At 36.4% G+C, this 72,089-nt stretch overlaps 1 protein-coding gene across 1 annotated transcript; it reads right to left on the bottom strand.

Annotated features, from left to right (window-relative positions):
- Nucleotides 1–34,011: 34,011 nt before the first annotated feature.
- Nucleotides 34,012–35,340, bottom strand: LOC149837883 (uncharacterized). The gene has a single exon (XM_090007524.1). It carries the CDS (start codon nt 35,219–35,221, stop codon nt 34,196–34,198), a length of 1,026 nt encoding a protein of 341 aa, XP_089863650.1. The 5' UTR covers nt 35,222–35,340; the 3' UTR covers nt 34,012–34,195.
- Between the last annotated feature and the right edge of the window lie 36,749 nt (nt 35,341–72,089).

The raw sequence follows: 72,089 nt of genomic DNA, 5'->3' as shown, positions 1-72,089 counted from the left end.
TTACTTACCACAGGTGGCTGAGCACGAGCTGGTTCCGTTGAAAAATCGGCACAAAAAATACTGTTTTAAAATGAAGTCACCACAAAAAAAAAAAGTTGTTCTGGCAAGGGGTCGACTCCCCTGCTGTTCCGGCAGGGGGTCGACCCCCTTACAGAACATAGGGGGTTAACCCCCTTACGGAACGTAAGGAGTTAACTGACCCCCTGTTCGGGCAGGGGGTCGACCCCCAGCCTTTCCACCAGTGAGTCGACCCCCTGTCGGAACAGCAGGGGGTCGCCCCCCTGCCTAAGCAGGCAGAGGGTTGACCCCCTGCTTGTTCCGGCAGGTGGTTAAACCCCCTGCCGGGGTCGACCCCCTACCGAAACAGGCAGGGGGCAGGGGGCCCCTGTCGAAAACGACAGGGGGTTAACCTCCTGCCGAAAAACGCGGGGGTTAACCCCCGGCGTTTCCGGCAGGGGGTGGTGGGGGGGGGGGGGGGCATCCTCTTTACCTTTCTCCGGGCGGCGGGGCCTGCGGACGGTGGGACCAGCGAACAGTGGGACCGGCGAACGGCGGGAGCAGCGAAAGAAGAAAAGGAAAAGCTGTATGGGATTAGGGTTATTCGAAACTTAGCGACAGATTAAATCTGTCGCTAAGCCCACATAAATCAAATTTACGAAACCAGCGACGGACTATACGCTATCGTCATGTCCGTCGCTAAGTAGCGACAGAGTTTGTCGCAAGAGTCGTCGGTAAATCGTGTGGCCATAACGACAAAATAGTATGTCGCAAAATCCGTCGCTAAATAGCGACGGACTATATGTCGTTGATGGTTTCGTATGCTTCATGGATTATAACGACGAATGTTTGTCGCTCGTTAATCCGTCGCTAACTAGCGACGGAAATATTTTCGTCGCTACCGTCCATCGCTAACAACGTGTTTTCTTGTAGTGGGTAAAGTTAGTCAACTAAGGTAGTGGTTCAAATCGGAAGGTACCATTGCTGAAAGCATGATATGTCCTGTTGCAGATTGTATCATCTTGCATCTTGGTTTCCTCCCATTTTATTCTTTGAATTTGTTGGGGAATGTTAGGTGTAAGAAGGGAGGGAAGAGAGAATTCATAAGAATAAATGTAGGTTGTTTTTCCTTTTTGGAAAAAGTTTGGTTTTGATGACGTGGAATAGTCTCATATTGATTGTGTTTGAGTTCGTTGTAGGCTTTATAACCTACATGTAAACTCTTACACTTGTTCCTAAGAACAAGAGGTTGGGATGACTACCACACACACTAGCGTGCGCGCCCGCCCGCCCATCGTGCCGTGCTGGGCTCGGGTTCGAGTAATTGGCCCTTTAGGGCCATATCAAATCAAGATCAAAGTACATTTTTGCCCAAAGTTTCTGTGTGTATTTGGATGCTTTAATGGGTTATGATAAATGACAACGGGTCACGACTCCTCGTAGTCCGTGTCTATTAAAGAGTCTTGTTATTTCAGATTCTGTAACGAATCTCGACTCTTCGAAGTCCGTTAATGGGCCTCGATGCCTCGGATTTCGTAACGGGCTCCTACCACATTTTGTAACCGTTCGTGGGTTATAAAAACATGGTTAGGACCGAGATTACTCAGATGCTTTACGCATAATTCTGAGGAAAAAAGGCTCTGTGTTTTCTCTTTCCCTGTTGCTCTCTCTCTCTCCTGAGTTATCCTGAAAAGGGATTTTTCTGCACTTCAGTTCGTAGAGGTTGTCTTTGAAAGATGATCCGTCGGAGTACACCAGTTCAGATCGTCGAGGCTATTATATCCTGGGGGAAGGACGCCGAACCCTGTTTGCACTGTATGTGGGGGCGAATCTTCTCTAAGGGGAGTACTTTCGTACGCCTTAGCCTTTTACACAGTATTAACATGCTTTTGTTGTTCTTATTGTGTTCTATGCATCTAGTTGTTCATGTGTTGTTGTTTGGATTTTGGTATACTGCGGAACCCGACATGTCTGCTCTCTGTTTCTGTTTCGATCTACTGTTAATCATGATTTGTACTCTGCTGCATATTATGATCTATATCATGTTTTATATCATGATGATGATTGTGAAACTGTGTGATCTGAAAAATGATCCAACACTCTCTCCTAAGTGGGCAGAACACCGGTACGCAGACCCGAACACTGGATCTGATTCAGTATTAAAAAGGGGCAAACACTTGTAAAGTGTTCGCCACGAACACTGGATCACGCTTCAACTCTGGTGGAAAGGTTAAAAGCCAGGGACAACATTATTATTTAATTCATGGAACTCTTTAGTGAAGAATTTCAAAAAGTGAAAGGCTACACTCTTGGAATCTGCCTTTTGTTTTCATCCACCTTCTTGGTTGCTAATTCAAATGAATAATGAAATGAAGAAAAATAGAAAACAGAGATTCATAAATTGTACAACGACAAGCTCGTTCTTTGCAAAGACAACTTGAATTTCTGACCCCAAAACACGAGTCAGAGTTGGTGACTCGAGGGGGAGTGAGAACCCCATCAAACACAATTCACGAGTAGATACAACATTAATTTCAGGAATAAATTAATTACATGAAAAATAATAGTTTATTAGTTTTATATATAATAATAGTTTATTAGTTTTATATATATGTTAATCCATTGAATTTGCATAACTGTAGCATGGAAACTATTTACACGTCCATATGAATTGAAAATGAACGGTTAGCAGTAGGGGTGTCAACGGGTTGGGTTTACCAGGACCAGACCCAGACCAAACCCTATAGGGTCCAGGTATGGTGACAAATAAGAAGACCCGATTAACACCCAGGTCCGGACCTGAAGGTCCGATTAATAGATGGATCCCGGTATAGTTTGTGAAATGTTATACTGGACCCCAGCCGGACCGGAGTTCCGATAGTTAAGACACAAATTTTCAATGTAAAAATGATAAAAAAATATTATTCTACCGGGTCTGGTTCATGTAGTTTTTATCGGGTCCGGGTACAGTTTTTCTTATAGTAGACTCGATTAGACCTGTTTTCAGATCCGATACCATACCCGAAAATCTGGTCTAAGTCTGGTTCCACCTGGGACCGAAACAAACCTGAACGTTGAGACCCCTAGTTAGCAGGTCAATGTTTGCTACCCATGTGGGCTCCAAATCCCTTGGTAAAAAACTCTCTTTTTTCTCACGTATGTCTGACCCTCCATATGTGATCTACATGTTTGGCTTAAGTAGAAAACCGGATCTTGGATTATGTTTTCTCCCAACGTGTATGTTAGATTTTCTAGGAGTTAAAAGATCAATGGCTTACAATCATCTAAATTGTCAACCCTGAAACAATTGTATTTTTACATAAAAAAAATGTAAGGTTAATTCCTACTATTTTAATCATGCCAAACACATCCATGGGTCAGATTTAGTCAAAATGACATTCCATGTGAGTTTTGATCTGTGGGGTTAATTTCGAACCCACGAGGGTACGTAGCCAGTATTTTCTCCAATAACAGGTCTCATTGATTGTTGGTGATGCATGATTTCTTTTTTGTAAGCAAGTTGGTGGCATAAACCTTATGGATTCGAACCCAAGACCCCTTAGTGCCACTTAACCATCCTGCTATCTTATTTGACCCTATTGATGCAGAGATCGGATCAGGTGCAATAACATTGCACATAGCAATTGTGTCACCACCGCACCTGATCGCCACCCATCTTTACGATAAAAGCGTGTGAGCTGTGGGTCCATGCAACAATGGGAAGCGGTCAGGTGCAGCGGCAAAATCATTTTGTGCAATGTGATCTCACCTGATCCGGCCTGGTTGATGCATGGCATTATGGAGTTGCCGGCCATGCCCGGGTTCATCCCGATCTTCGAAATTGAGCCATTGACTTGAGTCCAGTGGGTCCAAATTCTGTGCTGACTCCAAGATGTAAACAAGGGAAAGTGGAGTGGATAAATAAACGGCGTTGCGGAGCACTATGCAGCATTTTAGATTTCCCCTCATCTCGTGTCACGTGAGACCTTATTAGAAGCTTCCTATGGGGGGACAACACCTTCTTGCACGGACTTTGAACCTCAAGATGCCTTTAATTGCAAAATTAATGCCTAACAAACAAAACACACACACACGTGTGTACAAAAAAGATTGGCTACACCCCCCTAGAAGATATGGTACTCTCTAGCTGAATCAGCTTTATTTGACGAATTAGACCACATGATGCATTTAGCATTTTTTATTTTTAGTCTCAAGGGGTTTGGCCTAGTGGGATGGGGGCCTACACTGTTCGACGACGGGCAGTCTAGGATCAAATATCATGAGCGCCCCCCCCCCCCCCCCCCCCATATATATATATATCATTTAAAATGCACTTTAAATTGGAATATCAAATGGTTTCAACATAAAAATATAATTTTCTTAACAATAAATTTTTTATGCATCGAAGAGCATTGAATTTTGTAGCCCTTGGAAAATCAACTTATACAACACAATTGAAAAAAAAACGTGATTTTTTCATGTTTTCTTGGTTCATGCATAAATTGGCTTAAGATACCCAAACAATAAACTCTATCTAGTGAAGTTATGCTGAAATATATCAACCTTCCTACCAAATGAAGACAATGAATTGATCCTTCAAAGGTTCCCCTTCTTTTGAATTCAGCTTCAAATATTGCTCCATAGGAAACTTTAATGGTCAAGCTCCTAAATAACCATGATCCTCAAGAATATCTAGGGTATATTTATGTTGTGACAAAAATATTCTCTTACTCGATTTTGCCACCTCAATTCCTATAAAATATTTAAGCACTCCAAGGTCTTTAATACAAAAGGTATTGTTGGAGAGTGCTTTTAGCTTATCAATTTGCAACATATTATCCTCAACAATTATAATATCCACATACATAAGAACGAACACACATCCTCTTTTAGTGATGCATGATAATAAATAATAACTGACTTTGGCCTGTGTAGAACCAATTCCTTCAAGGAAAATTGAAAATTTTGCAAACTAGTTGTTGGATAATTGCTTGAGTATGTAAATAGACTTGTTGATCCGACAAACACATTGGTCCTCTATCATCCGAAACTCAGAGGCATGTTCATGTAGATTTTTTCATCGAGATCCTTGTGTAAGAATGCATTGTTAACATCAAATCGATGAAGAGCCCAATTTTAATGACAGTTACTGTCAAAAGGCAACGAACAATGACTAGTTTGGCCACATGAGCGAATGTCTCATGGTAGTTGAGCCCTTTGCTTTGAGTATAACCCTTTGCTACTAAGCGTGCTTTATAGCACTTTATTGAACCATCAGATCTTTGTTTGCTTTCCCAAGGGAAGATCAATGACCATCCAAGTTTTATTTTCTTTCAAGGCCTGAGTTTTAGTTGCCATGACCTCTCACCAATGTAAACATTTTATAGCCTAGGTGAATGATTTATGTTATGGGTTTTTGTATGATGTCTACAAGGAAATCACGGTGAGATGGAGAAATTTTGTAATAGCTATAGTAATGGTTGAAAGGATATCTAGTACCTTTCTGAATGATATTTTGTTTAGCCAATGTAGATAAGCAAGTTGCAATATAGCATTGATAATATTTTAGACAAGCAGGTTGAGATTATTGTTCCCTAGTAGAACGCCTAGGTTGGACGTCATCATGAATTTCAAGTTGGAAAACACCACTTTCTATTTGGTCTGGTTGTTCGTCATGAATATTGGGATTAACATCATGATTTTATTCCTAGGAAAAATCAGTTGGAGTGGATTCGGGCATCCATAGGTAGAACAACAACATCATTGTTATTCAGAGCACCTGGGTTAGATTGAAATAGAAAGTTGTGCTCATGAAAAATAACATCTCGGTTAAGTGAAGGTGGTATGAGAGTCAAAGTTCGTACAAACGATATGCAGCTTGGGCATAAGGATAGCCTATAAAATACATCTTTTGGCTCGATTATCAAATTTATGAGAATGATTTATATTATGGGCATAGTATAAGCACTCAAAAATCTTGAGGTGTTTATAGTTGAGACTCTTGTGAAACAGAAGTTCATATAGAGTTTTTTATGCTAGCCCGTTGGTAGAGATACAGTTAATGAGATATGTTGCAGTTAATACACACTCTCCCTAGAATTTTATATGAAGTTGAGCTTAAAAACGCAGGGCACGGGACATATTTAAGAGGCATGAATGTTTGCATTCAACTACCACATTTTGTTGGGGTGTTGAAACACAACTATTTTGATGGACTGTCTCTTGGTCACAAAAGTATGCTTGTATTTCTTTAGAAAATAACTCACTGACATTATCACTCCTAACCGTTTGTATTTGAGTGTGGAACTGAGTTTTGACCATGACAAAGAAGGCTTGAATTAAAGTTGTTTTGGATTTGTAACTCATTAGGTAGACCCAAGTGGAACAGGTATAATCATCTATGATGGTTAAAAAGTAATGTGCACCGGAAAAATATAAGAATGTATGAGTTGAAATGGTAAAGTGGTGCTAATAGTATTTTGAAAAAAAGGCATATGTGTTTGCTTGGCAAGAGGGCAAACAAAACATAAACCATAAAAAACATGAAAATTTATTTTATTAGAATCAACTAGAACTTGAAAACGAATGTCCTAGATGAATGCCAAATATGAACATAACTAAAAGTAGAAAAAACTTCACCCATTGTCTCAAAAATATACAAGTCATGTCACAACTTACCCACTATAATAATTTGTTTCATGTGTCGATCCTGAAAAATATAAGAATCATCATTGAATATGACATTACAATGCAATGTAACTTTGCTAATTGAAATCGGGTTGTACTTAAAGCTAGGTACACACAAGACATTAGATAAATGTATTTTTTGGGTCAAGTTGACACTTCCAATATGGGTGACAGGTGCAGACAATCCAGTAGGCAAACTTACTTGACATGTGATGGGATAATTAGAATAAAAAAGATCAACACAAGATATTATATGATGAGTGGTGCCTATGTCCACAACCCAATAAGAGGAATGTGAAAGAAGTGATAAAGTTGTACCTGCTAGGTTGGCGTGAGGTTCTGGTTTGCCTTGGGATATGAAAGTCATAAACTGATTGTATTGCTCAAGAGCAAGTTGAAGCATAGCAGTAGTGTTGGTGCTAGACTTAGTAGCTATATTGGCATTGTTGGCCAAATTAGGGTACTCATGTAACTGATAACAGCGAGCTTTGATATGACCCAGTTTTCTACAATATTTAGGCCTTGGACTATTCTGACATTTCGTTGTTTGGTTTTCTCTTGGGTTCACATTCTTACCACCATCATGTGCTTGTTTGGCGATGGTGGGAGCACATGCATCTCTCTTTGTCTTTCCTCTTAAATAACAAGATCATATGCTCAAGAGATAGAGGAAAGTGGATCCATAAGGAGTTGACTCTCAATAAAACTATAAGAGTCATTAAGGCCCATCAAAAAATGCATCAACATATCTTAATGTTTTTGTTCTTGGACTTGCTTTATAGCACCATGTGAACACGTTGGGTGTGGAATGTATAAAGCAAGTTCATCTCACATTTCTTTGAGTTTCATAAAATAGACAACAATAGATGACTGAAGTTGTTTGTGACTGATAATATTAAACTAGATTTGATAAATATGGGATGCATTGGATTGAAAAAATCAATCATGGAGTTCATTTCAATCTTCAAAGGCAATGTCAAAGTAAATGACACTAGATGATAGATCTTTATGGATTGAATTCAGGATCCACGAAAGAATCATGTCATTATATATTTGTTATACTGCAAACAAGGTAGAAGTGTTGTCAGGCTTTGAGATCAAGCTAGCAACGAACCCAAGTTTATTGTTAGCACTCAATGCCATACACGTCACTCGCTTCCAAGCAGAATAATTTTCACTAGTTGAAACTTAAGAAACAAACATGATATAGGTTGTCTAAATGATGGAGAAAATAAAAACTGGTTAAGAAATTGACTAATGCATCTCCCTATGGTGTTGACAACTTCATAATCTCAGGTGCCATGGATTCTAATTCGAAGACAAATCATAAATGATTAACTCTCAACCAATGACAAAATGGTCTACTTCCAGATCAGTGATAGAGTGGACAATCTTGTTGAATAGTAGCGATGAACGAGTTGCAGGAAACAAGGTACAAACATTTGACTTGAGATCAAAACCAAGGTATAAAAGTTTGACTTAAGATCAAAACCACTACTCTAGTACCATGTTAAAATAGATATCAGTGGCCAGAGAGGGAAACACGATAATAGAGAAGATGAAAATTTTGTTCTGCTCGTTATCGACAGATTACAAGAGTATATATATAGTTTTTGTTACATGAGATACAATCCCACAAATTTAGGGATAAAACAAGGCAACTGAATATACAATTCATATTATATATCTTCCACACTCTTGCCTTTATCTCCAGGTTCTTTTCTTCATTTTCATGACTCCTACAAATTATAATCAGAATGTGGGCATGGTTTTGATTTTTTGCTATCTTTTTGTGAAAAAAAAATTTAATGGGGGAAAAATGAACTTACTTGGATTTTGTGAAATCCCTTTAGAAATATGTGGGTACGTCGTATGCAAGTGTTTTCAAGAAAAATGTAAAGCCCAAACAAGTTCTCTGATCTTCGTAGCCCAAATTGCACCGTTGAGACGCTCGAATATATAAAAAAGATCAAAGTGTATGAGTATTTATTCTTACAACAACAACAACAACAACAACTACGCCTTCATCCCAAAACAATTGGGGTCAGCGATATGAACCAAAAAAGAAATTCATTTTGGGTCTTCCACATGAATCCTTTTCCTCCAATCATTTCTATCCAACGCCATGTCCTCGGTGAGGTTCAAAGCATTCATATCCTTTCCTATCATCTCCATCCAAGTCTTCCTAGGCCTACCCCTACCTCTTTTAACTAATATATTTTCCCATTTCTCCAACCTTCTAACTGGAGCATCATTAGGCCTTCGCCGAATATGTCCAAACCACCGTAAACGATTCTCTCGCATCTTATTCTCAATGGGTGCAACACCTACCTTCTTACGTATCTCTTCGTTCCGAATCTTATCTTTTATTGTATTTCCACACATCCATCTAAGCATCCGCATCTCAGCTACACTCATTTTTTGAATATGATGTCTCTTGGCAGCCCAACATTCCGTACCATATAGTAAAGCGGGTCTAATAGTCGTCCTATAAAACTTTCCCTTCAACCGCAATGGCATTCTACGATCGCACAGCACTCCAGTAGCACTTTTCCATTTCATCCACCCAACCTTTATCCTATGATTTACATCTCCATCAATTTCTCCATACTTTTGAATGATGAATCCCAAATATTTGAAATAATCATTCACCGGTATATCTTGCTCACCAAGCTTCACTACACTCTCATCACTACTTCGTTGCTTACTAAACCGACATTCCATATATTCAGTCTTACTCTTACTCAACTTAAAACCTCTAGCTTCCAATGTTTGTCTCCATAATTCTAACTTAGCATTAACCCCAGCTCTAGACTCATCAATCAAAACAATATCATCAGCAAACAACATACACCACGGTACATTTTCTTGAATTGATCTCGTAAGCTCATCCATCACTATCGCAAATAGGAAAGGGCTTAAAGCAGATCCTTGATGTAACCCAACCGTTATCGGAAAATTGGTTGTCACCCCTCCACAAGTGCGGACATTGGTTACTACTCCTTCATACATATCTTTAATTATACTAATGTACTTGAGAGAAACACCTTTCTTCATCATTGTCCACCAGAGAACGTCCCTAGGTACTCTATCGTATGCCTTCTCTAAATCAATAAAAACCATATGCAAATCTTTGTTCCTCTCTCTATATCTTTCAATAAGTTGTCTAAGAAGATGTATAGCTTCCATAGTTGATCTTCCAGGCATAAAACCAAATTGATTCTCCGATATCATGACAACCTTCCTCAACCTAGACTCAATCACCCTCTCCCAAAGTTTCATAGTATGACTCATGAGTTTTATACCACGATAGTTTGTGCAATCTTGTATATCACCCTTATTCTTATATAAAGGCACCAAAGTACTCTTCCTCCACTCATTAGGCATCTTATTTGTTCGCCAAATCAAGTTAAAAAGATTTGTCAACCATTCTAAACCTTTCTCTCCCAAGCATTTCCAAGCCTCGATAGGTATACCATCTGGGCCAACTGCCCTTCTTGATTTCATTTTTTTCAAAGCCTCTGCAATTTCTTTCTTTTGAATCTTGCGCATGAAGTCACGATTTATCTCATGAAAAGGAATGGAGAAGTCTCCAAGATCTTGAGCATGACTATCATTAAATAGCTTATCAAAATAATCTTTCCATCTCTCCTTAATCTCCTCATCTTTGACTAAAACCCTTTGCGTTTCATCTTTGATACATCTAACCATACCCAAATCCTTCGATTTCCTATCTCTCATCTTTGCAAGCCTATAAATATCCTTCTCGCCTTCTTTGGTATCCAACTTGTCATAAACCTCCTTATATACCTTAGCCCTCGCGTTTCGAACAACTTTTTTAGCTTCCTTCTTTGCTATCATATACTTCTCCAAATTCTCATTATCACGACTCTTACTTAGATTTCTATAACACTCTCTTTTAACCCTAATAGCTAATTTGACATCCTCGTTCCACCATGATGTATCCTTACCTAGTGGTGCACCGCCTTTAGACTCACCCAATACCTCCTTAGCTACTTTTCTCATACCACCCGCTATCTTATTCCACATTGATTCTGAATCCTCCTCGAGACACCAATCAACTTCCTTAACTACCTGCTCTACAAACATTCCTTGTTTAGCTCCTTTCAGTGCCCACCACTTAATTCTAGGATCTATCCTATGTCTATCCCTTTTGCGGCATTGTCTAATTCTAAGATCTAAAATTAAGACTCTATGTTGTGTAGCTACACTTTCTCCTGGTATAACCTTACAATCGATGCAACAACCCCTATCTCTCTTTCTAAGTAGGAAAAAATCTATCTGACTCGTATTAACCCCACTTTTAAATGTTACTAGGTGAGACTCCCTCTTCCTAAACCAAGTGTTTGCTAAGATCATATCATAGGACAAACAAAAATCTAAAATCCTTTCTCCACTTTCATTTCTTTCTCCTATACCATAGCCTCCATGGATATTCTCAAATCCATCCCTACTAATGCCTACATGTCCATTAAGGTCACCGCCGATGAAAAGCTTTTCTCCATAAGATGTCTCTTGTACTACTCCATCTAAATCTTCCCAAAATTGATGCTTAATGGAATCATCTAAACCTACTTGAGGTGCATAAACACTAATAATATTAATAATATCCGTACCTAATACTAATTTAATAAGTAAAATTCTATCACCCTTCCTACGGACCTCAACTACATTATCTATAAACTGACGACTCATAACAATCCCTACTCCATTCCTATTCCTATTTATTCCTGTATACCAAATCTTATATCCCCAAGGTTCTATCACTTTAGCTTTCTCACCTACCCATTTGGTCTCTTGAAGACATAAAATATCAATATTTCTCCTACACATAACATCTACTAACTCTACCAACTTACCAGTTAAAGACCCTATATTCTAAGTGGCTAACCTAATTTTATGGTCTTGGACTAACTTCTTTACCCCCACCCGTCCAACAAAGTGAGGGAACCCTTGCCTATTTGACACCACACCCGGGCGCCGGTGTGACGCGTCGCTTCTGGGCGACGACCTAGCAACCCTTGCACATTTATCACTGCCTCCGGGCCTAGAGAGTACAGCGCGTCGCTCAGTAGGGAACGCCCCAACGAAATTCTCATATTGGTTCATTTTCATAGGATATGACAAAGTTTTTATGCTGGCTGTCACAGGCCTACCGCAACCCTCCTCCTTTATCCAGGCTTGGGACCGGCAGTGTATAACTACACAGGCGGAGTTTGAGTATTTATTCTTAAAATAATAAAAATTGAAATGAAAGAATGAATACAAGTGAATGATATGAAAATTTACCTTTTTTAGACTTGATGGTCCAATAAGCTTTTACGCTCTTTTTTAGTCTGATAGCACCCCCATGCCGGTACGATGGTTGTTGAAATGACATTTGTAGCACCTCTACGTAGGTATGGCAGCTTGAGAGAGGGGGGTATGGCAAGGCTAGGGTTTATTCTCTCTAGGAATGGCTTACACAGGGAAATTTTTATTTTTTTTATTCTCTCATACTATAGGGGTTATTCCTATTTATAGGAAATCTGTATAAGGATATAAATTAAAAAATTATTGGTTTTGAATCCAATCCAAATGGATTTGTTCTTATCTTTATAGAGGATAAGACTCATCCAAGACGAGTTCTGTTTGGGATAGGACTTTTGGTAAGATAGGATTCTATTTTCTTTTGGGCTCTATAGAGACAAGAATAGGCTTTTGAGTAGTTTTTATCCAAATAGCATATGTGCATGGGGTTTCTAGAGGTTTTCTATAGATTGGATAATGCAATTTCAGATATTCACGCTTAAATTGGGTTGTACTTCAGATCTATTATGATATGGTAACTTATTTTGGCCATAAATTTAAATACATATGTCAGATTAAGGCACTGTTTAATGCATTGGAAAGATAACATCCCCAACTTTAATTCATATTTTAAGTACAAAACCAAATTCAATCATTTTGATGGTATAAAATGTACTCAAATTAGGCCCTACCTAAAAAATAGGATTTTCATTAAATAAGTTACATTGTTTTTGTCATAACTTCATACTCTGATATTGTATTGACCTGATTTTTAGTTTGTTAGAAAGCTAAGATCATTTAATTTAATTGATATTTTAAACAGAAGTCTAAAAGTTGTTTTAGAGTCCAAAATTTAAGCTAGAAGAACTTTATAATTACCTGATCAAAATTGAGGTGTTTACACTATCAAATTCGACAAATATCTGAATTTGATGGATATTTGAATATGTTTACATGTAAAAAAAATGAATCTTGTATGAGTTTTTTACAATCTGAAACTGAATTTGTTTAGTTAACATCTGATTAGTCAAATATGATAATTGAACACATCCAATCCAAACCTGAACCATTTACATCCCTAATCACAAGGCACCACCCTATAGTAGAGATTTATTAACTATTTGATTTAATCCAAAGAGAGCCCCTTTGGAACCATTAGATGATTGCCCATAAGGGCTCTACTCATTTGGTAGGGCTTATGTCACAAGTTTGAAACCTATACAGGTGTCCTTTACTACAAGATTGAAGTTGGGTGTATTCCCAATGGGAAAGGTGGATCTTATGGGTTTTATCAATTGGAGGTATGTCAATGTACAATTGATCATAGTGGGGGGTTTCTCTTTTTTTTATATAAAGAATATACCGGCCATACTTATGGTCATTGTCCCCATAATATAAATTTGTGGCACACATGTCCGTTATTCGACATAAACCTATGGCCATGCACCCTCACATGCATGGACTTGTGCATTGAGGAGAGAGGTGGGCCCACTCTCTACTCAATGCATGGGATGCCCATACATGAGCATATCCAAATGTGCCCCATTTGAAAATCCTCAAACAGTTTACCCCTCTATGTGGGTAATATGGGATGCATGGTGTACTTGGTTGGAAAATGGCTAACCAAGTGAGGAGGAGTTATCCCTAGCTTATGCTCTTTCTATAAGAGCATGACTATCGATAAGGGTCGATCATTCGATATTGATAAGATCATCCCCTTTATAAAAGGCCATAAAAAATCACCATCTCGCTTTCTCTCTCTCATTCTTTTTTTTCAATCGACAATTGTGCACATCCAACATATAATCCTACGATTCTCCAACATTGGTATCAAAGCCATACCTGGAGTGCGCAGATCTTGCCCCAACTCTCTCTATTCAAAGTCATCATTCATCGCTCGAAGCCACAAATTGTCGCTCGGAGCCACCAATCTCTCGAACTCATTGTCGAAAACCAAAACAAGGAAAAAGCGATAAAGAAAAATGTGCTACTGAGTTAGCCAAAACCAATAAATTGTATGGAAATAGAGGTTAGGACATATTAAAATAAATAAAATAAAGAAATTTATCAAACTAAATCTAATGGATAACTTTAAAAAAATATTTTTTCATCGACATGAATCATGTATCTATAGAAAATTGATAAGAAAACAATTTCAAACTTATGTAATTAGAGCATTTGACCATACAAACATTTTTGAACCCTTCAAGACCCAAACTCATAAAGGAATGCAATATTTTATAACATTCATTGATGATTAGTCAAGATGTAGTTATATATATATCTTATAACATATAAGTCTGAGGCATTAGAGAAATTTAAACAATATCGTCATGAAGTTGAAACCCAACTTGAAAGAAGGATTAATGACTTAAGGTCTAATCGAGGAGTATACACCTTAAATAATTTTTTTGAATATTGTAAGGAAAATAAAATCAAACCTCAAATAACACTTGGAACACCTCAACAAAATGGTGACAGAAAGATATAATAGGACTCTTTTTTACATGATACAATGCATGTTGTTTTATACTTTATTACCAAAGGTATCTTAAAGAAAAGTTATTTATACAACTACACATGTTTTGAATAGGGTTTCATGTAAGGTCATTGTCTCTATACCCTATGAGTTATGTACTAAAAGAAAACTGTACCTTAATTATTTTCAAAGATGGGGTTTAGTAGCTCAAAAAAAATATAGATCGATCCAAAGATAAACTAGATAGCAGATCTATAAGGTGTATCTTTATTGAATATTCCAAAGGATCTAAAGGTTATAGATTCTATCATCCTAATATGGGTTTAATTGAAGGTAGAGACATATTTTTAGAAAATCAAAACATGGAGCCAGTAATCTTTGAGATAAATGAAGATGATCCATTTGATCTCATCTATGACTCTGATGATTCACAAAAATTGTTAGGTAATGAAGAACTAACTATTAGTTGTCAAAAATAGTTAGGCAATAATAAACCAATTGTTAGTAATCATTCTACTTCAGAAGAGACTCTGGTTAGCCACAAATGAGAGCTCTGGTGTAAGTTTTATGAATTAGATTTTTAAAAAGATATATTTTTGATAAAAATATTTTGTAAAAGTCAGACACCAAATAATAAAAACTGGCTCACACAAGGGTGGGATCGGAGTTGAACTCAGAGAACGGGAGAAAACTTTGTATTCCACAGAATAACAAGTTTTATTGCCTTAAAAATAAAAATAAATAAAAATAACTAACTATTACAATGTGTTACCTTCTTGCAGAGGGCCCAAAAAGAATAACACATGGTCTTATTATAAACCCAAATTAAATAAATAAATAAATCTAATCTAAAAGAAAGGGAAAAGAGTCTTCAGTTGCTTGAGCTTGTAGTCCCTTTATATGCACTGCTTCCCTTTAAACCTTAGAGTACTATCATGTCATCTTTAAGCTCATTTACTCTTTGCTCATTTGTTGAAATATTCTTGAGAGGCCCTTTAGAGGCCTTCAAGGAACCTTTCTGGGGACCTCAGAGGGTTCTTCAGGGATACTTTTGAGGGTCTACCATACATTTAATCGCTTCCCTACAAAATAAAATACAAAGCAAGAAGAACAACGCAAAGAAACAATACCAAAATCTAATATTTCAATCAAGAAAAGCAAGAAACTAATCTAATAAACAAACTAACTAACTAACTAACTGAATAACACTAAAGAAACTAACTAATGTAACATACTACTAACAAATTATGAAACTAATTACAAACTAACTTAATAACAACTATGAATCAATTTAACTAGATTGAAAACAAACTATTTAACAAACTCATTAACAAATTATGCAACAAACTAACTAATTAGAAACAATAACGAAAATAACATGCAACAACTAACTAACTACAAGAAGACAAAATATGTTAATCATATACAAGAATTAAACAAACTAACAACTAAATGACAATATTACATAACAAACTAACTACGTAACTTATGAACTAACTAACTAGAAGACAAAAGCATATGCTAACTGACTATTGAACTTAAATAACTAAATAACTAAATCAAATAACAAACTAACAAAAAAATCAATACTAACTACTTGTTATACAGAATAGCTAACTTAACAAGATCTGAACAATAATAATAATAATAATTAACTATATCTAATCTATCTAAGTAAATGCATGAATTAAATAACAAAACAAGAATCAACTAAGAAATTTATTTCCATTCTAAACGATTTTCAAGACAAAAATTAAAAGCTAAACTAACAATTTAATGTGAATCTAATAAACTAAGTGACTGTTAAATTAAAACTAATATTACCCTAAAGCTAATCATGTTTTTAACAAAAAAAATTTATTAACTATACTAATTCAAGAAAACCTAATAATTGAAAGAAAGAATAAATCAGCTAAATAATTTTAATCTAAGCTAATTCTTAATTAATCTAATTGATCTAATTAATCTAACAAGATAAAACTAACCACCAAACTATGATAATTACTATAGAAATTACAATTGACGTGAATTAAAATTAACTAAAAAGAAAAAATCATAACTATCTAAATCGGCTAGCAATAATCTAATTAAATAAAAATGATAATTAATCTAAAATAACTATTATCTAAACTAATTACTAAAATTAAATTTTTGGAATTAAAACTAACTTTTACTACTGATAAATACAACAAATTAAACTATCCTATTTGATGGAAATGAAAATTAATTATAATATCTAATTATTCTACCAATTATATAATCTAATTTAATCTAATAATTGAATACAACTAGTTAAAGCAATTAACAAATATCAAGAACATGAATTAAACACTAATTAAACTATTCTAATACTAAAAATAAATAGAAAATATTCAGATCTAATTGATAAAAATTTAAAAATTATAAAAACCCTGAATCAGCTAATTTATTCTAATCTAAATAATTAATATAATAAATATTGAAAATAACTAACCTATTCTAAATTAATTCTACACTAAATCTGAACCTAAACTAATTGAATCATAACATGATTAAGGGAAAATATCTAACTGCATGCATCGATCTAATTAAAATAATATGATTAGGCACGTAAATTGATGAAATTGGCTAAAATTAAATTAATCTATTTTATTTTTTTATTTTTATTTTACATTTTATAAAAAAAAAACTCATCTAAACTATATGCAACAATTAAACTATGCTATATGCAATGATGAAATACTATTCATGTATTCTATGAAATAAATAAATAAATAAACTAATCTAAATAATAAACTATGGAGAGACAGGGGAGAAGAAATGTACCTCACGATCCATTTCTGATGGAGGGGTTGACAAGAAGAAACAACCTTTCCTCCAAGTTGCACGTGCCTCTGTTGATGGGGGTAAGAAGAACCAACATCAGAAGATATTAGAAGCAAGAAGAGAACGAGAGAGAAAGAGGAAGAGCAAAAAGTAAGAACCGGTTGGGAATGAGAATGAGGAGAAAGAGAAGAGAAAAGAGAGAAGCGGAATATATTTTTTCTCAAGAGGGAGACGCCCTATGGCTGAAAAAATACTATTTATATTGAAAACATTAGGTTAAAACTAAAATTTCTAAAAAGTCCAACTAGATTTTAAAAATTCTAAAAACTTCTCTCCTCTAAAAATGTGTTTCATAAAAATAACTTCTAAACCAACTAGAATATTAAATAGCAATTCTTAAAGTAATTAAACTACCAATTAAAAAGTCCTAAAATAATCATAACATTGAAAAATGCTGGGAAAGTTTTAAAAAATATGATTTTACCTTTATTTTTAATTATGAAGCAATTTCTTAGAAATATTGATAAGAATGAGTTTTTAATGCAATTTTTCAATGGATCATGCATAGAATTGTATGAATAAAATGCAGAAATTATGCATGATCAAATTCTTCCATGCTTATCGTTTGCTAGTCCTCAAGCAAACTGATCCTGAATAACAAAATAAAAGCAAACTAACAAAGCAAAAACCTAACTCACTTTCGTAGGAATCACGATTGCATTTAGCGTATGCAATAAGCTCTTTAAACCCCTAGGTTACCCCAGTGAGCGAGTAAGGTCTCGTGAGGGTTTGCAGTAATGCTACCCACAAACATCTCTATCATGTATACATAAAGATTTCAACTTCATGAAATATGAGGCAGTTAAAGAGTTTGTTTTCACAAATATTTCATATCATTACACTTTCAAAACATATTTAGAGTCTTTACTTGCCACCACAGAGTAAAAACTTTTTCTTTCACTTTTCTAAGAAAAATCATAATCATTTATGCTTTAATCTCAAAAAATCAAATATACATATGCCATTGTTTATTTATCCTCACTTATATGTTTTCTACACAGGTTTATCAAAAATTATTCTTACGCAGTGAACTTTATCTTTAATTAGATTTTTAATTTTTCACACTTTTTCTTTCTTTTTGTTGAGCACTATATCAAATTTTTAGTTTTTGTGACCCATGTAACGAGCTTTGGGTCTGTGACTCCTAGGCTAGACGACCTTAGGACAGCAGATACAAAGTATCCCTCAAACTTAATTTCTTGAGTCACTAAACCTTTAATTTTTATAATTTTACATATAGTTGTCTTATTTATCGTGTGCAATGTCAACATCTATTAAGCTCTCTATAAAGTCCATGTAATAGGCTTTCGGGCCGGTGGCTCCCAAATCATATGGCTTTAGGGCACCAGATGTAAACACCCCTCAGGCTCTACTTGCTCAAACCAAATAAGACACAAATATTAACTTAGATAAAAAGTGATTTTCTTCATTATCCTTTTTGACATGGGAATCAAATACTTCAACTTGTGTTTGAGCCCAGCTACTGAAGAATGAGAAGAGATCAAACAACTAAACATATGTGTTTTTTTCACTTTTGAACTCTTATTTTCAATGTTATTCATTTGCTTAGTTTTCAAAAATAAACTGTGCATATTTATACTTGTGGTTTAAAATAAACTCTAACATGCATCTATCATCATTTCTTTGAAATCCATGTAAGTAACCATATTTTTCTAGATTAGTATAAAAAAAAAATCTTGGGGCTAGAATTTTTTTCTAAAATGTTAAATTGTGTAAAGCATTCATATAGGTTAAAACTCATTCCTTAAAAGCCTAATGTTTATAAGTTTTCATCACTACAAATACATGGACAAAAAGAAAAAATTTGGGTGTACAAACTACACCCTCCCCCATGCATGAATGACATTGTCCTCAGTGGCACTCCTCCATTCTTACATGAAACTAGATGAATGAACACTATAAAACAAAAGACACACAAGGGAAGGAGTAGAAGTCACCTGATCCGTTCTATGGAATCTGTCCTGTCACATGTAACTTATAAATCATATCCAACAAATGAATTGTATACATGATCTATTATCCATGCTCACAAAATAAAAAGAAGCAAAAACTACTAGACTACTAAAATTACAACAACCGTATGAGCTACCTCCTATAAAGTGCTAAATTTTATGTCTTCAACGAGACAGATCTCTAGTTACCCTTCATCGTCTATGAGATCAATGGACTGAAGGTCATGCTCAATCAGAAGGTCTGAGGTAGATGGTCTCATCTTTTAACCTATCCACTATATTTATTAATAGTCTACCCCTTGGGACCCTGAAAAGACTCTTTTCTCCGCTATAAACGAGATTAGTCCCCACACATATTTAAAATTCTTTTGGACACTTGTAGGGATACTTCTTAGGTAATGAGCCATGAACTGAAGTATCATCCATGCATCGCTCCAACTGTGATGGATCAGATTGCTTCCATTGATGATGAGTGTCCCCCATATGGAAATATTCATCATTTCCTGTCGCTCTCATGGCAGTATCAAATATATTTATTTGCAATCTCTTATTGCCAAAAGAAAAATCTATCTCTCCAGTACGCCAGTTAATACACGCGTTGGCAGTGGCCAAGAATGGTCTACCAAGAATGATGGGGTCCTGTGAGCAACATCAGAGCCTTCCATATCCAGAATGAGAAAATTAATAGGAAAATAAAAGTCATCAACTTTGACTAACACATCTTTCAATATTCTTTGAGGAATCTTGGTAGACCTGTCGGCCAACTGTAGGATGGTTGAGGTGGGTTTTAGCCCCCCAATCCCAAAGATGTCATACAAGGAACTCAATGATATGTTTACACTGGCCCCAAGATCGAGCAAAGCATGCTCGATGGTCATGTTTTCGATGACACAAGAGATGATCGATGCCCCCTGGTTCCTTAAGTTTAGATGGGGCATGGTGTCGAAACACTGAGCTCACCTGCTCAGTTAGGAAGATCTTCTTGGGTAACGATCTTGATTTTCTTTTTTGGGTGCAAAGTTCTTTAGAAAACTTTGCATAAGCGGGTACTTGTTAGATGGCATCGAGAAATGGGAGGTTTATGTGAACATGCTTGAATATCTCAAGCATTTTCTGCATTCTTTCTCCCTACTTGCCAAAAACCTTCAGTTGTTCAAGAGCTTCAGGAAAGGGAGCCTTGGGTATATATGATCTGGAAGGCTCAAATGGAGGAGCCCTCCCACTTTCCTGGGATGTCTCAATATGGATTGATTGCTCAACAATTTGTCTCTTCCTTTCTTCTACAGTCTCCCTAGTTCTATGAAATTCCTTCCCACTCCTGAAAATAATAATAGCCTGAACTTGCTCATGGTGTGAGTCAGTTATGTGCAAACCAGAATGCATAGGTTCCTTACCCCTCGGGTTGGCGATAGGCTGACTCGGAAGGCTCCCTTCGTGATGCATACTTAAGGCCTCTGCCAACTATCTCATTTGGGTCTCTATTTTTGTAATGGATTGAGTATGGGAGTTGAAGTTGGAATTTATGTCAGAAAAGGCCTCAAGAAGCTTCTCCTGAAAAGATTGACTCGATGTGGGTTCTTGAGGAGGAGGCAAGCTAAGATAGGAAGGGGCCTGTGAGAATGTAGGTCTTGGGTAACTTTGTGAGAAGTTACCCCGTCTAGCCTGTGGCTGGGAAGGCATATGGGTTGGGTCTTTTGGATTTCTCTAAACAAAGTTGGGGTGGTTTCATCATCTCGGGTTATAGGTAGTTACATATGGATCATGCACCGGTTTGACAAAACTTTGGGCAACATTCACCTGCTCCTGAATGAATTTTGGATAGAAAGGTGTTGTCAGACAGTCATAAATATAGTGTGCAAGGCTAGCACATAGCTCGTACACTTTACTCACCTGATTTATTGAAGTTGGGTTGGCCAACAATTTGTCCATTTTTCTAGTCAACTAGTCCACTTTGTTTTATAATTCTTGGTTGGACCCAACTTCAAAAATTCCTCCCTTTTTAGGGTCACTAGGAGAAGATGTGGTCCTTTCAACTCTCGAGGACAAGGCATGGTGTATAAAGTTTTCACTCAACATTTTGAAAGGGCACATGCCTCATCCTTGCTCTTAAGAATAAACGTGCCCCCATACGAAGAATCAACAATTTGCCTGTCTTTTTCAGTCAGGCCATCGTAAAAGTACTACACTAGTTGCCATCGAGAAACCTAGTGGTGGGGACACTTTCTGAGTAGGTCTTTCAACCTATCCTAGGTCTCGTGAAACTGTTCTCCCTAAATCTGAGAAAAACTAATGATGGCTTTTTGAAACTGATTTGTCTTACCAATTGATAGTATTTCTTGATAAACTCCTTTTGCATTCGTTCCCAAGTAGTAATCTGGATCGTGTCTAAAGCCTTCAGCCAGTGCTTGGCTTTGTCTTTGAGGGAGAACAGGAATAAGGTCAACCTCAACGTGTCATCTATAAAATTATTGATCTATACCATAGAGAAGATCTCGAGAAACTCATCGAGATGATGGTAGGGGTCCTCGTTACTAAGGGCGTAAAAGGATGATAATATCTGGATAATACTGGCCTTGATCTTGAACTAGTTTGCTCCTATAGCGGGTCTAGCGATGCAAGAGGTGGGAGTGTATTCAGTGGAAATGAAATACTCCCAGAGGAGATGGGTCAACTGTTGATTCTTAGCCATGGGGCCGGATCGACGGACTCTCATAATGATAGACTCAGGGTCCTTTACTAGCTCATCAAGCTCGGGGTCAAGCGAGTGTCACCCTTGCATGCACCTGAGGGTAGATTAGTGTAGCAACCGTTCTAAACAATGGTGTTCTATCTAAACCTAGCGTGCACACGTGATCAACCACACAAACCATGAAGCAAGCAAAATAAAAAAATAAATAAAGCAGAAAACACACACCACACACTTGCACCCAATCATATATTTTTTGGAAAGCAAACTATGTGCATGGTATCAATCTTGCACAGTCACCTACTAAGGGATAACCTACCAGGTGGGTCGTGCAGGAAAAGTAAATTAGTCTCTAGGGCTCGCAAGTAGTGTGGTTCTACAAATCCTAATGACAAAAATAAACTAACAATCCTAATTAATGAGCAGAAAAATAAATTAGCAATCCTAGATAAATAAAAGAAAAAAAACTAACAATCCTAAATAAAATGAGAACACACAAGTGAAAATATAGTAAATACTCATTTCAATCGTTGTTCCCTGACAACGACACCAAAAATTTGGTGTAAGTTTTATGAAATAGATTTAAAAAAAAATAGATTTTTGATAAAAAATATTTTGTGAAAGCTAGACACCAAATAATAAAAATTGGCTCACACTAGGGTGAGATCTGAGTCAAACTCAAGGAACAGGAGAGAACTTTATATTTCACAGAATGACAAGCTTTATTGCCTTAAAAATAAAAATAAACAACTATTACAATGTGTTACCCTCTTACAAAGGGCTAAAAAAGAATAATAAATGGTCTTATTATAAATCTAAATTAATTAAATAAATAAACCTAATCTAAAAGAAAGAGAAAAGAGCCTTCAGTTGCTTGAGCTTGTATTCCCTTTATATGCACTGCTTTCCTTTAAACCTTAGAGTACTACCATGTAATCTTTAAGCTCATTTACTCTTTGCTCATTTGAGGAAGCATTCTTTGAGAGGCCCTTTAAGGGTCAGAGGGCTCTTTAGGGGTACTTTTCAGGGCCTATCGCATGTCCAATTGCTTCCCTACAAAATAAAATATAAAGCACGAAAAATAATGCAAAGAAACAATACCAAAATCTAATATTTCAATTAAGAAAAGCAAGAAACTAATCTAACAAACAAACTAACTAACTAGCTGAATAACACTAAAGAAACTAACTAATGTAACATACTACTAACAAATTATGAAACTAATTACAAACTAACTTAATAACAATTATGAATCAATTTAACTAGATTGAAAACAAACTAAACAAACTATTAAACAAACTCATTAACAAATTATGTAACAAAGTAACTAATTAGAAACAATAAAGAAAATAACATGCAACAATCAACTAACTATAAGAAGACAAAATATGTTAACCGTATACAAGAATTGAACAAACTAACAGCTAAATGACAATATTACATAACAAACTAACTACTTAACTTATGAAGTAACTAACTAGAAGACAAAAGCCTATGCTAACCTACTATTGAACTTAAATAACTAAATAACTAAATCAAATAACAAACTAACAAAAAATCAATACTAACTACTTGTTGTACGGAATAGCTAACTTAACAAGATCTGAACAATAATAATAATAATAAAATATATATCTAATCTATCTAAGTAAATACATGAATTAAATAACAAAACAAGAATCGACTAAGAAATTTATTTCTATTCTAAACGATTTTCAAGACAAAAATTAAAAGCTAAACTAACAATTTAATGTGAATCTAATAAACTAACTGACTGTTAAAATAAAACTAATATTAACCTACAACTAATCATGTTTTTAACAAATTTTTTTTTTTAACTGCACTAATTCAAGAAAACTCGATAATTGAAAGAAAGAACAAATCGGCTAAATAATTTTAATCTAAGCTAATTCTTAATTAATCTAATGACATAAAACTAACTACCAGACTATGCTAATTACTATAGAAATTATAATTGACGTGAATGAAAATTAACTAAAATGAAAAAAACATAACTATCTAAATCGGCTAGCAATAATCTAATTAATTAAAAATGATAATTAATCTAAAATAACTATTATCTAAACTAATTACTAAAATTAAATTTTTGAAATTAAAACTAACTTTCACTACTGATAAAGACAACAAATTAAACTATCCTATTTGATGGAAATGAAAATTAATTATAATATCTAATTATTCTTCTTATTAATCTGATTTAATCTAATAATTGAATAAAACTAATTAAAGCAATTAATAAATATCAAGAACATGAATTAAACACTAATCAAACTATTCTAATTCTGAAAATAAATAGACAATATTCAAATCTAATTGACAAAAATTAAAAGATTATAAAAACCCTGAATCATCTAATTTATTCTAATTTAAATAATTAATATAATAAATACTAAAAATAATGAACCAATTCTAAATTAACTCTACACTAAATCTGAAGCTAAACTAAATAAAATATAACGTGATTAAGGAAAAACATCTAACTACATGCATCGATCTAATTTAAATAATATGAATAGGCACGTAAATCGAGAAAATTGGTTGAAACTAAATTAATCTATTTTATTTTTTATTTTTATTTTGCAGTTTATAAAAACAAAACTCATCTAAACTATATGCAACAATTAAACTATGCCATATGCAATGATGAAATACTATTAATGTATTTTATGAAATAAATAAATAACTAATCTAAGTAATAAACTATAGAGAGACGGAAGAGAAGAAACGTACCTCACGATCTGTTTTTGATGGAAGAGTTGGGAAGAAGAAACGACCTTTCCTCCGAGTTGCACATGCCTTTGTCAATGGGGGTAAGAAGAACCAACGTCAGAAGAGATTAGAAGCAAGAAGAGAACGGGGGAGAAAGAGGAAGAGCATAAAGGGAGAATCGGTTGGGAACGAGAAGGAGGAGGAAGAGAAGAGAGAGAAGAAGAATACATTTTTTTTCTCAAGAGGGAGATGCTCCCTATGGCTGGAAAAATACTATTTATATTGAAAGCATTAGGTTAAAACTAAAATTTCTAAAAAGTCCAACTAGATTTCAAAAATTCTAAAAACTTCTCTCCTCTAAAAACGTGTTTCATAAAAACAACTTCTAAACCAACTAGAATATTAAATAACAATTCCTAAACTAATTAAACTACCAATTAAAAAGTCCTAAACTAATCAGAACACTGAAAAATGCATAGAAAGGTTTAAAAAATGCGATTTTACCTTCATTTTCAATTCTGAAGTTATTTCTCAAAAATACTAATAAGAATGTGTTTTTAATGCAATTTTTTGATGGATCATGCATAGACTTGTATGAATAAAATACAGAAATTATGCATGACTAAGCTCTTCCTTCGTACCTAGATGACTATTATATTTTTTTGTCAGAAGAATTATGTTATTCGATAGATTTTGTTGATATAGCGAATAACCTGACATATAATGAGACAATAAACTCACTTGGATCAATAGATTGAGTAAACACCGTGGATGAGAAAATAGAGTCCATTGAGAAAAACCAAGTCTGTGAATTGATTGATTCACTTGAGAAAAGAAAAGTCATTGGATGCAAATGGATATTAAAGAAGAAATTCAAGTCCGATAAAAGTATAGATAAATTTAATGCTAGAATGGTAGCTAAAGATTTTTCTCATAAAGAAGGGTTAGACTGTGTTGATACATATTTACCCGTTATAAAATTTTCCTTAATAAAAATAATCTTGGCAATTGTAGCTCATTATAATTTAAATCTATATTAGATGGATGTTAAGACTGCATTTCTAAATTATGATCTTAAAGAAACCAAATTTATAGAACAACCTGAAGGATATGTTGTTGAAGGCCAAGAAGATAAAGTGTATATATTAAAAAAAATCCTATACTGAATTAAACAATCACCATGTCAGTGGTACTTAAAGTTTCATAAGGCAATTACTACACAAGGATTTGTGGTAAATAAATTTTGTCATTGTGTTTATATTTAGAAAAGTGAGAGCAAATTTTATAGTTTTTCACTATACGTGGATGATATTTTTTGACTCAAAACAATAATAATATGATTATCAAAACCAAGTCATGATTAAATTCTTAATTTGAGATAAAAGACATGAGAGAGGCATCCTATGTTCTAGAAATCAAAATCACTCAAGACAAAAATTCTAAACTTTTGAACTTGAGTCAATAAAGATTTATTAATCATATACTTAAGAAGTTTAGAATGAATGATTGAAAGCATGTTCAAATACCTGCAGTAAAATGTATAAAATTACGTAAGAATGATTCTCCAGTTGAAAGACAAAAACGACTAAATATCCTTTATACACAAGCTATTGGAAGCTTAATGTATGTTATGCTATGCACGAGACCTGATATCAACTTTGTTGTTGGCCTCGTTAGTCGCTACCAAAATAATCATGGTTGGCCTCGTTGGCAAGCAGTGAAGAAAATATTTTGATATTTGAAAGGGATTAAAAGCTTGCAATTATGTTTTTAAGTGAATAGCTTAACACTACAAGAAAAATGTTAATTAGCGACGGAAATTTGCGACGGATTTTTTCCGTCGCAAATTAGCGACAGATTAGCTAGAGAAAACTTTCTTAATGAATCCGTCGCTAAGTAGCGACGGATTAGCGATGAAAGTTGTTTCATCGCTAATCCGTCGCTAATTAGCGACGAATTAACGACAACAAGTATTTCGTCGCTAATTCTCAATACAAGAAAAACATTTTAGCGAGGGATTTAGCGAGGGAAATTTTCCGTCGCTAATTAGCGACGGATTAGCGAGGGAAAATTTCCGTCGCTAATCCGTCGCTAATTTTCGATTTAAACCAAGCGCGAAATTTTCCCTCTCTCCCTGTTTGAAATTTAAATCGACCGCGCTCGATTTAAATCGACCGCGCTCGATTTAAACCGAGCGACGTCGGAGAGCTTATTGGAGAGCATGTACATGAGAGTGGAGGACGGTGACGCCGGAGGACAGTCGGCGATCGCTGGAGGACGTCGGCGCCGGTTGACGGAGGACGACAATGCTGATTCACGGAGGACGGCGACGCCGGAGGACGGTCGGCAATCGTTGGATGATGTCGGCGCCGATTCACGGAGGACAACAACGTCGATTCACGGAGGACGGTCGGCGATCGCTGGAGGACGTTGGCGCCGGTTCATGGAGGACGATGACGCCGGTCCACAGAGGATGACGGCGACGCCGGTTCACGGAAGATGACGGTGCCAGTTCATGGAGGACGGCGACACCGGAGAGCACCGGTTCATGGAGGACGGCGACGCCGGTTCGCGATGAGGCAGAGCGATCGTTATGTGCATGCAATGCCTGTCGGGTGCGGTATAAGTCCGGCTTAGTGCTGCCGGAATACCGCCCGACAAGGATCAATTTTTTTTTATTTTTTTTTTAAAATTTAGCGACAGATTAGCGACGGATAATGTCCGTCGCTAATCTGTCGCAAATTAGCGACGGAATTAACGACAGATAATTTTTTTCGCTAATTAGCGAGCAAAAAATCGCGATGGCCTCTATCCATCGCTAATCCGTCGCTAAGCCGTCGCTAAACAGTTTAGCGACGGCTTAGTGACGGATTAGCGATGGATAGAGGCCGTCGCTAATCCACGGTTTTCTTGTAGTGTAAAATTGATTGGATATTATGCTGATTTTGTTAACATGATAGTGAATCCACTTTTGAATATATTTTTCTTCTTAAAGAAGGTGCAATTTTTTGGTCATGTGAGAAATAAGGTTACGTAGCTTAGCATACTCAAGAAGTTGAGTATGTTGCCTATAATGTTGTTGTTACCTTTGTCGTTTAGATAAGTCATTTCATTAATGATTTAAAGTAAAATATAACCAACATGCTATTATAAATTTATTGTGAAAATTAAGAGGTTATCTCTCTTATGAAGAGTATAGCGGATAACTCTAAAAGTAAATATATAATAATAAAATATTATTATATTCATGACATGATTGAAAAGAATGAAATTATAGTCATTTAATTACCAACATCCAAAATGATTGCAAATCCCTTAACAAAAATCATATTGGAAGAATTGTTTCCAAAGCATGTATTTTATATGGGATTAAGATATATCTAATTGAGACATCTAGTTGGATGGATGACAGAGAAATAATTCATTGCTTGGACTTTGATGCAAGTATAAGACTCCAATAATGAAAGAAAAGATCCTGCATCATGATTTAGTTTGCTTGGCCAAGTGGAAGAGGTTATTTATTCGACATAACCCTATATATGACCATGCACCCTCACATGCATCCACTCATGCGTTGAGGAGAGAGCTGGGCTCACTCTCTGCTTAATGCATGGGATGCCCATACATGGGGATATCCAAATGAGGGCATATCCAAATGTGCCACATTTGGATATCCTCAAACGATTTGCCCCTCTATGCGAGTAAATCGAGATGCATGGCGCATTTGGCTGGGCAACAGCTACGCAGGGGAGGAAGGGATCTCCAGCCTCTGCTCTTTCTATAAGAGTGTGACTATCTATAAAGATCGATCATCCGATATTAATAAGATCAACCCCTTTGAAGAAGGCCATAAAAATTGACCATCTCTCTCTTCTCTCTCAGTAATTGCACACATCCAGGAGACTATCCTACGCTTCTCTAACCACATAACCCAATGGGTGACACCTATGATAATGAAATCTTGACTTTCCACCTAGCAGTCTAAGCCCCCTCTCACTAGGAAGCAGATGAGGTCATGTTAAACATGAGCGTTTTTGCTCATGCCGAAATCGTGGCCGTCTGTTTGCATTTTGGATGAATGCCACGTGGTTTTGTTGGCTTTTGAGCTTTTTAAAATGCAAATCGCAGCAGCATGAGCAAAAACGCTCATGTTCAGCATGACCTGATCTGCTTCCCTCTCACTACGCCAAAACCTTTGGTGCTGGAGGGGTTTTCCCCTTGCTCTGCCAAAAAAAACAAAAAGCAAAAAAAAAAAAGGGTAGGTTAATGCATTACTTTGTTCAATACTTCACAATAGAATAAAAAAATATATCTAATCAATTATTTAATAATTGGGGCTTGCGTGTATTCATTTAACATTCAACCCTTTTTTCATTGTTGGTAAATTAACCAACAAATTTAGCGGTTTAACAGGTTAGTATTACACTAAAAATGGGATATTTTTAAACAGTTGTTTTTCAAACACATCACATTTTTAACGGCAAAATAAAGGCCATACACTATATTTTCAAAATATCTGCGATATTTGCTACTATAAATAAGAAAGAACAGAACATAAGCTGTGCCATAACAGTGAGAGATCTGACACACGCTATACAACAGATAACTCTCAATTTGGGAAACTACTTTTAACGCAGCTGAATCAAAGGAGTCACCTTCGTTTAATATATTTTCACATAAAGCCCCACAGCCATGCATATCACATAATAAAATAACAGAACACTGCTATATGTCATATCTTGCTGATGTGAAGTTGCCCACTGTTCAATAATTGATAATTTTGATGTGATGTCTGCCACTCTTGTGCCTAAAAAAAGGCTTTTCTGAATTTGTCGTTTCTGCACATGTCTGGCTATTTTTTTGGTCCAATAGTTCTCTGTGAGGTCATTTTTATGCAGCAGTGCTGCTTAGCATTCATCTTTGTATGCCCTACCATCCATCTCAAGATTTCTCGAGAGCATTCAATACCAATGTTGTCAGTATCGTTGCGAATCAACTTGAATAGGCAGAAAGTCGATACGAAATTAGCCTGAACCAATTTATTTAAAAAAAAAAATTTAAAATTAGTCAAAATAGTTTTTAATATTTTAATACTTTTGTGACACTTCTTTTTGCGGTTAAAAGTTGGCGATTCAGCCTTGAATCAGAATCGTCCAGATTGCCTAAATCAGAATCGATTTGGTCTGATTTAGTCTCATGCATATAACGAATCAGTATTGTTTCAGATATATCCAATTTGCCCAGGCATTGTATCTTTTTCAACAGCTCACAATGCACCAAAACTTCATGACTAAAAAAACAATCGTGTGTTCATGTCTCGAAAACAATCGTATGTTCATCTTCTGGCCTGCACTCAGTAGCTGTGGGCCTCATGCAATGCTGTCATATGATTGGCTAATGTCACATATGGCACTTAGCCGATCCCCTGGTCTCAACTCATGACAAGGTGCATCTTGTGTACAAGTTATATGTTAAGACAACTTGAGAGTAAATAATTTTTTTTTCCTAGTTTCTATCATCAAAATGAGAGATGAATACACAAAGAAGACAGTCTACAAGTAACATGCTATGTGATGTCATGAGCCTGAATGAAGTGGTCATCTACTTTTGTTTTGATCTGATCATTTACAGTTGAACTGTTGAAGCCCCTGCTCTTAATAATGAGCATGCATTTATAGTTGGAAAAGAAAATTCTCCACCTATGCTGCTGCACAGTGAAAGGCACCACAAAGCCCATTTTGCACCCTTTGAATTGATTGGTTCAATCCGTGAGATCACACGGTCTATGAGCTTGCAGTCAGTCTTAAACAAAGACCCTGCACTGTGACACCAGCAAGCAGATCTATTTTTTAATGTCCACTGCTCACTGCAATTTTTTCAATGTTCTTACCATCACTAAACCTTCCCAAGTAGTAGACCATATGGGATGCATACTCTCTCTCTCTCTCTCTCTCTCTCTCTCTCTCTATATATATATATATATATATATATATATATATATATATATATATATATATATATATATATGGAAATGGAAGGGTGTATTGTTCAACACCCTTCCCATTGACGCAAAAAAATTGCACAAAAAGGGGCTTTAGCAGCGATAAAGAACATGGCTTAAGTCCTTTTTTGCACAAAAAATGCCCTTGATCGCGCAAGCAATCAAGGACGTGCGCGTCCGATGGGAAGGGTGTCCACTATTACGCCCTTTGATATATATATATGTGTGTGTGAAAACAAGCTAAATGTGTTTTTTGGCCTTTACGATGCTTTTGTCTTGATTCTGATCCCACAGAATGTGTTAGGCATGGTTGATTTACTACGAATTGACATCTGAATCATGCATTTTTTAAGAAAAAAGATATTTGGTAGACCATTGATTTTTCAAATATTATAAAAACCCACCTATATGTTGGAATCGGATGCTCCAAGAGTTTATCTCTGTAAAATAAAGTATATATATATATAGAGAGAGAGAGAGAGCTCATCCTCCACCTTTTATTAAAAGAGAGGGCTCATGCACCTGATTCCATAGTGTTGATGACGTGCAGTGTGTAAGTAAATCTTGACAGTAGAACTACTGAAGTCGTGTTTACTAGTGGAAGCTAATTAACTGACTTGGTAGTTGATGAAATAGTTAATTCGTTAGATTAATCGTAGACCAACTATTTCATACAAGCAAAGAGAATCTTACTCCTTGTTAGTAATATTAAACCACCAACTCCAGAGAACGTAATAAATAAAAGAAATGAAAGCTCAGCAACTTGGGATTTTTTTTTTTATTAATTGTCAAAAGAAATGAAAAAGAAAAAGCGTAGCAACTTGAGAGTTTTTAAGACTAATAAATGGATTTTAAATTATTTAGCTGGATAATACTGACATTCTATAGCAAGTAAAGTTATATAATTATGCAAAGGACTTGAAGACGCAACTTGTATATTATAATGGAACCAATGAAGCAGAAGTTACTGTTCCATGCTAGTTCGAGAAACAAGACGGAATAAACATTCTAAAGATGATAGTAAGGCTCTGTTTGGAAATTGGTTGCTGGGGTGGGATTTTAGGCATTTGCTAAAAGCATTGTCAAACTACCATAGTAGTGGATGTTTGAAAAGTGGTTGCTGGAATGGGAGTTTATGCATATGGGAGAGGAAGTAAGACTTTTCCCCTTTGTACTTGCACTAGATCATGGATTTGACAAATACCACCTCCTAGAGGTGATAGCTGCAACGACCACTTTTCCAGTGCATAAACTCCCTCGACTCTCAGTTTCCAAACGGATCCTAAAATACATATTGTCTTGGGTGCAATGCAATCCGAGTAGTTTGCCCGCAAGGACTCCGCACACATGGATAGGTGGGTCTGCATAAAGTGTTCAATTTGAAAGACATATAAGTTCAATATTCTGGTTGTGTTTATTGTTGCAAGACCAAAGCCAACCGGAAACAATACCCAATGGATCGAGGTACATGAAGTTTTACACCACAAACCATAGTTACCAGAAGCACCTAAGGAGGTGCACGCTTCCCAAATCACGCTTTCAAAGCAGGAAATGGGAAAACTCGCTTTCCATTTGGTGGAAGTACGCTTTTCTCTCGCATCATTTTTGTTTCTCCCTCATTTCCCCTTTTGCTTCTTCTTTTTTCTGTTTTTCAAGACTTTTTTTTTTTGCTTCCAACTTACTTCTTCCTCGCTTATCACTCGTTTTATCTTTGTTTCCCTTCATGTTTCTTTTTTTGCTTCTCACACATTCTACAATCACGTCCAAAACAAATCTCACTTAACCTTCATACTGCTTTTTAACACTGGCTTCCCTGCTTCTGCTTTAAGCATAGCTTTCCATATTCTATTTGGCTTCCTAAAAAGGCCCACTGTCAATGTGGCATTTCTCGGTCTGTAATGAGATGCCCAAACCAAAGTGGTGGTTTCTCCCTGTTATATATATATATATATATATAAAAAGTGGTTTAATGTCTTAAATAACTGCATTAAAACCTGATACGCACTTAACTAAGAAGGTGGTGATGTGAGCAATGAACATGTATATAAGTGGAAGCCATTTAGAAAAGATCAAGTATGAAGTCTAATAGTGTTGGGTAATAGCTGGTAAATATTATGTATCAGTTGATCCTATGAGCTAATGAATATTTTTTTTGAGGCAAAAGGCAATTCAGATTTATAAATTAAAGAACATATGAGGTACAGGGCTAAGAAGTACAGAGAAAATTTTCGGCCAACATCGGGTGATGAGTCAACGCCCGTCGCCGTGAGAACAACTCGCAGCAGCCCCCTAAATCTGCAGAACGTGAGGCAGAAAGCTGCCCGGAATGGGTTTAGCTTTGAATCAGGTGATCCTGTATATGAGCTAATGAATATGCATATAAGTGAAAGTCATTTTTTAATTCTATTGGTTAATATATGTGTCATGTTGATAAAAATACCCTCGTTAGCTTTGTGCAAATTAAGAGAACTTGCATCTTTATTTAACGAAGATGTTTGTGTAATTGCTAAAGAATTGTTGAATGAAAATAAGGAGAAGAAAGAGAAAAAAAAGGTAGATTTCACAATCATGCAAGTCTATATAACCCATTTGCTATATACCAGCCACCACCAAGGCGGTTGGCATCAATCATCAAACCCTAATGTGCAACGCTATGGAGACATTTTTGTTATTTTAGAAAAGTTTTGTATCCTTATCTACCACACTATGTACTCAAATAACATTTAATTGAATTAGGTGAGATACATCATCTCTTAACCATAAGCACAAATAATAGAGGAATCAATATTGTACGGAGCTGATGCATGTGCAAAGATTGTACTATTGTTTATATTAAAAATGGACATATCTCTCTTTCTAGATTGAAAGTTCAAGTTCAGTCAAGTGAGGAAGGCTGTTGTAACATGAAATGAATATGTATTCACAATTTCACCGTAATCATGTGAGATAAATTTTCCGTTCTAGGTGGAGGTCATTTCCTAAGGGCAAGTGGGACCCTCATGAAAATCAAATCGCTGCTCCAAACCTACTTCGGTAGAAGCTTCCTACTTGATGTGCTTCATCTAAGAGCCTAAGAAACGACAGCCATCACCATCGGGTCCCACTCTCCCACCATCCCTCAAAAATGCCAGAAAAGCATGCCTACATGTGTCTGCGCATGTGGACGTGTACCACCTCTCAGAAATTTGCACCAGCTATATATATATATATACATATATATATATATAGAGAGAGAGAGAGAGTTGTTTTTATGATATACAAGCAAGAATCGCATCAATTTCCACATGCATACTCATCTCTTTAAATCATCACAATCTTCTATGGATTCCATTTTCATGAGAAGGCACAAGTGAGACAATCAAATCAACAAAGTCTCCAAGAATGTACCTATGAGAGAGGCAAAAGTTGTGTTTTTATGATACTCATCTAAAACTAATAATATACAAGCAAGAATCACTTATCAATTATTACACAAACACTCGTTTCTTTTCATCATCACAATCTACTAAGGATCCAGCATCATCTTCACCATTTTCATGGGTGGAAGACACAAGCGAGACAAGCAAATCAACAAAGGCTCCCATAATGTACCTGTGAGCACTCTTCTCATTCACCTTCAAGTACCACATCAGCATCTCTTCCAAACACCCCCACTCACTCAAGCCATAAGTCTCCACCATCTCCTCCATGGAAACCCTAAAATCCATGTAAGGGTCTTCTGAATCCATCATCATCATCAAGCTCTCTTCAAATGGCAAAACCCCAGCAGTACTTCCCTCCATAAACAAGACCCCTTCATCCTTCTCCCTGTCAACACCATTTCCCACCTTCACATTCTCCTTAAAAATCAAAACCCCATCATTTTTCTTACTCACAACCTTTTTACTTTCTTTGAATGATAGGATAACGTCAGTATTCTCTTCCCTGTCCAAACAACTCTCCACCTTCAAATGTTCCCTAAGAGTCAACACCCCGCCATTGGTTTCCCCTTTGAAACCACTCTCCACCTTGTTCTCCTTGAACAACAAAAACCCATCATTGGTTTCTCTCTCTAAACCACTCCCCACCTTCTTATTCTCCTTAAACAACAAAAACCGACTATTTTTTTCTCCCTCTAAACCACTCCCCACCTTCATGAACGGCAAGAAACAGCTTTCTTTATCCTTACCTTCCTCCACTATAGACTTGGTGCAGTCAGGCTCGAAGAAAAACCTGTCCGAACACAGACCTCTCACCAGACCCTCCACCACCGAGTCCGGTGTCTCGCCAGAATCCTCGGAAGACGAAATCTCCGACGTCGATGCCGCCGACGAATCCGACTCGAACCAATTGCCGAGCTCGGAGACGGTATCATTCGCATCCGAGTCGACGAGCGCAGACCTGACACACCTGTAAATTTCTGGAGCCACTCTAAAGGACTCAGTTTTGGGGTGGTTACATGCCCACATATCCTTAGGCATGAAGAGTGACCTGAAACCCATCATTTTTGCCATGAGAAGACTGAGTGGTGGTGTGGTTTTTTTTGAATTTTTGAGTGGTTTGGGAAACAGACAAGGGTGGAGTTTGTGTGTTTGTGAGTGTGAGGCTGAGCTCTTGATCTGGGGGCATTCATTGATCGTGGTCTGAGAGGTGAGCAGAGAGGTTTATAAAGGAGGAGGGCGTACAGAACAAATGAGGTGTAATGAAGGGAACAGGCTGCTTGATGCCCGGCGTTTAAGAGTGGTGGGGCCCCTCAAATGTACAAATAATTACTTGATTAATTCATTAGTTAATTGCTTTCTTGTTTGTTGTAGTTATTTTATTGTGGTCTGCTGTGGTACTGTGCAGCCTCATTTATCTGGATAACTTATTTGGGCATTTCCATTTAATGGCTTGTTTTTCTTGGATTAACGTGTAGTTTACAGATGATGTTTTTTGTGGGTTTGGGGATGGGATACTTTTATTTTTGTCACTTTTCCAATAGGGTTTACCTATGAGAATGGAGTCTGTGGGACTCAAAAGGGTGTTTTTGTCAATTTGGTAAAGGTTAAGAACTAGGGTTTTGGACTCTGGCAGTGACTAAACATTAGATTAGGAGTAGTGGTTGCAGTCCACTTTGTATTGGTGGGATAGAGTACAACTGATGGCTCAAAATAACTCAGGATTGTGGGTCCCAAAGAGCAATCACCAACCATCTAAATAAATCATACTTTGATTGGTAAAAATCATTTATCTAAGTTGATATGGTTTAAATCATGTTGTGCAAAGGGAGTGGATGATTTAGTGCATCTTAGTTATTTACTAACATTTCAAAGATGTTTAAATAGACAAGGGTACACAAGGGTCCAATGTTTTAGTACAATAAATACTTTATACCATATACAATCTTTATGGTTGATGAGGGAGATTTGCAGTAATTACAGTTAGTGTTGTGGCCTTATGTAAGTTCTTTCAACACTATTCCTAGCAATCGCTCTTCACGCATTTGGGTTCAGTCCATGCCAAGAAGTGCTTTAAAATTTAAATTTGGACAGGGAGATCAAGTGGGTATTGACCGTTGGTGTTTTCTCAGAAGAGGTAAGAAGATCAGAAACGGCCTTCTCATTTATGAGTGCACCAATGGTGAGTTGCTTTCCTCATTAAATGGCAGTGCTGGTCCAAAGCATGCCGCCATAATTGCCTTCTCAGAGGCTTGTGATCGATCACCCAGCGTTCCTCTCTCTCTCTCTCTCTCTCTCTCTCTCTCTCTCTCGTGAATCTCATGACCCTGTCACAAAATCACTTCTTCCATTTCTGCCCCGTCTTTTTCTGTTCTCTTTCACGACCATGGCTTCCCAATTTCCATGTAAACCATGCACTGGTGGATGAAATTGTTGTTTCTCTCTCTCTCTAAAATGTTTTTCTTTTTTAGAAATTAAAATGGTTTTGGTTATATGCAGGTCTGAACCGAAGTACTAAACTCCACATTTTCAAACACAAATGCGACACGCATCCAACACATTCTGTTTTTGTTATTCCATCAAACGTGATGAAACTAAATAGGACAAATGTTAATGAGCACATGGTTTTCAAAAAGATGATAAGAAAGATGTTTTGCTTTGCAGCACAAATTTCTTCTTTTGGGTCCAAATCTTTCATCAAGATGACATAAAAAAAAATAAAAAAAATGGCGATCACTTGAAACAGCTAATCGGAAAATTAAGTCTTGACAATTCACTGTTGCCATATGAACTGCAATGTAAGTTTTTCCAAAAAATCACTCATTTTAATAGCCATTTTAAAACTCTCTAATTGGCAACTAGACATTGAATTGATGTACAGTACTCTCTCTACAATCGTTGATACTATCTTCAGTTGATGTATGGTCCATTTGGGGGTAAGGACATCAGATCACGGAATTCATGATAACTTGCAAGAAATGTGGTCCCATGCCCATAAAAATCGTGTTTGAGAGAGACCTCTCACAGGTAGTGGGCTGGTAAACGAGGAGAACGAACCTAACAGGGGTTATTCGGGCTCTGCTCGTTTACAGCCATATAGTGTTCAGACTCGGCTCATATGGCTTGTTTTTTTGAAAGGGTTCATGCTATCTTCAGTTGATATATGGTCCATTTGGGGTAAGGACTTCGGATCATGGAATTCATGATAACTTGCAAGAAATGTGGTCCCATCCCCATCGAAATCGTGTTTGAGAGCGACCTCTCATAGGTAGAAGGCTGGTAATCGAGCTGAATGAACCAAACAAGGGCTGTTCGGGCTTTGCTCGTTTACAGCCATATAGTATTCGGATTCGGCTCATATGGCTTGTGCGAGCTGATCCGAGCTCAGCTCCTATAGGCCCCACCCAAACAAACCAAGTCCGAGCTGGCTTGCCTAAAAACAATATATATTTTTTTTGAAAGGGTTCATAGCGGGAATGTTACATGCAAGTAAAGCCTAATGACCCAAATGAGCTAACATGCTTTTTAACATTTAAAGTGCAATAAATTCTATATAAGCTATCTAAACGAGCTTATATGAGCCCAGAAGAACACCCCTTGTTAGTGTTCGACTCGGCTATGTATAATGAACGAGCTCGCGTTCAGCTCGCCATCCAAACGAACCGAACATGAACAAGTTTGGGATGAGCTGAACCAAGCCGAGCCACAAGTTGCTCAATTCTTTTACCAGCCCTATTCATAGGTCACTCAACCGTTGGATCTGGGTCAGTAGGTTAGGATCTAGATCTAAACCCAAACCCAAGAAACCAAACCAACAAAATGGAACCATTCAGATCATATCTATGTATATATATTTTTGTATTGAAGGTGCATACACCATACCCCACCTGCTAGCTTTATGCACCAACTTCAAAATGCTCTACCCTGATTTATACCAAGGTTACCGAAAACACTATAAGACTCGGGAAAGTAAGTTTTCTCCAAACACATTTCGAAAGCGCAAAATGTAGTGCTTTTGAAATGCATTAGGAAGACAACATTTTAAATGAGAAGCTTGCTTCCCCAATAATGAGTGAGCTTTAATGAAAAGCAAGTTTCCTTTTTGGAGGGGCTTGGACAATTTTAGCCCTTAATTTTTTTTACCCAAAAAATAAAATAAAAAAACTCTGTTTTTTAAGGGTAACTAATCATTTTTTAAAATTTTGTAAAATATGGAAAACCCAAATGAGTAGGGTGAGGGGTTTTTTATTCCTAAATCCTACCCTCTCTCGTTCTAGAGACCTAGACCTTCAGCAATCTTCATGGGTGTCCTCGGGTACTCTCTCTCTCTCTCTCTCTCTCTCTCTCTCTCTCTCTCTCTATATATATATATATATATATATATATATATATATATATATATATATATATATATCTTTGGGCTACTCTTTGTTAGTTACGCAGAAAATTCACACAATAAATTACATACAAGCTAACCTAGGATGAAATGTGATAGTAACACAATGCCAGGAAACATTGAATTAGGGAGCTGCACCATTTGATTGTCATTTTATTTTAGCTTGTGCTTTGCCGAACTTGTTAGAGCCCCAAGATTATTAACATTTTGATTTTATGTGAGGCCTCAAGCACTGAGATTTGAATTTTAGGTTAAATAATTTGGATTGAAGCAATAAAATTTGAATTTTAGTGTTATAAAAGTGTAGTGTGACAATGTTTTTATTATTTTAATAGTTCTTAAATTCTTATTGTATGGATTATGAAATATGGAATATTAAATATGAATTATGATTTTTTCTTGATGTATTAATTATTAAATACCTGCAACGCAACAACAGGATGCAATTGTTAAATTTTTGCACTTTCATATATGATTCAATTTTGAGATTAATAGGTCAGCTTTAATATTTTCTACTTATGTTTTATTTAGTCAATGATAACAAAAATTTATATTTTGATAAATTAAAAAAAATATATAACTGTATTTTTGCTTCATATTCAATTCCTATTTGTTTCTCTTCCCTTTCTCACTTCAATCCTAAGCCGCTTCTCTCTTCATTTTTCCTTAGAATCTGGTTTGATTCCTATGTCACTTTCATTTTGCTTCGCTTCTTGCTTTCTAGACGATTCTCAGTTCGCTTTGCGAAAAGTGAGAGATGCACTTATGTTATCATGGTTATGGCTCCCAGGTCAGGTTGGATCCAGATCTCTGATTTCTTGGAATCATTGATCCAGATGCAGGTGAAATTACTGTGCATGAGTTTGCTCCCATCCATGATAAATTAAGCAGCCAAATACAGTGCCAACTCTATGGCTGTCAATGGGTAAGGTTTGTGTCGGGTACCAGGCCTGACCAGAACCTGATCAACCAGGCATGGGCATAAAAATGCTGACCCGAATGTTATTTGGTTCAACCCAAACTTGACATGGGTAATATGTGTTGGCCAGGTTTGAGCTTTGATTTTTTCCGGACATCCAACCTGACCCAGCCAACCTAATTACTCTGTATGTTTTAAGTGAATTAAATACTCTTTAAATTATCCTGATTGGGTTTGGGATTTCATTTTCTTGATCTGACATAACCCGAACCGGACCGCAAGTTATTTGCGTGGGTTTGGGTGCACCCTGATGTGCGAGACACACGACCCATTGACAGCCCTAACTCACACAAATTTCAAAAGCCAAAATATCATGATTTGCTTTGGATATATGGTCCATGACACAATATCCAGACAAAGCACATTAATGGTTGTACTGGGTTCAATATCCAACCGAGACATTTTGATTTTTAAAAATCTGGAAATCAATGTCCCATATAAGGTTGGTGTAGTGGCTTTCTCACCATCCAAAGCAGGCCATTGGGATATTAATGACCCAACCTAAATTGAAAAAGACAAACTAATTGTCATGGCTTAATTGGATCTGTGGCGCAGGATGGATCGGCAGTTAAGATGCAAGTTTGTGGCGACATCTGGCCTTAACAAAACATACGTATGCTCAACTGAGACCCTTAGATTATGTATCTGCTTTCTTTGCTGCAGTTGTGTATTGAAGAACACAAGCATAACAATGGCAATAATTTATGTAGAGAGCCTTAACTCCTGCTGTACAATAAATGAAAGTAATTTTCTTTGACCGCGAGACACTTTAACGGTAATTTTGTTAAAACCCATCACAGAACAACCTTTAGAATATATATAAATTCGTAGCTGCACAATCATTGGGTTAGCAGCTACACTTAAACGACGCTGGCCGTCCATCACAGCATGTGAAAACGGCATAAAAATGCACATAACCATGTTTTTTTTTGCATTTTTTGAGCTTTGGCAGCAGTCAAAACTGTCGCTAATGCCCCAGGGATGCGCCCAGCATTAATAAAAACTTTTATAGCGGCGGTCGAGAACCGCACTAAAGGCTGCTTTAGCAAACCTTCACTTGATTGCGCTCCTATGAATTGCTCTCTCTCTCTCTCTCTCTCTCTCTCTCTCTCTCTATATATATATATATATATATATATATATATATATATATATAGTAATGGGTGGGTGTTAAGCCCATTTGGTGCTATATCACGTGCTAAATAGGTTTTTAGGGCTTATTTTATTTTTAAATTTTGAGAGTACAGGTGTGATCTATCTACTTGGTTTTCTAGGGATCAACTCTTGAAGTATTTGATTTCAACACATGGGTGAGTTTTATAAAGTTCCAAAATCTTTGTAAATTTTTTTAGGCTCCAAAGATCATTTTTTTCATCAAAAATACATGATCCAAGTGAGGATTCTTAGTAAATAGACCATGTCCATCATATTTATAGGGCCAAAACTGCCTAAAAAGCACAGGCTAAGCACGAAAACTCATTTAGCACACGGTTTAGCATCAAATGATTTTAGCACAGGCCCATTTTCGTGTATATATATATATATATATATATATATATATATATATATATATATATATATAGAGAGAGAGAGAGAGAGAGAGAGAGAGAGAGAGAGAGAGAGAGAGGTGCTTAATGAAACATGCTTAATGATACATTCTTAATGGGTTTTTTTTGTTCTATTTTAAATTTTGACCCTACAATGTGATCTATGTACTTGATTTTATAGGGACCAGCTCTTGAAGTGTTTGATTCCGACACATGGGTGGGTTTTTATAAGGTTAGAAAAATCAACAGTCCAAAATCTTTATAAATTTTTTAGGCTCAAAATATCAATTTTTTTCGTCAAAACACATGATTCAGCAGTGGATTCCTCGTAAATCAACCACGCCCAACACATTTATGGAATCGACACTAAAAAAAAAATACTGAAAGAGCATAAAAACCCATTAAACACGTATCATAAGCATATTTCATTAAGCACCTATCTAATTTTCACTCTCTCTCTTTATATATATAGCCACAATTGTGTTTAACATTGTTCATTTATTAGGATTCATACTTTGGGTCGTGTAGTTTTGACAGCATGATTTTTTTAAGTCATGAAGTTTTGGTACCACTACAAGAAAAACGCTAATTAGCGACGAAAATTTGTGACGGAAAAAAATCATCGTAAATATGTGACGGATTAGCGAGAGAAATATATTCGTTACTAAAATATCGCTTATTTACGAAATTAACGACGAAAAATATTTTGTTGGTAATCCATCGCTAATTAACAACGAATTAACGATGAAATTTATTTTGTCTCGATATCCTTCACAACTTAGCGATGGATCAATGGCAGAACTATTTCGTCGCTACCCCATCACCAAATAGCAACGACCTAGCGACGAAATTGGTCTGTCACTAATTTCTCCATAAATCCCTAATTTGAACCCCTTTCTTTCTCTTTTCTGTTTCATCTCCGCCGCCCGTCGCCCCCTGGTCCACCGCTCATCACCCCCCGGCTCGTTGCCTTTCGGTCGTCGCCCACCACCTGCGCCTCTCGGTCGTCACTCGTCACCTGACGTCTGTTGATCGACGCCTAATGCCCGACGACAGTCGCCCGACCCCCTTCGGCTCAGGTAACCCCTCGACTCCCCGGTCTATTTCTTTTTTTCGCCGACAATTTCATTTTTCGACAGGGCCTGTCTTACGGGATGCGAGGGAGGGGCTCAGTCCCCTCCCTATGCTTTTTTCGCCAGAGAGGGGTCGAGCCCCCTCCCTGTCTTAGGGGATGTGCGGGAGGGGCTCAACCCCCTCCCTTTCTTTCTTTTTTCCAGGGAGGAGTCGAGCCCCCTCCCTGTTTTGTTTTTCGCCAGGGAGGGGCTCGGCCCCCTCCCTGTCTTACAGGATGGTCGGGAGGGGCTCGGCCCCCTTTCCTTTTTTTTCTGCTAGGGAGGGGCCGATCCCTCTCCTTGTTTTTTTTATTTGCCAAGAAGGGGTTGAGCCCCCTCCCTGTCTCCCTGTCTTACGGGATTCGAGGGAGGGGCTCGGCCCCCTCCCCTGTTTTTTCTTTTCGGCACGGAGGAGCCGAGCCCCCTCCCTTTTTTTTTCCAGGTAGGGGGCGAGCCCCCAACCTATCTCCTTGTCTTATGGGATGAGAGAGAGGGACCGAGCCCCCTCCCTTTCTTACGGGATGCGAGAGAGGGACTCCGACCCCTCCCTGTTTTCTTCTTCACCAGGTAGGGGTCGAGCCTCCTCCTTGTATTGTTTTGTATATTTGTGCTTCGCAGGTACGTTGTTGAGCTAATTGCGTGATGCTTAGTGCTAAGCATCGCATGTGGCTAAAAATGCAATGCAAAAAGAAATAAAAAAAAATGTAAAGGCAAAAGCAACTCAAATCGGGTAAATATCCGTGGTGAGTAAGTGATGCAAGCGCATCACATGTTATTTAATTTATTGGATACAACATTTTTCTGTTCACACACTCACTTAATTGTGGATATCTAGGACTGCTTTGATGGAGTTTAGAGATCATGTTGAGCATGATTTTAATGTATGAGAATAAAAGTATTCTTATTTTTGCAGTACGGATTACATGCTCGGCATGGTAGTAGTTAGCAGGATATTGGAGTGTGTTTGCTGCAGGTACATGTTTGACATATGTTTTGATATGAATGATTTGAATATATTGCAATGTTTGATGTGTTTGTATCCATGCTTGCATGCAGTTATTTTTCATTTGATTATGCCTTCCATGTGAAATTGTATCATGAAAACATGCTTCAAATGAATGTATCGTTTTATGAAATGTGATTTCATATTTCTAAATATCCTCGTGATGTGTATAAATATGATGTGATACACACAAAAATTTATGCATTAATTGAAACTAAAAATTGCTCACAAATAATCATCAAACAAGAATTAATAGATAAATTAGATATTTTTTTCATCATAGCATTATTAAGATTCTATTTTAACTGGTGATAATAATATCTGTAGCATTATAAGACAAAATGACTGCAAACCGTGAATGGATGTACCGTAGGATAGTTGATAATGAGGTGTCGCATGAATATATGGATGGTGTTGACAGTTTTATTGAATTCGCAACGGCAAGTGTCAGTACAGTGGATCCCACCGGTCGGATCAGATGCCCCTGCACGATGTGTAGAAACAATCGATTTGTAGAACCTCATGGCGTTAGACATCACTTATATAGGAAGGGTTTTGTTAGTGGTTATCAGAATAAAATGCTTTATGGTGAAGAATTTTGGATTAATTTTGACGCACGGGTGGATGTGGTGCACGATAATCCATATGTGGATTTGATATTTGATGCCGCAGGACCAGAAATGGGTTCTGCTATGAAACATAGTGATGCATCAACTGGGGTAGAGGAAGAAACAACAAACGATGCAGCTAGTAGATTTTATGACTTACTTAGAGATGCTGATGAGCCACTGTGGAATGGTTGTGAGAGTCACACTATCTTGTATGCAGTTCTTCAACTACTGAATTTGAAGTCAGAGTATAATTTGACTCAATCATGTTTTGATCGCTTGTGCTCTATTTCGAAGAGTATGTTGCCCAAAGATGAGAAATTGCCACAAAATGTTTATCGTGCAAAGGTTATGGTCAATGCACTAGGTATGGGGTATCAAAAAATAGATGCTTGTTCAAATCACTGCACATTGTATTTCAAAGATTAAGAAAATAGCAGATCATGTCCATCGTGTGGACATCCTCGGTTCAAGCCAAAGACATGGGAAAATTGAAGTACAAGGTCAAAAGAAGTGTCATATAAGTCACTCTGTTATTTCTCTCTTACCTCTAAATTGCAACGATTGTATATGCCTTCGAGGACAGTTAAACAAATGATATGGCATACAAATAAAGTTCGACATGATGAAGACAAGATCACACATCCTGTTGATGCAGAAGCTTGGAGGCACTTTGATCGTACTCATCAAAACTTCACAATGGAAGTGAGAAATGTTACGCTAGGTTTATGTACAGAAGTATTTAATCTATTTGGGGGTAGATCAACCACATACTCGTATTGGCCGGTATTTGTCACCCTCATACAACCTTCCTCTAAGCTTGTGTATGAAGCGTCAAAATCTTTTCTTGTCTCTATTGATCCCTGGTTCGACTTCTCCGGGCTAAAATCTTGATGTATATTTAAGGCCATTGATTGATGAACTAAAAATATTGTGGGATGACAATGTTCTCATGTACGATGCCCACAAAAAATAAAACTTCAATATGAAGGTTGTTGTTCTGTGGACAATCAGTGACTTCTCTACATATGGTATGTTATCTGGTTGGAGCACACATGGGAGGTTGGGATGTCCGTACTGCATAAAGGAAATAAAATCTTTTAGATTGACGCACGGAAGGAAGTCATGCTGGTTTGATTGTCACCGTCAATTTCTACCCAGCGATCATCCATTCCAACGACAAAAGAATGTGTTTCGAGCAGGCACAACTGAAATGAAAGGTTCGCCCACAAGGTTGTATGACATAGAGATTTTAAGAAGATTGTGATGCTTTCCATATGAACTGACAGATGCCCGTAGGCCAACGTCATTTCTTGGATTTGAGAAAGATCATAATTGGACAAAGAAATCTATATTTTGGGATCTACCATATTGGCCGATCTTATTGATACGACATAATTTGGATGTCATGCATATGGAAAAAAATGTGTTTGATAATGTGTTCGATACGGTAATGAATGTGAAAAAGAAAACGAAGGATAAGCTGAAGGCCCGTATGGATTTAAAAGTAATATGTAAAAGACCAGAATTGGAACTCGAAGAGTACAATGGCAAAGTACTAAAACCAAAAGCAAGGTACGTGTTTGTACTAGATCAAGTAAAACTGGTATGTCAATGGTTGAGACAGTTGAGATTTCCAGATGGATACGTTTCTAACATTGTTCGGACTATGAAGATAGACCAGGGACAGTTATATGGGTTGAAGAGCCATGATTGTCATATCATTATGCAACGGTTGATACCCCTAGCATTCCATGATATGTTAGACAAACTTATATGGGGGGTATTGTCAGAGTTGAGTAGATTTTTTAGAACATTGTGCACATTAGAAGTCGTAGTATCTAAGATAAAGAATCTCAAGGATTCTATCGTCACTATTATTTGTCAGCTAGAGAAGCTTTTTCCACCAGCATTTTTCAATGTTATGGAACATGTGATCATATATTTGCCATATGAACTTAGGTTTTGTGGACCTGTGCAATATCAGTGGATGTACCAATTTGAAAGGTATATATTTTTTTATATTTTTTTTTTCAATGCTATTGAGAAATTTATTGTGATTTGAGATATATATTATTGAAAAATGCATGTTTGATCTCAAAAAAAAGGTTCGGAATAAAGCAAGAGTAGAGGGCTCTATTTGTGAGGCGTACACTTTAGAAGAGATTTTAAATTTCTCATTTATGTACTTTGAACCTCACATTCCAACATGTTACACATGCCCACCTCATAATGATGATGGAGAACAATTTATTGTAGCTGACAAATTATCGATATTTCAACCACTTGGGCATGCATTTGGCAATTGCCGGTCAAGACTCTTGGAAGATCGAGAGCAAGACGCATCACAAATCTATATCTTTTTTAATTGCTCAGCAATCGACCCATACATCAAGTAAGTATACTTAATATGTAACACTAAGTTCTATACGTGTGTACATGGTTCAGTAATATAAGTATTTGTTAAGTGCAGACGATTTGATCAGAAGTTGCGAAGAAAACTTCCACATCTCACTGATGCAGAAGTACAGAAAGAATGTGAAAATAAGTTTGTGGCATGGTTGAAAGAGTTAGTAAGGACGATGGTATACATTCTTTCTGTGTAAACAACAATAAGATACTTAATTGGTCACAGTCATTGTTTATGCTTGTAGGTCCGCCATGGTGATGTTAAAGATCAAGGAATATGTGATTTACAAAATGGTCCGACCAAAGTTATGCAATGTTACAACGGGTACATCGTAAATAGTTATCGATTCCATACAAAAGACTATGGTGTCAACAAGTCAACGATGAATAGTGGCGTGTGCGTCAAGAGTAGCAGCTATGGTGAAAATGAGCATGACTACTATAGTGTTATAGAAGAAATAATGAAGTTGACTTACTTAGGCACAAATAATAGTGTAACTTTATTCAAGTGTCATTGGTTTAATCCCACAGCAACAAGAGTCGACAAAGCCTCAAGCATTGCGGAGGTAAATCATAAATCAATGTTTGAAACATATAAACCATTCATATTAGCCTCACAAGCTCAACAAGTTTACTATATTTTATATTCGAGTACAAGAAAGTCAAATAGAAATGAATGGTGGGCAGTTTGTAAGGTGAAGTCTAAACTATACCCCGAGTATGATCAGTTACAGGAAAACAAGATTGCTGAAGAGAGTGATTACTATCAATTAGATGATATGTATGACTTCTCTTATGGTCACGATGTTGCATATAGATGCATCTCATATCTTCATTGTTCGATGGCACATGCATGGAAGAATGTGATCCAAATGATATACCAAGTGAATGGGCGCTCAATGAAGAAGAAGAAGATGACAAAGAAGAGAAGGAGGAAGAAGAAGAATATGAAAGTCAAACAAGTGATGAGGAAGCATTCTCGAGCTAGCGAAATAAATCTTGTAATACATACCTGTATTTGATCTGAATGATTAGAATGATTTGAATGTATTAAAATGTATTGCAATAATTTGAATAATTTAAAGGTATTGCAATGTTTGAATGTATTGCATGAACTTATTTTCGATTTGATTATGTATCTTTGATAGGTATAGAGTTATGATTTGAATGTATTGTAATGTGTTAGAATTATTTGAATGTATTACAATATTTGAATATTTTGCATGAAGTTTTTTTTTATTTGATTATGTATCTATGAAGATATAGAGTTGTGTAACTGATCCAATTGTATTGCAAGTTAAGGATAAGTTATCCATGCTTAGCAAGTGATTTCATATCTTATGTTTTAATATATTGCAATATTTGATGTGAATCATTTGAATGTATTGAAATGTATTGCAATGATTTGAAAGTATTCAATGTTTTAATGTATTACATGACATTTTTTATTTGTTAGAATATGGTTCGTGGAGGTCACAGTCGTCGAACACCCAGTGATAGCCAATCTCAACCTTCATCTTCACGGGCTGCTTCGATACGTATATCATTTAAATAATTGTATACTTGATTAGTTTAAATGTGCATTGTGTGAATTTCTAACTCATCATTCTGAAGGTGATGTTTCACCTACACATGACCCACCTATACCAGCTACGCATACACATCACGAGACAACGCCGAATGCAGGGTCTTCTCAGTGTGACATACAATGACTAATTCAAATAATGTATATTGATAGTCGATCATAGGTATTTCATTGTCACTTGTCCAATACTTATCTTATAAATAATGTATATCAACAGTCGATTGTTAATGTGTATCAATTCATGTGCAGTGTGAGGTTTGAGCAGCAAGAAGTAATACGAAAAATTAGGAAGTCACTACTGCAGCATCTTCCAAGACCGGTAACGCAATGGAAAGAGTACCCGACAGAGGTGTTGGACAGATTAATGTTCTCATTCATGGTATGCAATTGTTTATCATACCTAATGTGTTTCATATTTATGTGTGTTAACTTTCTGAAAGTATTTATAGGCTTTTCATCGCTTCGCGACTGTGAACGAGGAGAAAGACACGAGGGTAGTGTGGCAGAAGATGACTGTCAATCAATTTGCCGACATGCTGAACAATATGAAGACTGCAGCAAAAAAAGCAACTGGTGGGATAAATGATCCACTGCAGTGGAAGGGCCATGGGCCTTCTACTATTAGGAAAGATTATTGGGAGGGCATATGCGACAAGTGGGTGAGCAATAAATTTCAAAACTGCTCAGCAAAGGCTGCACAAAATCGAGCGAAGATGCCCGATGCCCATCTACACACAGGTAGATCTAGGACTTTTGGGAGCCACCAGAAGAAAATGGTAACTCATCAATATATATATATATATATATATATATATATATATATATATATATATATATATATATTGTCAAATTTGTAAGTATTTTTGCATAATTATTAATTGTTTTTTTTATCATTTAACATTGCAGGAAGCAAAAAAAAGAAACATTGTGCCTTACAAGGATGTGTTGATTGAAACACATAAACGTAAGAGCACAAGAGATTTTGTATCAGAGAAGGCGAGAGTGACATCGGTATGTATTTATTGTATTAATAAACATTATACACTATAAGAAACATATAGATTAGCGACAACCTAAATCCATCGCTAAACAGCTTAGCGACGGATTAACATCGAATTAGAGATGGATAGCTTCCATCACAAATTTTTCAATGTTAATTAGCGATAGAATATATTTGTCGCCCATTCTATCGCTAAGTAGTGATGGAATGTATATGTCGCCAGTTTTGTCACTAAGTTACAATGGAATAATGAATGCCAACATCTGTCGCAAGGTCGTCGTTACTATACGACGCTTTTGGTGTTGCGACAGATTTATAGTCATCGCTAATCCGTCGCTATATTCAACGCTAATAGTAATTAGCGATGGATATATCCGTCGCAAACAAAGAAAAAAAATAAAAAAATATATTTGAAAATTAAATATCGAAAAAAAAATTCTCGTGATACAATTTATATTTCCTGTGAATAAAAAACAAAGTACACATCAAAATACATATAAAAGGAGACTAAAACAATTAATCGATTCACTGTAAAATTCTCAAGTTCTAATTATTTACAATTCAACATTTATATTTTTGAAACAAAAAGAAGGTAGAACAAATTCAACACATGAATCTAATCATCGCCAAGATTTTGTGCATCCTCTTGTTTATTGTCTTAATCTATCCCTTCAGCTCCACTACGTTGATTATCGACAGCAACCTATACGAGAAAAGAAAGGTCAGTATTGATAAAGAAAATATACTGAAATAAATTATACTCTATGTGATTTTGTCATGCTCATATTGTTCTAAGGCAGTAAAAAAATTGTATATGTGATTTTATCATGCTCATATGTGCTCTAAGGCAGTAAAAAAATTGTATATGTGATTCTATCATACTCATATGTGTTCTTAAGGCAGTAAAAAAAACTTATATGTGATTCAATCATGCTAATATGTGCTCTAAAGCAGTCAAAAAAATGTATATGTGATTCTACCATGCTCATATGTGTTCTAAGGCAGTAAAAAAACTTTATATGTGATTCAATCATGCTCATATGCGTTCTAAAGACAGTAAAAATTTTATTTTTGTGAATCTATCATACTCATATATATGTGCTCTAAGGCAGTAAAAAAATTATATATATGATTCTATCATGCTCATATGTGTTCTAAGGCAGGCAAAAAACTGTATATGTGATTATATCATGCTCCTATGTGTTCTAAGGCAGTTAAAAAACTTTATATGTGATTTAATCATGCTCATATGTGTTCTAAAGGCAGTAAAAAAACTTTATATGTGATTCTACCATGCTCATATGTGCTCTAAGGCAGTAAAAAAGTTGTATATGTGATTCTACCAGGCTCATATGTGTTCTAAGGCAGTAAAAAAACTTTATATGTGATTCTATCATGCTCATATATCTTCTAAGGCAGGCAAAAAACTTTATATATGATTCTATCATAATCATATGTGTTCTAAGGTAGGCAAAAAACTGTATATGTGATTGTATCATGCTCATATGTGTTCTAAGGCAGTCAAAAAAACTGTATATGTGATTCTACCATGCTCATATGTGCTCTAAGGCAGTCAAAAAACTGTATATGTGATTCTATCATGCTCATATGTGTTCTAAGGAAGGCAAAAAACTGTATATGTGATTATATCATGCTCATATGTGTTTTAAGGCAGTCAAAAAAACTTTATATGTGATTCTATCATGCTCATATATGCTCTAAGGCAGTCAAAAAACTTTATATGTGATTCTATCATGCTCATATGTATTCTAAGGCAGGCAAAAAACTGTATATGTGATTATATCATGCTCATATGTGTTCTAAGGCAGTAAAAAAATTATATATGTGATTCTATCGTGCTCATATGTGTTCAAAGACAGTAAAAAAACTGTATATGTGATTCTATCATGCTCATATGTGTTCTAAGGCAGTAAAAATATTATACTGAAATATTATATAAAAGGTCAGTATTGATAAACAAAATATACTGAAATAAATTATATGCAATGCACCTAAGTTAAGGCAATCAAAGTTATATGAAATCTAACCACATGCAATACATCACATGAAACTTTCATACCTGAGATACACCTGCAAACGAAGCTCCTCTGTTCTGCAAAGAACTGTTGAACTCATCCTGGAGAACGTCGGCAATTGTTTCATGGAAGTAGTCACGCATTGTGTCCTTAACGATCTGGCATACATCATCCCAAGAATAAGTTGGATGCTTGGAGCTGATGTTGATGGGAGAAGTCTCTGAGTCGTGACTAGAGGAAGCAACGAGTGGTGAGGTGTTCATATTACTCCCAAACCCGAACATACGACCCTTTTTTGGTTCACCTGCTGTAGTCACCCATGCTGCAGGATCAAATGATGAATGCTGAGTAGAGTCATCGCCATATCGCTCTACCATCTATTGCTCATATGACTACTACAAAATAATGTTTACAGTATGAATTAATAATTATGAATTACAATGTTTATGATAAGTTGTATATTATAATGATTATTAATACAATAAATACATACCGTTGTCATTCTCGCCTTCTCCGATACGAACTCTCCCGTGGTCTTACGTTTATGTGTTTGAACAAACACATCCTTGTATGGCACAATGTCTCTTTTTTCTGCTTCATGCGAAGTGAAATGATAAAAGATTTAGTTAACAGGTTTGCAACAATACTTATAAAATTAATTTGTTTATATATTGATGAGTTACCATTTTCTTTAAGTGGCTCCTAAAAGTCCTAGATCCACCTGTGTGTAGATGGGCTTCGGGCATTTTCACTCAATTTTGTGCAGCCTTCACTGAGCAGTTTCGAAATGCATCCCCAGCCCACTTGTTACACATTGCATCCCAAACATCTTACCTGATAGTAGGAGCTCCATGGCCCTTCCACTGCAGTGGATTATCTATCCCGCCAGATGTTTTTCTTGTTGCAGTCTTCATATTGTGCAGCATGTCTGCAAATCGATTGGCAGCCACCTTCTGCCACACCTTCCTTACATCATGTTTCTCCATCGTAGTCGCGAAACAATTTGAAGCCTACAAATATTTTCAGAAAGTTAGTAGACATGATTATAACAAATAATTAAATATAAAACACATTAACTATAACAAACAATTGTATACCGTGAATGAGGACCATAATCTGTCTATCACCTCTTTTGGTTACTCTTTCCATTGAGTGATCGGTCCTGGTAGATGTTAAAGTAGTGAATTCCTAATATTACGTACTACTTCTTATGGCTCGAACCTCATGCTGCACATGAATTGATACACAGTAAATATCAATATACAATATTTATAAGATATGCAATAAGTGAAAATAAAATACTTACGGTCGATTATCGATATACACTATTCGAATGAGTCTTCTTGTGCCAGACTGATAAGACCCTACATCCTGTGTTGGCTCCTGACTTGTATGATCAACTGGTGTAGATGGGTCATGTACAGGCGAAACATCATCTGTAAAAAAATACGTTAGAAATTCTCAGAATGCACATTTCAACTAATCAAGCATCCAATTAGTTAAATGATATACCTATCAAAGGAGCCCGTGAAGATAAAGGCTGAGACTGGCTACTATTAGATGAACGACCACTGTAAGCTCCACGAAGCATATTCTAACAAATAAAAAATGTCATGCAATACATTCAAATTGTTTCAAATCATTCACATCAAGTATTTTAATACATTCAAATAATTCAAATCAAGTATTGCAATACATTCAAATCATTCAAATCATTGTAATACCTACAAATCATTCAAATCATTGCAATACATTTCAATACATTCAAATCATTGCAATACCTACAAATCATTCAAATCATTGCAATACATTTCAATACATTCAAATAATTCAAATCAAGTATTGCAATATATTCAAATCATTCAAATCATTGAAATACCTGCAAATCATTTAAATCATTGCAATACATTCAAATAATTCAAATCAAGTATTGCAATACATTCAAATCATTGGAATACCTGCAAATCATTACAATACATTCAAATCATTTGCATTAAGTATTGTAATATATTCAAATCATTCACATCAAGTATTGCAATACATTCAAATAATTCAAATCATTCACATCAAGTATTGCAATACATTCAAATCATTGTCACACATTTCTATACATTCAAATAATTCAAATCATTCACATCAAATATTGCAATACATTCAAAACATTGGAATACATTCAAATAGAGGTTTGTATTACAAGATTTTGCTCACTAACTCAAGAATTCTTCCTCATCACTTATTTGACTTTCATATTCTTCTTCTTTATTGTTTGCCCATCCACTTGGATATCATTTGGAGCACATTCTTCTATGAATGTTTCATCGACCAATGGAGATATGACATGCATATCATGCACAACATCGCAACCATAAGAGAAGTCATAGATATCATCTGATTGATAGTAATCACTCTCTTTAGTTAACTTGTCTTCTTGTAACTGATCATACTCAGGGTATAGTTTGGACTTCACGACCCACCATTCATTTCTATCTGACTTTTTTGTACTCGGATATGAAGTATAATAAACTTGTTGAGTTTGCAAGGCTAATATGAATGGTTCATATGTTCTAAACCTTGATTTATGATTCACCTCCACAATGTCTGAGGCTTTGTTGACTCTTGTTGCAGTTGGATCAAACCAATGACACTTGAATAAAGTTACCCTGTTATTTATGCCTAAGTAAGTCAACTCCATTATTTTCTCTATAACATCGTAGTAATCATGTTCATTTTCACCGTAGCTGCTACCCTTGACACACACGCCACTATTCATCGTTGATTTGTTTATACCATAGTCTTTTGTATGAAATCGATAACCATTTATGATGTACCTGTTGTAACATTGCACAACTTTGGTCGGACCATTTTGTAAATCACATATTCCTTGATCTTTAATATCACCATGGCGGACCTACAAACATAAACAATGATTGTGATCATGACTAATTAAGTAACTTAGTGTTGTTTACAAGTACACAATTTATGTGAGTGTCCTTACCAACTCTTTCAACCACTCCACAAACTTAGTTTCACGTTCTTTTTGTACTTCTGCATCAGTGAGATGTGAAACTTCTCTTTGCAACTCCAGATCAAATCGTCTGCAAACCACAAATACTTATATTACTGAACCATGTACGCACGTATAGAACATAAAAGGATTTAGAATTGTGTTGCGTCTACATATACTCACTCGATGTATGAGTCGATCGCTGAGCAATTAAAAAGAATATAGATGTGTGTTGCGTCTTGCTCTCGATCTGCCAAGAGTCTTAATCGACAACTACCAAATGCATGCCCAAGTGGTTGAAATATCGACAGTTTGTCAGCTACAGTTACTTGTTCTTCATCATCGTTACGAGGTGGGCATGTGTAACGTGTTGGAATGTGAGGTTCAAAGTACATAGATGAGAAATTTGAAATCTCTTCTAAAGTGTATGCCTCACAAATAGAGTCTTCTACTCTTGCTTTATTACGAACCTTTTTTTGAGGTCAAACATGCATCTCTCAAAAATATACATTTCAAATTTGAAATATCTGTCATTGAAGAGACAAATATACGAAAACATATACCTTTCAAATGGGTACATCCACCGATATTGCACAGGACCACCAACCCTTAGTTCATATGGCAAATGTATGATCAAATGTTCCATAACATCAAAAAATGCTGGCGAAAAAATCTTTTCTTGTAGAAAAACAATAGTGATGACAAAGTCCTCGAGATTCTTTACATCAGATATTACGACTTTTGATGCACACAATGTTCTAAAAAATCCACTCAACTCAGACAATACCCCCCATATAGGTTTGTCTAACATATCATGGAATGCTAGGGGTATCAATCGTTGCATAAAGATATGACAATCATGACTCTTCAACCCATATAACTGTCCATCGTCAATCTTCACAGCCCGAGCAATGTTAGAGACATATCCATCTGAAAATCTCAATTGTCTCAACCATTGACATACCTGCTTTATTTGATCAGGTCCAAGCACGTACCTTGCATTTGGTTTAAGTACTTTGCCATTATACTCTTTGAGTTCCAATTCTGGTCTTTTACATATTACTTTTAAATTCATACCGGCCTTCAGATTATCCTTCGTTTTCCCTTTAACATTCATTACTAGATTGAACACATTATCAAACACATTTTTCTCCACATGCATCACATTCAAATTATGTCGTATCAATAGGGTCGGCCAATATGGTAGTTCCCAAAAAATAGATTTCTTTATCCAATTGTGATCCTTCCCAAATCCAAGGAAGGGCGTTGGACTACGAGCATCTGTTAATACATCTGGAAAGTATCGTAATCTTCTTAAAGTCTCTATGCCAGACAATCTTGTGGGTGGACCTTCCATTTCAGTTGTGTCTGCTCAAAACACATTTCTTTGTCGTCGGAACGGATGGTCGCTGGGTAGAAATCGACGATGACACTCAAACCAGCAAGGCTTCCTTTCATGCATCAATCTAAAAGTTTTTGTATCCTCCATGCAGTACGGACATGCTAACCTCCCATGTGTGCTCCAACCAGATAACATATCATATGCAAGAAAGTCACTGATTGTCCATAGAACAACGACCTTAATATTAAATTTTTATTTTTTGTGGGCATCATACGTGATAACACTGTTATCCCACAGTACTTTTAGTTCATCAATCAATGGCCTTAAATATACATCAAGATTTTGGCCAGGTGAGGTCGGACCAGGGATCAATAGAGACAAGAAAAGATTTGGACTCTTCATACACAAGCTTGGTGGAAGGTTGTATGGAGTTACAAATATTGGTCAACATGCGTATGGAGTTGATCTACCCCCAAATGGATTAAATTCATTTGTACATAGACCGAGTCTAACATTTCTCACTTCCATTGCGAAGTTCTGATGAGTACGATCAAAGTGCTTTCAAGCTTTTGCGTCAACAGGATGTGTGATCTTGTCTTCATCATGTCAAACTTTATTTGCATGCCATCTCATGTGTTTAGCTGTCCTTGAAGATATATACAATCGTTGCAATCTAAGAGTGATAGGAAAGTAGCGAAGCGACTTGTATGAAACTTCTTTTGATCTCGTGCTACCATTGCCTCTTGTCTTTGGCTTGAACCGAGGATGGCCACATGACGAGCATGATATGTTGTTTTCCTTATCCTTAAAATACAACATGTAGGGTTTTGGACAAGTATCTATCTTTTTATACCCCATACCTAGAGCGTTAACCATAACCTTCGCATGATAGAAATTTTGTGGCAATTTTTCATCTTTGGGCAACATATTCTTCACAATCATGCACAAACGGTTAAAACATGATTGACTCAAATTATACTCAGACTTCAAATTCATTAGTTGAAGAACTGTAGACAAAATAGTGTGACTCTCGCAACCGTTCCAAAGTGGCTCATGAACATTTCTAAGTAAATCATAAAATCTACTAGATGCATCGTTTGGTGATTCTTCATCTACTGCAGTTGTTACATCACTAGGACCCATGGCAGAACCCAGTTCTGTTCCTGCGGCATCAAATATCAAATTCATATATGGATTATCGTGCACCACATTCACCCGTGCATCAAAATTGTTTCTGAATTCTTCACCATGAAACGTCCAATGCTGATAATCACTCACAAAACCCTTCTTGTATAGGTGATGTCTAACGCCATGAGGTTCTACAAATCGATTGTTCTTACAAATCTTGCAGTGACACCTAATCTGACCTATGGGATCCACTGTACTGACACTTGTTGCAAATTCAATAAAACTTTCAACACCACCCATATATTCATGCGATAACTCATTGTCAACTATTCTACGGTACATCCATTTATGGTTTGCAGTTATTTTGTCGTATGATGTTACAAATAGTATCCTAACCAGTTAAAAGAGAATCATCAGAATGTTATGATGAAGAAAATATCAAATTTATCATGCAATATATGATGTCATACAATCACAAGAATTATGATACATGTATTGATAACTTAATATTTTTATGTGTAAACTATTCATAACACGATACATTCATTTGAAGCATGTTTTCATTATACAATTTCACATGTAAGTCATAATCAAATTGAAAGTAACTACATGCAAGTATGGATACAATCACATCAAACATTGCAATACATCGAAAACATTCATATCAAAAAACTGTCAAATATGTATCTGCAACAAACACACTCCAATATCCCGCTAACTACTACCATGTCTAGCATGAAATCCGTACTCCAAAAATAAGAACACTTATATTCTCATACATTAAAATCATGCTCAACATGATCTCCAAACTCCAACAAAGCAGTCCTAGATATCAACAACTAAGTGAGTGTATGAACAGTAAAGTGTTGCATCCAAAAAATTAAATAACATGTGATGTGCTTATATCACTTACTCACCACGGGTATTTACCCGATTTGTATTGTTTTTGTCACATACTTATCATGGGTGGCGGGGCATAAGCGGGATTCGTTGAGAAATCTGCAAGAGACACTATGTTAAAATGAAGTCACCCTCTGTCGAAAGAAAAAAATTTAGAATAAATATCGAAGTCGGACGGGATTTCGATGAGGCAGAATGCCTCCCAGGCGTTGACCACCACTCTGTTCGGCCCAACAGGTTTTTGAGTTCGGCCGGTCAGTCAGTAGGGCATCGATGTATGATAGCGGCATGAGGTCTCCAAAGGTAGTGATCGTTCTTCGGAGCGACAGGCATGGGTGATGCCGTGGTTCAGGAACCCGACGATCATCGGGCGCCCCCCGACCCGTCGCCGCCCCTACCAAAAAAAAATGAGGCAGGAGGGGCGACCCCCTGCCGAAAAAAAAATGAGGCAGGGGTCACCCCCCTGCCCAAAAAAAAAAAAGAGGTAGGGGGGCGACCCCCTGCCCAAATAAAAAAATGAGGCAAGGGGGGCGACCCCTTGCCGGAAAAAAAAAAGAAGAGGAAGGGGTCCCCCCCCTCCATGCTAGAAAAAAAAATGAGGCAGAGGGCGACCCCCCTTGCCGAAAAAAAAATGAGGCAAGCGCCCCCCCATGCCAGAAAAAAAGAACGAGGCAGGGGGGGCGACCCCCTGCCGAAAAAAAAATAACCCACTTACCTGGGAGACACCAGGCGGCGGGCGGGGGGCGACAGGCGACGGAATGGGGGGCGATGGGCTGGGGGAGGGACGGGCGGCAGACCGGAGAGCGACGGGTGACGGGCCGGGGAGTGCGACGGGCGGTGGGCCGGGGAGTGTGTCGGGCGGGAGAGGGTGGCGGCCGGGGGAGTGCATCGGGACGGAGAGACGATACAGGAAAGAGAAAGAAGGGTTCTGATTAGGGATTTACGGGAAACTTAGCAACAGATTTGGCGACGGCCTACTTCCGTCGCAACTCCGTCACAAATTTACATTACCAATTAGCGACAGAATATTTTTGTCGCTAACATTGTCGCTACATAGCGACGGAAAAACCTCCATTGCCAAATCTGTCGCTAAATGTCGTGGGTATTGCGACAAAAAATTGACATCACTAATTAGCTACGAATTTGGTGACAGAGTTTTTTCTGTTACTATTTTCGTAAATATTATAGATTTTAGCGACAGATTTGTTTCTCTTGTTAATCTGCCACAAAGTTGCGACGAAAAAAATCCGTCGCAAACTTCTGTAGCTAATGTCCATTTTTCTTGTAGTGGTAATATACAAGTTACTTTGAATTATATTATCATAAACATTGTAATTCTAAATTATTAATTCATTTTCTAATCATTACTTTGTAGGAGTCATACGAGCAACAAATGGTACAACGATATGGCGATGACTCCACTCAGCATCCGCCTTTTGATCCTGCAACATGGGTGACTGCAACTGGTGAACCCAAAAAGGGTTATGTGTTCAGCTTTGGGAGTAACATGAACACCATACCAGTTGTTGCCTCCTGCAGCCACGACTCTCAGAGTTCTCCTGCCAGCATCAACTCGTAACGTCTGATTGACCCTGTTATGTCTTGGAATGATGTCTGTTAGCATCTTGAGGACAAAATGCAGTACTTTTTAAATGAAGTCATTCTCAACATTGTCCGTAATGAGTTGTGCAACTTTTTTCAGGACAGGAAAACTTCGTCTGCATTTAACATGAGCTCTGGTGCCCGTCAGGTATAAAGATTCATGTCATTTGTTTCATGTCGTTAGATTTCAAGCTAGTATATGTATGATTGAATACATATATGCATGATTGTCTCACTATGATTTTTTTTTTACACCTTATAACATATATATGCATGATTGATTCACTATACAATTTTTATGACACCCTTATAACACATATACGCATGATTGAATCACTATGAAAGTTTTTTTATAACCTTACAACACATATATGCATGAATTCATCACTATAAAATTTTCTTAGTGCCTTATAACACATATATGCATGTTTTAATCACTATAAAAGATTTTTGATAACCTTAGAACACATACAAGCATGCTTTCATCCCTATGACAACCTTAGAACACATATGAGCCTGATATTAGCATATATGATAGTTTTTTAATGCCTTATAACACATATATGCATGATTGAATCACTATAAAAAAAATTGATTGCTTTAGAACATGATACGCATGATTGAATCACATATAAAGTTTTTTGACTGCCTTAGAACACATATGAGCATGATTGAATCACTATATGGTTTTTTGACTGCCTTAGAACATGATACGCATGATTGAATCACATATAAAGTTTTTTTACTGCCTTAGAACAATTATGAGCATGATTAAATCACTATGAAAGTTTTTTAACGGTCTTATAACACATATGAGTATGATATTAACATATATGAAAGCTTTTTGACAACCTTAGAACACATATATGAATGATTGAATCGATATGAAAGTTGTTTGACAACCTTAGAACACATATATGCATGATTGAATCAATATAAAAGTTTTTTGACAACCTTAGAACACATATATGCATGATTGAATCACTATGAAAGTTTTCTGACATACTTAGAACACATACAAGTATGCTTTCATCACTATGAAATTGTTTTACTGCCATAGAACACATATATGCATGATTGAATTGCTATAAAATTTTTCTTAGAACACATTTATCTATGATTGAATCGAAATGAAAGTTTTTTGATTGCTGTAGAACATATATGAGCATGATTGAATCACTATTAAAGTTTGTTGACAACATTAGAACACATATAAGCATGATTTCATCACTATGAAAGTTTTTTTACTGTCTTGTAACACATATATGCATGATTGTGATACATAAGACATTTATTTGACAGCCTTATAAACTATATATGCATGCGTTAATTACTTTAAAATTTTTTGACAAACTTAGAACACATATCTGCATGATTGAGTCACTATACATTTTTTTTTCAGTCTTAGAACACATATTTGAATTCTGTTATTGTCCTTCAGTTTATTGCTATTCTTTGTGTCATTCAACCATTTACTTTGTTGCATTAGATTAGGTGCATTGCATATAATTTATTTCATTATATTTTGTTTATAAATACTAACATTTTTGTTCTCTTGTAGGATGCTAGAGATGATCAGCGCAGAGGAGCTGATGGAGGCATGGAGGGAGGGGCAGATCGACAAAATGAAAAGGATGATGCCCAAAATCTTGGCGAGGATTAGATTCATTTGTTTAATTTGTTTGACGTACTTGTAACTAATTATAACTTGGCAAGGACTGTATTTGGTTGTTAAAGTTTGCTTAACTTAGAACTTGTGTTAAATTTATTTCACCTGTATATATATTTTTTATGTGTATTTTATTTTTTATAAGCAGGTTATATGAATTGTATAACGAGAAATTTTTTTCGAGTTTCAGAAATTTAAAAAAAAATAATATTTTTTTTAATTAGCGACGGATATTATCCGTCACCAATTTGAAGCAGTTGTCGGTTTGCAACAAAATTTAATCTGTCGTTAATGACCGTCGCCAAATTGGCGACGGACAATAGCAATGGATATGTATCCCTCGTTAAATAGTAGCGATGGATTAAATTCTGTCGCAAAACCAAATTAGTCTCTATTTAGTGATGGATTAACGACAGACATGATCTGCCGTTAATCCGTCACTACTTAGTGACAGATAAATTCTGTCGCATTTTAGTGACTAGGGTTATGCGACGGACGTTATCCATCGGTAATCCATCGCAAAAATTCATCGTTAATGTCTTTAGCGACGACTTAGCGAGGGTTGGCGTTTGTCGCTAATACACAGCTTTCTTGTAGTGTACATTATTGGCCCATCCCTATACAACCTAAAACATTTGTGTAACTAATTAAACAAGCCATACCAATCATATCGGAAAAGCTTGATTTGAAAAAGAAATATCAAGAGTACATTAAAAAACGATTTATTTCAACAAAAGAGTACAGTATAGTTAAAGGTGGCCAATATTCACACTCCCACATACGAAAAATGTTGATTATAATTGTGAGTTCCAAACCTGATACTTGAAACTCATATGGGCAGTCGGTGTACGCCAAATTTGAAATTTGACCACATAAATGTGTTCAGCATGATCATTTTAATGGGGGATCAGAATATTTAAGTCATTTAATTGTCAACTCTCAAAAGAACATGCATACATGCTTTTACGCACACATATACAGGAAAATCCATAAGGTCGAACGGGTTTTCCTCAAATGAGCATCTCGTTCGTTGACGTCTGTAAAAAAAAAAGGCATTAGCGACAGTTTATGACTGCCTCTAATATCCTAGGGTGGAAAAGGACTTTTAGTGGCTGTTGCGACCGCCGCTACAAGTCCTTTTCATTATTGATGTGTGTGCTGCTGATCATGCACGCATTCGACGTGCGCCAAGTCCTTTTTCGTTATTGATGCATGTGCCGCTGATCATGCGTGCATTATCATGTTTGGTGTTCTACTTCTGCCCCATTAAGCCCCATAGTTTGAATTGTTTTATGAAAGATCTAAACCGTTAGATGTGTTCAGCATGCTCGATATAGTGAGAATCGACTCTTGGCTCATGTCTTTTCGATGAAAACATGTATTTTAATGGCCTAAAAAAATTGATGCCTTCATAGTCATTGATTTTGGATCACCAGAAAAACCTCCGTGCAGGTCAGATCCCAGTGATCCAAAAGCCGATTCTCACTAAAAAAAACCTATAGATCACATATGGTGTTAGATGTAAGAAAAAATACTGAAAACTATGATTTTTTAATGGGGCAGAATGAGCACATTACTCATATATATATATATATATATGGGCACATTTTTTTTTTAATCAAGTTCTTTGTTGTAACGATACCTTTTTAGGGACAAGAGGACTCTCCAAGAAACATACCATATTTTGTTTGTATTAAGCCCAACGTGTGTTTCATGGTCGTTAACAGCCATGCATCCTATATGACACACTCACCATTATAGCGCTCACCTAAAATGCTTAAGAATCATGTTGCCCTTGCACATGCACATGCCACGTGATTTTCTTGTGCATTATTCCAAATGCTTCTCTTGGGAGATTAATTGAATATGGATATTATCAGCTACAAGCCTAGAAGCCATATATCGGACTTTTTTCGCAAAGGGGTCAAGTTTAGCACAATCAGCTAAAGTTTAAAGAAATATGAAATATGGCCATGTTTGTGAAATTTAACCAAATCATGAAGCGATTTTCTGTTTCATTTCATGAACTTTATCATGTTTTAGATGGTTCACCATGTGTTTTTGTTATGAGGTACCCATCATCACCAACCCTCCAGACTACATTGGGTTAGCTTTATCAGTCAAGGTTCAACATTCTTTCAAATCTAGAGTCACATCTTCAGTCATGATACAATGCTCTTCAATATTTCCTCTTAGTCTTCCTCCAAGTCTTCATCGGCCTTTTCATTTTTCTAATTAATTTCTTTTACTTGAAAAGCATCCATTTAAGGGCTTATGAACCTAATTGGTTGCGTTTCATTACACCCATATAAGTTCTTAAGTGCTTTCTAGCATGAAAACTGTATCTTATAGATATTGCCCATAATGTCAAAAAAAAAATTCTATGATTTTATTAGCAACAGTATTATGTAATTTTCATATATAATTGACATGGGACATGGGATTTTTTGTCAAAGCTCTTTTATTTGGATAGTCCAAGGGAAAATCCTACCCCCCATCACTGAGCGTATATTGGCTAGACTCCAGTTGGTAAAAGCCTTGAGGTCCCCTTCGGGGTGTACACCCCATGTTGTCAGTTTCGGTATCGACCCTGAATCGTTTGGCCACCGATTTAGCTGTATCGGCTGATAGCGATACTCAAGTGAATCTTCCTGTAGTGGCCCAAAAATAAATAAAAAAATTTATTACATGTTAATCATAATGTGACACATGTTAAAACCATTAAAATAATTTGTTACATTTATTAAAAGATAGCCAATTCAAGCTTGTAGCGTATCAATTTTCTGTATCGGCCTATACCCATCGATACCGATAATAACATAGGTACATCGGCTCTTTACTTATAGTTTTTTTTGCTAATATTAAAAATGAGCATTCACGCTTGGGCAGTATCATGGGATCTCCTTAGTTATATTTGTTAGATAAATCAGGTGGGCCTGCATATGTTTAATCACACATTATATGTTGTCTAAGGTTAAGGCCCATATAAAGTGATCACATACTGTTGGGCCATATGATATCACATATGGTATGATTATATTATCCTTAGAGACTTTATGTGCTCTCATTTGTCAATTTTCTATTTTATGATGGGTTAAATTGAAAATAGACTCTAAGGTGGTTAAAATTAGGTTATGGTCTCCAAGACCATATATAGTGGTTGTTCTTTTTTGCCTCTCCATGAAGAAAGAAAATTGTCCCTCTCTCATTAGGTTTAGAGAAAAGGCAAGGCCGCGTATAGAGGTTTCAGAAGATCATACTTCTGAAAGATCCATCGAAACACCAATGAATTCAGGTACGCTTTCTCATCAAGTTTCATTTATGAACCTTTTAATGATTTAGCACAAACAAATTAACGATTAAATAAAGTTTTTTGGGTGGATTTAAAACTTCAACAATTAGTATTAGAGCATCTTGTTCTTATTAAATCGTTGAAATATATGATTTTGCCATTGTATGTTCTTTGTTGGGTCACCGAAATCCCATCAGATTTAGTCTTTTCCCTTTTCGACTATCGGCATTAGGGGCTAATAAAAAAAATTTATTTGTCGCAATTGGCGGCATCGTTGGGGGATTGATGGGACTGACGGCTCACCGTGAAGGGTGGCTCACCCTTTCTTTGGTGGCTGCAGGCCGCCAAACACCGTCCGGTGTTTTGTCGAACATCGTTCGGCCTTTGGTGCAGGCACTGTCGGGTGACTGCACAGTTATCAAGGAGGGTCCTCCCCGGCCCTCTTCCTAGTTCGGTGAGGGTCGGACCCTCTTGTGTTTGATCTGACGTCAAGGGACAGGGGGAGGAGGGCAGAACGACCCTCCTTGCACCGTTCGGTTGTGCTCGAATGGAAGGAGTGCTGGTCAGACCCTCCCACGTTTGGTTCGGATGATGGAGGGGTTGATCGACCCCTCCCCATTTTGATTTCGGCTAGAGGAAGGGTCGTTCGGCCCTTCCATCATTTTTGGAGACCAGGGTGGGTGCCAACAGGGTCGCCGCCTGATCACCCTCGCCGGATGTCGACCGGTGCCCGACGATGGTGGTCTGGGCATTCAGTTCGCCCAACCACCCCCAATGATTGGGGCGGGTGCTGGCAGAAACATCGCCTGATCACCCTCGTCGGACACCGATCGGCACCCGACAATGGTGGTTTGGGCATTTAGTGTACCCAACCAACCCCCAGTGAGCAGGGATGGCAGCTAGTCAGTTGTCATCTTCATTCGAGGGGGCGGCCTGGTACGGTCCCCATTCAATTTGTGGGGACCAAACTGGGTTGAGTGGGGCCTGACCCGCAGGTCAGGACTGGTTAGACTTGACCCGACAGTCCAACCTCGTCTTCGATTGCAGTTGGTTGGGACTATGTTGGGTCGGGTGGAGTCTGACCCATGTCGAGTCAGATTTGACCTGATCCGCTAGATGGGTCTGACTTGACTTGGTAGGTCAGACCCCTTCTTATGTGCCTTGAAACTCATAAAAAAGGAAAAAGGGGGACAAATTTTTTGTTTTTTCAAAGAAATTTTTTTATGGGGTTCAGGCCACTAAATATGCATTACAGGTCCCTTTAGAGGGTTGACTTCAATTATTTTTTCAACCCCATATGGATTATGGCTATGTTTTCTTTTTGTTTATATGCATATATTCACATATTTGAACCATAGTATTCTTTTACAATAAGGGTATGATATTCTAAAATGAGTTAATTGAAACATGTTACCAAAGTAACCTCTCTTGTGTAGATTAACTTATTTGGGATATTGACATGTTTATATATTTTGGTTTCATGTGAATAGTGATCAACCCAAAAAAAGATTACTATTTGGTCGAGCCCAAATATATATATTTTCAGTAATAAATATGGGATGATTATCAAGTTTTTCATGTGAACAACAAGTCGGTTCAAAGAAGGGCTTGTTGTTTGATAGGATTAATTGTTCATGTTTGATTACTGTGATAAAGAGTATCACTTGCAAGTTAACATTTATGTCCAAAGACTAAATGTCAATGTTGTACTAGTTATCTTATGATGGGGTTTGTCATAGTTTAAATATGTTAGTTTATGTTAATGCATGTGAATTTATATGTTAATTGTGAACTTGTTTTATTCTTGATTTAGTTAATACTTTTGCTTCTAAGATATCTACAAATATCAATTTCATCCCTATTTTGAATGGCTCTAACTTCAAAAACTAGAAAGTGAACGTTATGATTGTTCTCGGGTGTATGGATTTGAACCTTGCACTTCGAGATGATCAAGCATCTGCTCTTACAGATTAAAGTTTTGTTGAGGATAAAAGGAACAATGAGCGGTGTGATCGATCCAATCGCATGAGTTTTATGATCATGAAACGTGCAATTCTGGAAACCTTCAGGGGCACTATATATGAAGAGGTCAATGTCAAGAGGTTCCTTGAGAAAATCGAAAAATGTTTTGCTAAAAATGAAATGGTTGAGACAAGCACTCTCCTTTCGAGTCTTGTTTCGATGAAATATAAAAGTAAAGGGAACATTTGGAGGTACATTATATAAATGTTTCATCTTGCTTTAAAACTAAAGGCACTAAAGTTAGAGTTGTCTGAGGACTTACTCGTGCACTTAGTTTTGATATCTCTTCCTACACAATATAGTCAGTTTAAGGTCAGTTATAACTGCCAAAAGGACAAATGAACTCTTAATGAGCTCATTTCACACTGTATGCAAGAAGGAGAAAGGATGAAGCAAAAAAAGATAGAAAGTGCTCACTTGACAATAGCTTCTAAGGACAAATTTAAGAAAAAGAAAATGAATAAGAAGTTGCAGTAGATCCTCAATCGCAGAAGAAACATTAGGATCCAAAGTCCAGTTGTTTCTTTTGCAAAGGGGAGGGCCACATGAAGAAGGACTATACCAAATATAATGCTTGGCATGAAAAGAAAGGTATGATCCTCACTTTGTTTTGTTCTGAGGCTAATTTAACTTTTGTTCTCAAACACACTTGGTGGATGGATTCTGGTGCTACCACTCACATAAGTGTGTCTATGCAGGGTTTTCTAAGTTGTCGAACGCCAATTGATGCTGAAAATTTTATTTATGTGGGTGATGGCAAATCAATTTAAGTTGTGACAATAGGGATATTTAGGTTATTATTAAAGACTGATAGTTATTTAGATTTGAAAGAAGCATACATTGCTCTGTCATTTAGATAAAATTTGGTTTCTATTTTCACATTAGACAAATCTGGTTATTCTTGTTTATTTGGAAATAGTCAATTTAAATTATTTCTTGATTCAAATCTTATTGGAACCGGTTCTTTATTTGTGGTTGATAACCTATATTTACTTAACACTATTGTCTCATATAATAAAACTTTGCATTCAAGTTTTCATAGTACAAAACAAAAATTAACAAATAAAATTTTTGCTTTATTATGACATAAGTGCTTAGGTCATATTTCTAAAAAAGAATTGAAAGGCCTGTGACAAGTGAAATTCTTGATTTTCTTAATTTCACCAATTTTCAGGTTTGTGTTGAGTGCATAAAAGGAAAACGAACAAACATAAGGAAAATAGGTGCCGAAAAAAAACCATACGTCATAAAACTAATTCATACAGATATTTATGGGTCCCTACGGCTTCTTGGAATGGTCAACAATATTTTATTATGTTCATAGACAACTATTCACGTTATGGCTACCTATATCTGATTCATGAAAAGTCTCAATTATTAGATGTGTTCAAATCATTTAAGGCTGAAATTGAAACCCAACTTGGCAAAATGATTAAGGTCGTTAGATCTGACCATATTGGTGAATACTATGGTAGATATGATAGATCAGGTAAACAACGTCCAGGGCCCTTTGCTAAATTCATAAAGGAATGTGGTATCATCCCTCAGTACACCATGCAAGGTACTTCTAGCATTAATGGTGTTACTGAGAGACGGAAATAGGACCTTAAAGGATATGATAAGGATTATGATTTCTCACTCTACTTCACCAAAGTCCCTCTAAGGAGAGGCATTAAAGACTGCAGCTTATATACTGAACAGGGTACCAACTAAAGTAGTAACCAAGACCCCATATGATATGTGAATAGACAAAAAGCCTAGTATGAAGTATTTTCATATTTGGAGATGTACAGTTGAGGCTAGGCCATATAGGTCACATGAAAAGAAACTGAATTCAAGAATAGTTAGCTGCTATTTTGTTAGGTATTTTGAAAGATCTAGGGGTTATAAATTTTATGACTCTATGAATAAGTCATTTTTTGAGACGAAAAATGTTTGTTTCTTTGAGGATGTTGAGTTTAGGGGAGTGATAAGGTTAAAGACATTACGTTTTTAGAAAAATCTATTTTTCTTCCAACAGTTGTTATTAACAATGATCAGATTTTAATTTTTGTCATTGTTCAAACAAATCCAAAATAAGGCAATGTTTAAGATCTCCCTATTCAAAATTAAGTTTCTCTTCTTGGAATACAAACTCAACAACCTCAAAAAATACCTCAAGTAACTCAAGAATAAGTGTTATTAAGAAAATCCACTAGAGAAATAAGAAGGGCAATTCCAGATGATTATATTGTTTTTTTCTAAGAACATGAGGGTGATATTGGCTTAAGGGAAGATGATTCAATCAACTTCCATTAAGCTATACAGAATTCTAACTCTCAATAGTGGATAGATGTCATGCATGTGAAGATTAAATCTATGAAAGACAATGATGTATGAGATCTTGTCCCATTACCTGAAGGTGTGAAGCCCATTGGTTGCAAATGAATATTTAAAACCAAGAGGGATTCAATAGGTAATATGAAAAGATATAAGGTTCGTCTTGTTGCAAAAAGATTTACTCAAAGGGTAGGCATTGACTATATAGAGGCTTTATCTCCAATTTCAATAAAAAACTCCTTCAGAATTATGATGGCACTTATGACTCATTATGATTTAGAGATGCATCAGATGGATGTAAAGATTGTATTCCTTAATGGTGACATTGATGAGACAATATATATGGTGCAACCAAAATATTTTATCTCAGGCGATATAAATAAAATGGTTTGCAAATTAAAGAAATCTATCTATGGACTTAAGTAGGCTTCTCGTCAATGGTATCATAAATTTTATCAAGTTGTCCTCTCATTTGGTTTGGAATGAATGTGGTTGATGAATGCATATACCATAAGTTTCGTGGAGGTAAATATTTTTTTAGGTCTTATATGTCGATGACATATTACTTGTCAATAATGATGCAGGCATATTGCACGAAACCAAGAGATTTTTGACCAAAAAATTTGAAATGAAAGATCTTGGTGATACCTCTTTTGTATTAGAGATTCATATACATCGAGAGCGTTCTCAAGGTATTCTTGGATTATTACAAAAGATCTATATTGAAATGATTCTTGACAGATTTGGCATGAAGGATTGTAAACCAGGTGACACCTCTATTGGTAAGAGAGACAAAGTTTAGTCTCGCTCAGTATCACAAATATCAGTTTGAACTTAAGGATATGAAAAAGATTCTGTATGCATCTGTTGTAGGGAGTCTTATGTATGCTCAAGTGTGTATACATCTAGATATAACATACATTGTTACGATGTTAGGCAGATATCTTAGTAACTTAGTGATTGATCATTGAAAAGCAGTCAAATGAGTTATGTTGTACTTGTAAAGAACAATAGGTTACATGCTCACATACAAAAAGTCGGATCAGTTAGAAATCATTGGGTATTCTGATTCTGATTTTGCTGGATGCCAAGACAGTCTCAGATCTCTGTTAACTTATGTTTTGTTATTGGTCGGGTGAGCTATTTTTTGGAGAAGTGCCAAGCATATACTCATTGCAACTTTCAATATGGCAGCAAAGTTCGTAGCCTGTTATGAGACATCCAATCATGGAATATGGTTACACAATTTTGTCACTAGGCTATAGATTTTGGATAATGTTGAAAGACCGCTAAAGTTATTTTGTTTCGGTAGTGCTATATTTCAATAATAATATGAGCTCATCGAAGTTAAAGCATATTGACATCAAGTTTCTTGTTGTTAAAGAAAAAGCTAGAATAGTTAGATATCTATACAGCATATTGGCACAAACTTCATGATTGTCATTTACCAAAGGTTTGCCACCCAAGGTCTTTCACGAGCATACTGCTCGAATGTTGTTTTATCATTTAATGATATGCTGGTTTAGTGAGAGTTTGTATTTGGACATTCTATGATATAATAAAGTTTCATTTTACTGCTTTAGTATAAAGCTCAGGTTTCGGTTTTACTTTATACTCATTTGTTGTTATCTCACTAAAGAATAAGGCAGGACCAGTTGAAAATAGGCATATTTGGATCATATTACATGCAATTTCTATGCTTCACATCCATACTTGATCTATGTCATTTGGTTATGTCAATATACGTGATCGTTGATGGGTTCAATTACGATATTTGTAATGAAGATTGCTTTGATTCTATGTTGACATGATCAATGAACCTTGTTAGAGATGTCATCTGATAAGATAATGTTTTTGAGCTCATAAGGTTATAATGTATGATTGTAAGGTAACATATGTGGCCCAAGTGAAAGATTGTTAGATAAATCGTGTGGGCCTACATATGTTTAATCACATATTATATGATGTCTAAGGTTAATGCTCATATAAAGTGATCACATATGGTTGGGCTATATTACATCTCATATGATATGGTTATATTATGTGTAGAGACCTCATGTGCCTTCATTTGTCAATTTTTTTATTTTATAATGGGTTAAATTAAAAATAGACTTTAAGGTGGTTATAATTAGGTTATTGTTCTCAAAACCATATATAGTGATTGTTCTCTTTTGCCTCCTCATCAAGAAAAACATTTGTCACTCTCTCATTAGGTTTAGAAAAGAAAGCAAAGCCACGTATAGATATTATGAAAGATCATACTCGTGAAAGATCTATCGGAGCACCAATGGATTCAGGTATGCTTCCGTATCAAGTTTTATTTCTAATCTTTTTAATGATTTAGCACGAATAAGTCAACAATCAAATAAAGTTTTTTCGCTAGATTTAAACTCCAACAATCCTCCTCTATCTTTTTTTTAGGTATATAATGCTAAACCAAGTTGGTCATGTAAATCCATGTGCTATATGTTTCATATTAATACCAACATTCCATTGCTGAAGAAACTTCAGGAAAGCATGGAGAGCAGTGCATTGCACACATTTGGATAGTATGAGATACCCTTAGGTGTCCTCCTTGTCCTTTCCATGTACTTTTGCTGGATATATAGAAATTTCTCTGTCCATGTGCCTTATATGTTCTATGCAAAAGCCTAGATCGCTGCATCGAGGAAACTTAAAGGAAGCAAGGTAGTGCTTGTTTATGGTTGATAACTATACAATTATAGGCAAACGTGCGGGGTCGAATGAGATAGTTGGATGGTAAGGTTGCACTATCATAACAGGATGGGATCCACTCATCTCTATCTTCATACCTTAATGTCATACCCCTTGTGAGATTTCATTGCTGCAAGTTGTTTTCATCATATCTCACATGGTAGATGTTCTGTTTAGTAAAGATCTGTACTTCAATCACCTCAATCTGACCAGTGCATTGGATTTTTTAGCGATTCAAAACTCAATGGCCATAAAAAAAAACTAAAATTTTATGATTTAAAAAAGTTTGGTTAAAAATACGAGACAAGGGTCAATTCCTATCAATTTGACAGTGACAAGATTTGATAAAACAACTTGCAATAAGGAGACCACACGAGATATGAGATTAAGTTATGAAAAAGGGATGGATCTATTTGAACCGAGAGGCCTCAGGTTCAAATCCCATAGGGGTTTCCTTTTTTTATATTTAAATGAAGAAACTGCACCCAGGATCAGAGGCCTAGCTGCAAAGCAGGTTATATGTTCCCCCCCCCCCCGAACAGGGCAGTTAGCTACATCTCATGTTCGGGGGTCCCAAAGAGCACCACGTATGTAAGCATGTGTGTCTCATATCCCCATGTTTGTCAGCATTAATTAGCGTTGGAGTTTGATGCGATTGCAAAGACTTAAGTACCCTCTCCTCCATTGGTGCCAAAAAAATGACGATTCTTGAAAAGGAGTGGTTGTAAAGACTTAAGTGCCCCGAAGATGATTATTTAAGACCCAGTCTTTGCACTGCAGGATTATCTGAGAAAGAAATCTCCCCTGGAGGAGGCCATGAACATCAACCCTCTCACTCTCTCTCTCCCTTCTATTTCTGCTTCTATGCACATCCAACAGAAGATCTTACATTGCTCCATCAAGCACCGGCTGACCTGCACATTGACTGTTGTGGAGCCTGATTCAGAGTTTTTACCCTTACAGGAGGAGGGTTTGGGGGTTCATCCTAGCGTGGGTAGCATCATTCAACTAAATGAGTTATAGATCCTGATTCAGAGTTTTTGCCCTTACAGGAGAAAGGTTTGGGGGCTCCTCTCGATGGTCATCCGACGAAACAAACATGAGCCATCAAAAATGTCTGTTTAAACTTTTCATCGTCATCTTCTTCTTCTTCTTTCTCCGTAAAACACTGTAAAACCCTCTCTCTCTAGAGAAGAAATCAAGGGAGGCAAAGAGTTCCCCCTGAAGAAGGCCATGAACATCAACCATCTCACTCTCTCTCCCTTCTCTCTCTA

The sequence above is a fragment of the Nuphar pumila genome, chromosome 5 (assembly GCF_984573655.1).
Source record: "Nuphar pumila chromosome 5, dmNupPumi1.hap1.1, whole genome shotgun sequence".
Classification (NCBI taxonomy): domain Eukaryota; kingdom Viridiplantae; phylum Streptophyta; class Magnoliopsida; order Nymphaeales; family Nymphaeaceae; genus Nuphar; species Nuphar pumila.
Note: the sequence above shows the minus strand (reverse complement) of the source record. Positions and strands in the feature narration are given on the sequence as shown.

Coding starts and splice junctions, on each gene's coding strand:
- LOC149837883 (XM_090007524.1), bottom strand. CDS start 35,221: ATGGCAAAAATGATGGGTTTCAGGTCACTCTTCATGCCTAAGGATATG.